The sequence below is a fragment of the Nicotiana sylvestris genome, chromosome 5, assembly GCF_000393655.2.
Source record: "Nicotiana sylvestris chromosome 5, ASM39365v2, whole genome shotgun sequence".
NCBI lineage: Eukaryota > Viridiplantae > Streptophyta > Magnoliopsida > Solanales > Solanaceae > Nicotiana > Nicotiana sylvestris.
Window position 1 is genome coordinate 21,862,327 of NC_091061.1, and position 72,089 is coordinate 21,934,415.

General features: G+C 37.7%; 3 protein-coding genes across 3 annotated transcripts; 1 reads left to right on the forward strand and 2 right to left on the reverse strand.

Moving 5' to 3' along the window:
* The first annotated feature begins 2,556 nt into the window (after window positions 1–2,556).
* Window positions 2,557–6,110, forward strand: LOC104226863 (uncharacterized). Its single transcript, XM_070147444.1, has 2 exons — window positions 2,557–3,245; window positions 5,166–6,110. The coding sequence occupies exons 1-2, from the start codon at window positions 2,664–2,666 to the stop codon at window positions 5,928–5,930; spliced, it is 1,347 nt and encodes a 448-aa protein (XP_070003545.1). The 5' UTR covers window positions 2,557–2,663; the 3' UTR covers window positions 5,931–6,110.
* A 13,854-nt stretch (window positions 6,111–19,964) lies between these two features.
* On the reverse strand, window positions 19,965–22,260 carry LOC104224835 (uncharacterized). Its single transcript, XM_009776543.2, has 2 exons — window positions 21,839–22,260; window positions 19,965–21,024 (listed from the first exon to the last, which is right to left on the reverse strand). The coding sequence occupies exon 2, from the start codon at window positions 20,945–20,947 to the stop codon at window positions 20,300–20,302; it is 648 nt and encodes a 215-aa protein (XP_009774845.1). The 5' UTR covers window positions 20,948–21,024; window positions 21,839–22,260; the 3' UTR covers window positions 19,965–20,299.
* A 7,711-nt stretch (window positions 22,261–29,971) lies between these two features.
* On the reverse strand, window positions 29,972–32,519 carry LOC104239726 (protein FAR1-RELATED SEQUENCE 5-like). The gene is made up of 5 exons (XM_009794443.2): window positions 32,483–32,519; window positions 32,106–32,310; window positions 31,406–31,956; window positions 30,620–31,230; window positions 29,972–30,415 (listed from the first exon to the last, which is right to left on the reverse strand). The coding sequence occupies exons 1-5, from the start codon at window positions 32,517–32,519 to the stop codon at window positions 29,972–29,974; spliced, it is 1,848 nt and encodes a 615-aa protein (XP_009792745.2).
* Between the last annotated feature and the right edge of the window lie 39,570 nt (window positions 32,520–72,089).

Here is a 72,089-nt window from a genome sequence, read left to right on the forward strand (position 1 = left end):
ATGAAATAGTAAGACACGACATTGCCACTAGCTATCTAAACAAAAACCCTATAAGACTAGTCTAACAATGGTACGAAGTAATGCAAGACTCAACTACCTCCTAACCTACAACCCTGATACTCGACCTCCACATCTTTCTATCAAGTGCCATGTCTTCTGACATCTGAAGCCTCACCATATCCTGCCTTATCACCTCTCCCCAATACTTTTTAGTCCACCCTCTACCTCTTCTCGTGCCCTTCACAACTAGCCGCTCACACCTCCTTACCGGAGCATCTGGGCTTCTCCTTTGTACATGCCCGAACCATCTGAGCCTCGCTTCCTGCATCTTGTCATCAATGGGAGCCACGCGCACCTTCTCCCGAATATCATCATTCCTAATCTTGTTCATCCTAGTGTGCCCGCACATCCACCTCAACATCCTTATTTCTGCTACTTTCATCTTTTGGATATGTGAGTTCTTAATAGGCCAACATTCAACCCCGTGCATCATGGCCGATCTAACTACCACTTTATAGAGCTTACCTTTGAGTATTAGTGGTACTCTCTTGTCACACAGGACTCCAGATGCTAACCTCCATTTCATCCATCCTACCCTAATACAGTGTGTGATATTCTCGTTGATCTCCCCTCCCCCCTGGATAACCGACCAAAGGTACTTGAAGTTGCCTCTACTTGGGATGACCTGTGAGTCAAGCCTCACATCCACGCCCACTTCCCCCGGCTCAGCAATGAACTTACACTCCAGGTATTCCATCTTCGTCCTGCTCGGCTTGAAACCCTTAGATTCAAGAGCCTGTCTCCAAACCACCAGCCTCTCGTTAACATCGGTACGCAACTCATCAATCAGAACTATGTCATCGGCGAATAGTATGCACCATGGCACCTCCCCTTGAATATGGTGTGTTAGCGCGTCCATCACTAGGGCAATAACTACTTTTAAGCCTGTTATTTAAAATATATCCACAATTACAATATATTAAAGATTGTCAATTCACCCAAATTGTAGAACTAAGTATCCTGAATTTTTAAGCTGTTAATTTGAAATTCAGGACTTAGTGTCCTAAATTTTTGAGCTGCTAATTTGAAATTGAGGACTAAGTGTCCTGAATTTTTGAATTGCAAATTTAAAATTTAAGATAAAAGATTCGAATTTATGGACACAATTTTCGAACTTTAGGAAACCATGTGATGTTTAAGCAAATTGAATAATCTTTAAATACATTGTAACTGTGTATATATTTGAAACACTATATTTAGTGGCTATGTGGTGTCATTTCCACACCAATCTTGAGGCCGTTACAGTTGGACCTTCACTACGGGTCCAGTATCCACCTTTTTTGTTTTTGTTTTAATTCATAAAATTGCACAAGGCGCCCTATTTGGTCGCTCCCATTTAATCTATACTCATTTTTTAAAAAGTTTTAATTTGTACCCACTTTTTAAATAACTTCATCTCCCTTTCTCCTCCTCCTTCTCCTCCTTCGTTTTCTTCTTCTTCTTCTTTCTTCTGCTTCTGTTGGTACTGCTATGAAACTTCAGTTCATGGGATGATTGCCATAAATATGTTTATTAGATTATTTAAAAACAAATTATAAATACTTATGTAAGTTAGTAGATAATAATTTGTGAATATTTCTACGTACGTAAGTTAGTAGACAATGATAATTCTGTTCTTTTCACGTTTATTGTTTCCAAAATTTATGATTTAGATACTGTTGGCAATCTGATTATTTATCTAGTGTGTTAGAAAGATTTTTCAAAAATTTCAGCTTATATAGTGCTGACGTTTTTACAAATGAACTAAATAACTTCAGCATCTTCTGCTGAAGTTTTTGAAAAAGCTTATCCAGGACAAAACTAATGAATCTAGGACAAAAAAACTTCAGCTTTTAGTGCTGAAGTTTTTACAAATGAACAAAATAACTTCAACATCTTCTGCTGAAGTTTTTGAAAAAGCTTATCCAGGACAAAAAAACTTCAGCTTTTAGTGCTAAAGTTTTTACAAATGAACTAAATAATTTCAGCATCTTCTGCTGAAATTTTTGAAAAAGCTTATCCAGGACAAAAAAACTTCAGTTTTTAGTGCTGAAGTTTTTACAAATGAACTAAATAACTTCAGCATCTTCTGCTGAAGTTTTTGAATCCATGGCAAAAAAATACAGCTTATTTAGTGCAATTACAAACAAAAACTTCAGTAAATAGAGAACAAAACTTCAGCTACTATGCTTAAGTTCAGTAATTACAAACAAAAATTTCAGCAAATAGAGAACAAAACTTCAACTACTATGCTTAAGTTCAACAATTACAAATAAAAAACTTCAGTACGCTTGGTTCAGCACACTTGCTACTTCAGGCCCGTCTACTAGAATACTGAAGTTTTGCGTGATTGTCTTTGCTACTTCAGCCCCTTATGCTGAAGTTACGTGAAAAAATGGGTACGCTTGTAATTTTTTTTGAAAAGCGGACACAAGTTAAAACGTGACCCAGAAAGCGGCTATAGATGCAAATGCCCCGTTTTAATTTCGACGAAGTCCAGTATCCAGTTTGTCGGCCCTTGATTTTCCCCGTGCTCACAATTTTGTAACATCACATCCTGAAGTTTTCCCTCCCGAGTCAGTGTGTGTCCCGACTTCATTTCCGTCACCTATCTGTTTGCGAAAATGCCCCAAAGAAACTTGAGAGACCAAGAAAACCCAACACCCACTCTGAGAAGATCTCCCCGGTTTACTGTTGCTGCTACTGAGATTTCTGATAACGAAGTCCACAAAAATCAGATTGAAGTCTCAAAAAGCTCACAAAAATCCAGTACTAGGCTGCGAAGGTCGCCAAGATTGAGCATTGTAAATCTGCAGAATAATGGTGCGGTAAATAGTATAGAGAGAAGGGTTACACGTAGTTCTACTCGGGACCCACCTGTCAGTGAAGTACTAGGCTATGCTTCCGCTGACAATTCAGTTGAGAAAAGAAAAGGTGATTTAAAGAATGGGCCAAAGATCCCTACACATGCTCAAGAGACTAGTAAAGAAAGTTTAGCTGGCCCATCATCTGAAGTTGCGGTTTGTGGAAAGGATGATAATGGCACGGTAAAGAAAGGCACGGGATTGAAGAGAATGAGAACTAACCAAGGAATGGAGGAGAGCAGTAGTGCTAATGGGTGGACCAACAAACAGGAGCTGGCATTGCAAAATGCTTATTTCGCGGCAAAGGCAACGCCTAACTTCTGGAAGAAAGTTGCTAAGATGGTAATTTGGCTGTGATTTTAAAATTAGCTTATGTTTCATTTTTTGCTTTCTATAATTCTATCTTCATGACAAACTACTTTAGCTGAGCATTGAGCATTTATATACTACTTGATGATTTTTAAGGAAAGTTGTCTCTAGGATTTATGGTTTTAAGTGTCAAAGGCCAGGTATAATCAAAGGTAGGATTCAGGTATGATACGAATTGCCTGCCTGGACGATTTCTGTGTCTTATATTCATACCTACCAAGTGATCTCAGTATATTGGATATGTTTGCACATCAACAGTTTCAATGTAATAAGAAAATGAATTTTGCAAGTATAGGAGCTGATAGGTTGGAGATGGTTTAGTCAATTTTAGTCTGAAATTGGGGCTCTCGGAATTAAGTTGATCTTTGTCCAGGAGAAATTAAGAATGTCAAAAAAGAGTTTCAGATAGTCTTTGGATGGTCTTAAGATGCACGACCGCCCAACCTGTAACCAATCTCAAAGGGTTACATTCACTGTTTCCTCCTTTTCTTTCAAGGGTTCCCTCTCCCTCCCTCCCCTCCTATTGGAAGCTAATGTGCCTGATAGCCTGTTTTCTGCAAAAATGTTGTTGTATAACTTTGGGCCTAGACAAGCGGATTGGCTCTTGAATTTTTACAAAAGTTAATTAGGAGATTTTATTTGTTTACAGAAGAGAAATAGTTGATGGGTAGAGACAATTTCATTTCATCTTTCCCATCAGTAAAAGTACCCGTAAGGAATATTATTCTTACGGGTACTGTAACATCAATGCGGTTGGAGCATCAACATTAGTTCCAGCATTAAGGGAGAAATAGTACAAATTGCATGGGAAGACTGATTAGTGGACTCATTTCATCTGGGGAAAGTGACTTTTAACAAGAACATTTGAAATCTGTGAGCAGCATGACTGTAATGGTGCTGACGAGTAGTACTTGATACTTCAGCCACCCAAGTATCATACTGGTATATCAATCGCTTGATGGTTGTACGAAGGCGTGTCCAAAATAAAAGTTAGGTAGCAAGTTGATAGAGCATAGAACCTTTACTGTAGGAAGAGGGTGAAAGGCTAGTTTCTTGTGAGGCTTGGTGATGCTTCCGAAGCCAGAGGTGATGAACTACAGTGAATGACATCAGGTGATGAAAAAATAAAAAACAGCACTATCTCATTCTATAAAGTAGGACTTTAGTTTGTCCAGCGTAGCACTTATAGGTTTATCCCGTCTTCTTTGACCTTTTTTGTCACTACTCCTGATCATGTCTCTTTTGAAATGAAGTAAAGGACAAAGTAAAGGCCACAGATGATGCTGTCGGACTTGAAGAAAGTTTGGCTGTTGCATTTCATCATTTGACGTAATATTGGGTTTTGGGACTATATCAGCAGATAAGTCAACAGTATTGGGTAGTCAGGTATTGTCTCGCTAGAGGGGTTTATCAGCTGTGACTGGAGGATGTAAACAGGTGCCAAAAGCTAAACTGTTGCTTCGTATTAATATTTTTCCCAAGATGAAACCTATATATGAATGACATGGTAGTGGATTAGCTAGAATTACTTATGTGTGGTATATTTGTTCTTAGATCGAAATATTTTTGCATACCTACAGCTCATTTGGACACAAGCTGCTAACCAACAAGCCTTGAGATCTGAGTAGTAACTTAGTATATACTTCTACTCCTCAGCTTCCAATTAGGATCGCGCTCCACCTAGAAATCCATGAATGTAGATTCTAGGTCCTTTGTTGACATCAATATGTTAGCATATGGTGCATGTAACCTGTGAATTTTTTGAACACTGCAATTCAAATATGAAAACCAAAGAAAGGTATGGTAGTTACCATTTCTGGCTCGTTTTAGTTTTCCTTGTAATTTTGTGCGACATAAATGGTCATTTCAGTAAACTTTGGACTTGCTTTGCAGGTGCCTGGAAAATCAGCAAAGGAATGTTTTGACAAGATACATTCGGATTTCATGACCCCACCTCAGCCTCAACCACGTTCAAGGGTTAAAAAGATGAACACATCATCACTTTCTCCTTGTGCAACTAAACTGCTCCTGTCCACGGGGAAAACCACCAAAAAGCTCAGATATAGCAAGCCGAAGAGCCATCTCTCACGGAAGAAAGTGAGACAACTACTGCAAAAGCAAAACGACGTAAATCGAGATAAGGAGGCAGACTTCTTCAATGTTCTTGAATCAACAGATCCAACTGCTAGGGCATTTTGCCAGAATAAAGAAATTTTCACCCCAGAGCGCAACGAAGAAGGTTTGCATTATCTTAGAAAGTGCCTGGAGAGATCCTCTTCGGCACATAAAAAGCACCTTTCCCGATTAAGTGGTTCATCAGTAGCAGCTCTTACCAGCCCACCAGTGCTAAAGCCAATTAAGAACAAGGTGCTACATGAGAGGTACATTGATCAGCTACATTGCAGGGAAGCAAAGAGAAAAGCAGCCACTTCAAGATCAGCAAAGGGTCGCCAAAATAAGAATGATCACAAGGATGAGAATATTGTCAGAAAAATGGATGTGATTAAAGTTGCAAAAAATGCTCTCATATCCAAAGCAAGAGATGCAATCGACCAGTTTCAGAATATACAGATACATGCTATGGACATCTTCAATGATGATGATGATGATGATCATGATGAGATTCATAATTCTGATGATGACGCCGAGGATGTCTGATGAAAGGTGGACTTTGACATTTCCACCCCATGATAGTATTCACATTTGTATTGTTAACTCGATTTTCAGTAAGCTAACCCGAACTGTATCACTTTGAGTTAGGATTCAGTCAGTCTCAGGAACATACGTTCTGTAATAAAGCTATTGTGTATATGTGAAGTTGAGTCTCTCTTCTTGAAATTCAGCAATTCTTTAGTAGAGGCATGTGTAGAGTATAATGTATTTCAAGTGATAAGCTACCTGATGAAGTAGAAATATGACATAAAATATAGTAAAATCTCTGATAGGAGACAGTTTGTTACTTCAGTAATAAAAACTAAATATTCTTATAGCTTAATGCTTAGTAGATTTAGAGCGTGTTAGGCCAAGCTGCTTATTTTGAGAAGCACTTTTGTCTCACACTTCATGTTAAAGATCCAATAATTCTAGCAAGACTGGAAAATTTTCTATCTTGTATTAATGCATACAGGCATATTTAAATTACTGCTCCAATTTACTAGCTTGCACCTATACTCTCTCCAAAACACCAGTTGAATTAGGAAAAATTGCACCAATGGAGCAATTCGTGACTTTGACAGATTCAGGCGCCTGCAAAATACAGGAATCTCTAATGTTTTCTTTTCCTGCTACGTAATGAATATAAAGTTGAGTAAGAACCCTATCGTTATTGCATAAATAATAAAGGCAAAATGGCCTCTAGCCACTTAAACTAGTACCTATTTGTCATCCCGGTATATGAACTTTTATTTTTTTCATTTGGACACCTCTACTTGATGAACTGAATACTAATAAACACATCCGACTTGTCCTTCACTCTGTGACATGACTGACACGTCATATACTAAGCCTTTTATTCTTTGACATGTGTAATATGTGGGTCCTACTTTAAAAAAAATTATTTTACCAAATTTTTTATTCTCCCCCTCTTTAAAAAAATAATTTTTTCTTCTTCTTCATAGTCAAAGCTCCTGTCGGTCCACCACCATTCCACCATATTCAATACTCAGCCATCAATAAAAAAAAATTCCATTCTCTTCATCTTAAAAATCATCCTCTCAAAAGACCTCCGAAATCAGTAAAATTAGTCATTGCCTCAACGAGTCACCATTAAAAGGTCAAAAAATTTTATTTACCGCGGACAATCCCTCAAACAAGAAAAAAATTAAAGATGATATTCATTTTAATTTTTTGCAGTGAAACTTTTAATGAAGAAAAATGGTGTCTGTTTTGATTCCCATGGGAGACTCATATTGCGGGTCCTAAGGGTAAGAGTTTGGGGCACATATGTTATTTCTGGTTGAATCTATGGACCCTGAAAGGTGAACACTGGAGGCTCAACATACGGCCATGGTATAGTTGGTTGTGTTGTGGGGCTGATTGCCGCTGCAGAGAACGTTACTGGCGGTGCCCTTGAATCCGGCGCCTGGGGGTGAACCACAGAAGGCATTCCGGGGCCATTAGACGGCATTAGGAGGTGCCTGCATGGGATGAGTGGGTTGGGCACAAGGATGTTGGTAATCCCAAGTGATATCGGGATCAACTCAGGGAACCCAAGGATTGCACTTGGAGATTCCCTACCATTAGACTAGGCGTCCCATATTTTCAACATGTGGAGACGCAACATTCTATTTTCTTCAGTAGCTGCTGATTCTGGTTGCAGAATAGCCGATGTCGGGCTATCCTCAGGACAGTTGATTGGTAGATTGCTTGTGGAGGTCATCTCTGCCTGTGGATCTTGTGAAGGATGGGAAGCCAGACTACCAACAAAACCAACCACCTGAACATAACCTAACTAATTTTCACACACAACAACCTTGTTAGTTTTGAGACATTTAACATATAGGAAATCGCATGTTGGGATGCAATGCACCTAACAATTAAACGCTTCTACCATGTGTTTGAACGGTTACGTGTTTCATCCCGGCCTTTAAATGTTCCTTTCCATTCTCTACCTCTCATTTCCATTTTTGTCTCCCTCTTTTTTTTTTCTTTTTTGAATTTTTCATATCTCGAATCCGATAGGGATTGTCTACGTATCATGATACCGCAAGAATCAGATCTCGCGTAGTTCGGAAAGATTGAGAATGGAGTAAATAAGCTAACTCTTCTTCTTCTTTATTTTACTTTTATAAAACTAAGACATATTTTTTTGAATTTCATTTTTCTTTTTTTTTTGGAATTTTTGAAGGAAAGACTTTAAAAGAAGAAAGAAAATATTTTTGGCTCTTTTTTTTATTATGATTTTTTTTTGAAATGTTTGAAAGAAAGACTTATAAAGAAGCAAGAAAAATATTTTTTGGGATTTTGATTTGTATTATTTTTCTTTTTCTTTTTCTTTTTGAATTTCTAGGAAAAAGATTTCTAAAGAACGGAAAAATATTTTTTTTTATTTTGATTGATTATTTTTGAATGAAAGACTTCTAAAAATTCTTTTTCTTTTGTTTTGAATTTTGGAAATTTCAAAAGTAAAAAGAAAATATTTTTATTGAATTTCCATTCGTTTTGTCCTTTTTTTTTAAGAAGAAAGAAAATATTTTTGGATTTTGAATGTTGCCTCTAAATTTTCAAAAGAGAGACTTTAAAGGAAGACTTCTAAAGAAAATATATATTTTTTTTTTTTGAATTTTTGTTTCTGATTTATTTTTTAATTTTTGGAAAAAACAATTCTGAATAAGGGAAAAACATTTTTTTTAAGCAAATAGACTACTAGGTTATTCACCTAGTAGTTCTTATATAGATAATAATTCCCAAATCAGGTCAAAGTTACACAATGTTCTATTGCTACCAAATACAATGTAGCAGTATCATGTAAATAGCAGCCAAAGCAAATCTAGTAATTTGAGCCATCCAATTGTTGCTGACGACGATGAATTTACACACCACTTGCAACCAGCTGTTGTAGCACCTCTCACCAGGCGCCATTTGTTGCAATCCAAGAGGAATAGCATGTATAATTCACAAGTTCTAAAGCAAATCAAATTGGACATATTAAATTTTTGGTCTGAAGAACTCCAAAAGTAGAATCTTCATTTTTGGTTTGATTGAATGTGTGAAGCTCAATGTCTAGCAGCAGCAATGAAGTTCTACAGCAGCAGCATCATAACCCAGTGGAGCATTAGAACATTTGCAATAATCCATTAATATCAGCTGTAGGAGCAGTAGTTGCTGCATAAGAGTAGCAGTAGATGTATTTGCAACAGTAGCAGCTGGATAACTTCATCAAAGGGCATCTGACCATTGAGCCTCCTTTGCATCTGATACAAAGCCAGCTATGTAGGACTCTCCGTTTCCCAGTATAAATGTAGCAGGTGGAATAGTCCCATGAAACTCTGTTGGCAATTAGAGCTCTGTAGTGATATCTTCCAATTTTGCGCACCTGTTGCATCCTGAGATATGCCTTGTTGAAGCATAGTTGTTGTAATTTCTCGAACCAAACCCAGAATGAGCATGGTAATGCTAATACCACTGGGTATTGAGTCGATAAGATTCCAACATTTACTACCTTCTTGATAACAGTAGCATTTGACATGTTTTGGGCAGCAACAGTTCTTGTAGAAGTAGCAGCACAATATGATTTATGTTTCTGAAGTCCAATTGTTGTGTTTCTTAGTGAAACTGGTACATTGATTTGATGTTGATCACTTAAGCATGAGGTTACAAGAAATCCTATTTTCCGATGTCTTAAAAATTCGAGCTTTTCTCTGTATCGTGCAAAATGTAACAAACAAGTTAGTAGTAGAGTTTCTTCCCCCAGCTTCCCGTGTGCTCTGGGACCTCTGAAGATGTGAAAGTTGTGGATGAAAGAGGACTTCTGTTGGGGCTGCATCTTCTTTGAATTATTTTTGTTGGTACAGTACAGAATGGCAAGAGGAATCATTTGTATGATGTATGAGAATTCAACCAGTTGAGCAGCAGCAGTAGAGAAGCATAAAAGAGTAATTGTCGAGCAGCATAACAAAGCCATGTTTGATACTCCATATTTGCAGCATCTTCTTTCACTAATGTGGTAATGCTGTGGGATTCGTGATCTCTTCTCTGAATCCAAGTAATCTTTGATAACCTTCATATGGAGCAGCATCATATTAGTTCCAATTGACAGCATGTCAAGTATTGGTTCCATCTGGACAGTGTGTGTCATAGTACATGTGCTCTGTTTCTTGCCAATCTAATCCTTAGATTTGGTAATTGACTCTGTCTTGATTGATTAGAGTTTTACCAGCACTAGGGAATTCATTGAATGATTCAAATTCAACAGGGCCTTCAGATTGGCAAGATAATCCGCAACTGCATTGCCTTCCCTGAATACGTGCTGAAATATCACATTGAATTGGTCTTTGATTTCCTTAATCCTCCTCAGCTCTTTGCAAATACTCCATTGTACTTCCCACTGTTCATCAATGGTCTTTTTCAAAATTAGTGAGTCAGTTTCAACAATGAGTGGATGCAATTGATTTCTGAAACAGTACGACAGGCCCTCAAGTACTGCCTTAGCCTCAGCTATCATGTTTGTTGCGATCCCTATCTGCTCAGCTTTTGCATAAACCACATCTCCCGCAGAATCCCTCAGACAAAAACCGTATGAGCTTGGTCCTGGATTTCCTCGAGATGCCCCATCGGTATTGCATTTAAACCATCTCACATGTGGAAGCTGCCACGTCACCCTTTTTGTAATAACTACATGTTTATAAGTTTCAAAAAACTTAATCTTGTCTGGCCAAAGAAGAGGGATATTTGACATCCAATTGTACCTAACTTTAGCAAGATAATACAGTGTGTTATTAACCTCATGCACCACTCTGTTAGTAGACGCATTTTTACCTCCGTGTTTTATTGAGTTCCTTCTTTTCCAAAGTTCCCAAGTGATAATTGCTGGTACAGCTTGGAAAAGTGGTTTTAGCTTTGGACAACAGTTAGCATTCCACCATGCTCTAGTCACTTGATTAAGCTAGGGGCGTGCATAAAATCTGAAAAATCGAATTCCGAATCGGGCCGAATTAATTTGGTATTTCGGTTTTGGTTTTTTTGGTATTTCGGCCTAATTCGATATTACATTTTCGGTATTTCGATATTTCGGTACGGTCTTCGGTATTGAACTTTCGATACTTCGGTATACCGAAATACCAAAATATTTTAAGTAAGTCTTCCACCACTTCCCAGTCCAATTTCCTATTTCGCCAGCCCAAATCCAACTTGTTACTTAGCCAGTAAGATTAATCCCAAGTCCAACCCAACTAAGGACCCTAGTTTCACCGTTTCAATCCATCAATGTAATCTTAATCTTTAGGCTTGACAATTATACAAAGAGCAGGAGGTAGGTGTGTACTGCGCCTACGTAATATGCAGCTAAACAAATGACTAGAGAGGTGTAAATTTTGAAATATTTTTATGTAGTCTTGTTAAAGAAAGAATTTTTCTTTAGAGTTGAAGCACTAACATTGAAAATGTGTACTATTAATTAATACATGATTAAATACTTATTTATGCAAGAATATATGTTATAAATACCAGATACATGCATATATGTTTTTCCAGTTTACTTTACTTCACCAAGTAAACCAAAAAGTATCCAACTTATCAAATTCAAGAAGCTTCTATGATGCTTCATTTCACCTGCGCACACCAAAATAGGGCTGATAAGCTTCTTCTGTGATGTCTCAATTGATTTAAAAGCAAGTTACTCATCATTTTCGTCTATTCTAGGAGAGTACCAGAAAAAAATGAAGAGCTTGGCTACGCTAGTCAACAAATCAAGATTTATAATCTCCATAGGAAAAAAGAGATTTTGAAGGGTAATACTTTTGTCCATATTGATTTTTGTTGAGGATTTGCCTGTTCTCTATGCCTCAAGATGTGCCATGCACTCCCAATTGTAAACTTACCTGTTGAAGTTGGCATCCACATAGGTGTGTCCCAGTAGTCATCTGTATTTTCAAAGTGTACCTCTTGTGTGATGTGGTCGGCTATATCTGCCGGGAATGTTTGATCTAGTAGATGATCATCCCAACCATTTTTTGTTCGTAAGTCTGACACTTCTTGTAATTCTTTATTGATGTCGAATTGTGGTGGCACTTGATGATATAGTGGTACAATTTTCGTGCCACATTTGTTGAACCTCTTTTTAATTGCCATAGTGTTTCATGCTCGACCTCATCTCTTGCTTGTAACATTTTCCTCCAAACATGTGATCCTTTCTGAAATTGCACCACAGTAGGAATTTCCTTCTTGCTATTCCACATGAAATTGGACCACAATGACTTCGATGTTCTGAATTTCACCACAGTTTTGCGAACGGTGATTTTGAAATATCAAATAGTGATCTGAACCCCAATCCTCCTTCTTCATTAGGGAGACGTACACAAGTTTAACTATTTTGACCAGTGCATGCTTTCGCCTTCCTCATTGGAGCTCCAAAAGAATCTTGCAAACATCTTGTGTAAGTATGTGATAACATTGTTAGGAGGATCCAAAACAGAAAGAATGTGAGTAGGTAAGCTTTGGAGCACACTAATTATAAGTGTTGCTTTACCTCCAAACGATAGCAGTTTCCCTTTGTAAGAGTGTAGTTTAGTTTTTACCTTTTTTATGAGATCATTGTAGTAATCCTTCCTTCTCCTTTTGTTTGACGTTTTTTTTTTTTGTGAATGAAAAGCTTCAGAAAAGAAGAAAAATATTTTTAAATTTTCTAAGGAAAGAATTCTAAGAAGGAATTAAGGAAAGGGAAAATATTTTTTCTTTTTGGATTTTTTGGAAAATTGAGGCCGGAACCGATGAGGTTTATCTACGTATCTCACGTCCGGTGAGAATCAGACCCGCATAGTTCGGCCAGTTTTGACGAAACAGAGGAAATATGACCTTTAAAAATATTGGCTTATTTTTTTTATTTTTTTTTTTTGCTACAGATGAAGATATGAAGATGTGAAGAACAACTTATGAAGATTTAAAGGATTGATGAACAGATAGACAATTCGAGGGTAATTCGAAATCAGAAAGTAAAAAAGTAAAAAAAGGAAACCGGAGCTTTTATAGGAAAGAAATAATGAATGTGTGACGTTTCGCATTCGGTACCTACCGAGGATGGTCAACCAGCGGCTGACACGTGTCCGAAGTCAGAGCAACGCGACTGATGGGACGTTTCGACTCGTCGACTTACTTATGACGTACGAAGGAAGGAATTGGGGTCAATTAGTCACTTCTGTCGTTCCTATAAGTCTACTCTCCGAGAAATGAGAGGATTATCTGTATACGGGTAAAATTGGGGATAAAGTTGCCCTCGGGTAAAGTTGAGGGCTCCCACAGAAATGGGGGGGGGGTGGGGGGGGGATGACACGTCAAGAATCGAGCTCAAGCAAAAACTTGAATCAAGGTTAAAAGGGAAGACGGTTAGAGAGGACAAACGAGGGGCCGAAAGATCCGCCATCAATCGGATATTACGGCGCGAATCTCGCGATATCAACTACGGATCATGTTTTACTAGAAAAAAAGGATTTTTACCTTATTTAGACTTGTACTAGGATTGAAACTCCTCTACTATATAAAGGGGAGAACCTTTTTATTTTTTAACCATTGTCGACACGCATATCAAAACAATATAGTTTACTTTTGTCGTTTGCAAATTGTTCAAAGTGTTCTTCAGTTATTATCTCATAGTTATTATCTCATTCAACTGAAACCGGGCTCCGTTCCGAGGGTTCAATTGGGACCGATTTTAATGTTCAAGTTAGACGCCAGGCGTAACTACTTCTTAGTGTTTGGTTTGATTGTTTTGCTTTCTTTTAATTCAATTATTTGTTATTCTTTGATTATTTCTGTTGAATTAAACCGCGTACAAATTTAATTGTTATTCATCCTAAGGTAACTAACTAACTATATATATATATATATATATATATATATATATATATATATATATTATATGTTAAATATTTTTGGCTTTGACTTCTTTTAGTGAAAATATTGGCTCTGGCACTACTTTGCCGTAACCGCACCTTATGTGAACTCTTTGAATTTTGATTACATAGAATTTCTTTTGACAGAAAAACAGTACAGCTTTGTAGTCTCTTTCTCTTCATTCACGTGCAGCAACGTGATTTTTGCAAAATGAGTACAAGAGGGAAAGAAATAAAACCAGAAATAAGTATTGTTTATTCGAGGTTTATTTTATTAACCTTCTGGTCCTTTCTCTTCTTGCTGTTTCTTGTTCCAAACTTCGGCCACCAACTGTCATAACTCCTGTTTTGACATTTCGTATACGAGAAGTTTCAAGGATAGAATATATGACTAAGATTTATGTCACACACAGATATTGATTTTTTTTTTTTTGGGACAAATGGCTACTATTCTTTAAATAACATTTGGTACATTTGGAAGAAAATTTTCATTTCGCCAACAAAATGTTCGAACTGCATATACTCTTTTCTTTTCAAACTTCAGCCAAATAATATCCAAACGCTTACTATGGTTATATAGAGCCACTGAGTCGAACCTCCATCCAACATTGTCGTCTTTATTTTCATGATAGCTGTTACGCAACGCCTTCCTGATATTCTTTGGAAGGGCAACGTAAGGCTAAGCAACCGATGTCAGTGCGGTTGCTGTCCGCCAATGAGGTCCTCGCCGCACGCTAGACTAGATTGTCAGTGCCGTGCGGGAAAACCAATGTCATGAGCAATTGCGGAAGCTGAGAGAGAATTGGGTTTTGAATGATGATGATGATTTTATTGATGAATGAAAATGCTGATTACAATAATGCGGTGTCGAGGGGGAGAGACACCAGAAAATGCTTGCTTGAAATGTTTGATTGTTTGGTCCCCCTTTATAATGCTTAAAAAAAATAAACCAACATTACATGACTAGTCCTAATAAAGCTGTAGAAGCACACTGAAATGAAAATGATGTAAACTAGCCTATGATTACAATGAAAAGGACTTAGATTATTACAAAGTAAAACTAAGTCCGATGGCAGCAACTTTGTCTTGCGGGTCAGGATCTGCGCGCGCGTTGCTGTGGGCGCGCGCGACACTTGATGTGCTGGCCTGAGGCTGGGCACTGGTGCTTGGCATCAGGGTCTGTGCACGAGGCGCTGCTGGAATGGGCCTGCAGCTGGGCGCTGGCGAGGCATCAGGATCTGCGCGCACGGCATTGTCAGGGCGCGCGGCGCTGTTGTCATTGGCCAGCCCTTGGGCGCTGGCGAGAGGCATCGGTAGGGCGACAGAGGCGCATGCGCGCTTGTCACTTGGCGCAGCCAAGACCACGGGGCCGACCATGGCGCTAGGCATTGCGAGGCTTGCTAGGCCGCCATGGGGCGCGGCCAAGGGGTCATGGGGCGTGTCTGGAAAGCAGCCCATGACATTCCCCCCACCTGAGTTGGCGCCGTCCTCGGAGCCTTATGATGATGATGATGATGATATTTCTGGTGGTTGTTGGATGGGAGGTCTGCGCCCCTCTGTTCTGTGAGCTTGATGTTGTGGCGACGCAATGATTTCATGCGGCTGACATGGAAGACTGGATGGATCTTCCACCAGGATGGAGTTTTTACCTGGTATGTGGACTTCCCAATGCGTTTTTCAATGGGCAGGGGCCCGATGTATTTTTGTTGCAGGCGAGGGTCATGGGTCCTTTCTGCAAACAAGTACCGCTTTGGGATGCATAGCATTACTTTGTCCCCTGGTTGATGTTGGGCAAAGCAAAGCTTTTGTTCGGTGAACCTTTTTGCCCACTCTTGGGCCTTGATGAGATAGCTCCGCACTATCCCCATGTTGCGCTCCCATTCGCTCGAGAATTTGGCAGCTCGAGAAGATTTCGGCATGGTTGAGGCATTCACCGTTTGCGGGAGAAGCGGTTGTTGTCCGGTAACAATTTCAAAAGGGCTTTTGTTTGTATGATGGCTCTTTTGAGAATTGAAACACAGTTGAGCAGCATCCAGGAGCTTCACCCAATGCTTCTGTGATCCGGTTGCAAAGTTCCGGAGATATTCCTCCAGCATGTCATTGAACCGGTCTGTCTGGCCATCCGATGGTGGATGGATGTCTGAGTTGTGACTCAATGTTGACCCAAAACACCTAAAGAGATGGGTCCAAAAGTTGCTAGTGAAGCGTGAGTCGCGCCTACTAACAATGTTTTTGGGCAGGCCCCAATGTTTGACAATGTGCGAGAAGAAGAGTCGAGCTGTATCTTCTGCTGAGATGTTTTGCGGGGCTGCTATGAAAGTTGCATAGTCTGAGAACTGATCTATGACAACCATGATGGATGCAAGATTGCCGACTTGGGGCAATCCCGTGATGAATCTGAGGGAAACACTTTCCCATGGTCTCTGAGGGACATGTAATGGCTGCGAGGGTCCCGGCTGTGATGAGTGATCCGACTTGTCCTTGTGGCATGGCTGACAAGTCTTCACACGATGATGAGCGTCACCAGTCTTTTGAGGCCGATGACATGATGACTGATTGTTGCTGCGAAGGGTAGCCTGAACCTGAGGTTCATGTCTGTTGACTACCTTCTCCAACTGCATGGCCGAGATGTTTTCAGCGGCCATCTTTATGGGAAAGCATGGTATGGTGCAGGGCTTGGCCCCGTTTTCTCCCATCATCAGGAGCATGTTGGCATATGGTACCGGTATGGTGTTGGTTTGCCTCATGAACTCCAAACCCACTATGATGTCGAAGTCATCTATGATTGCGATGCGCAGGTCGATGCTTCCTTTGTATGGGCCAAGTTTCACTGGGACATTTGTAGTTGTTCCACCCAATGTCTGAGGTGGTGAGTTGATAGCCTTGACGCGGCCTTTGCTCTTTTGTACAACAAGACCTAGGCGCTCTACTTGCGTTGATGACAAGTAGTTGTGGGTGGCACCCGTGTCTATCAAGGCGTGAAGGGGCTTGCCGTTCACTTTCAATTCGACGAACATTAGGGTCCTCGCTTGTTTAGGAGGTCTCTCGTCCATCTTTTCTTTCCCTTTCTTGGTGATCGGGACTGATGTTTTCTTAGGAGGACATGCACTGGTCCCCGCTAAGGCATGTGGGATAGAGCCAACAATTGCATTGAAGGCGCCTACCTGGTCGTCTTCGAATGTGTCTGATGCATTTGTCCCATCCTTGACAGTCTGATGAGCATTGACCTTGATGTTTGGGCATTCATTGTTCCAATGTGCCCCGCCGCAATGACGGCATTCTGAGGGAGGCTTTCTCCCCTGATTGTTGTTGATGGATGCAACACTGTTGCTGTTGGAGGGAGGAGTCTTAGTTTTGGATGCACTCCGATCTCCCCCACTTTTGCTTGGGCCACCATTGCTGGGATGGTGCCCGTTGAATCCCCCTCGGACAGACGGCTGGGGCCTGTCGTTCTGAGTTCCCAAATGATAATCGCCAAGGCATTCTGCAGCTTGAATGGCCTTGGGCAGGGTGTCTACCCGTTGTCGCTGTAGTTCCATACGGGCATGAGGTTTCAAACCTTCTATGAATGCGAAGAGTTTGTCTTTGTCCCCCATGTCGCGTATGTTTAGCATGAGTGCGGAGAATTCGCGCACGTACTCCCTCACTGATCTGGTGTGGCGGAGGTCCCGTAGCTTTCTCCTTGCATTGTATTCCACATTTTCGGGGAAGAACTGCAGGCGTATGGCTACCTTCAATTCATCCCATGTCTGGAGAGTATCTTCACCGGCCTTGATGGCTTCGTATTTGACCCGCCACCAAAGTTTGGCATCGCCCTGAAGATACATGGCAGCAGTCGCTACCTTTTTGGATTCCTCCAAATGGCCCACGGCATCGAAGTATTGTTCGATGTCGAAGATGAAGTTTTCCACTTCTTTAGCATCCCGGGATCCGTCGTATGGCTTTGGCTCCGGTATCTTAAGCTTTTGTGGAATGGGGGTGAGATTTGCTGCACCCCTGATGTGATGGTCGCCTTCTCGAAGTAGGCTCTGTAAGGCAGCATTGACAACGTTGAGCTTGTCAGTCAAGTCGTTTATGGTTTGCTGCATGGCAGTTAGTCTGTCTGCCTCATGTTGCTGATGGGCTAAATCGTCGGCACGCTCCTGTTGGAGGTCCTCAAATTTGCCATGAATATTGGCAGTTTCGATGGCTGCCGTTTGTCGGTCCTCGTCGGAGTCACGACTGATGTTTGCAATGTCATTTTCCGCCTGCCGTATTCGGCGGTCCAGGTCGTCCAACCTTTGCACCAGGTTGTTGTTTTGATCAGGCACCGTATCCACGATGGGTCGTAATCGATCAACCGTCTCTTCTAGGGATGCTAGACGCTCCCCATGATTCACCATGGTCAGAAATGGTGATGATGGCAAATGTGTTCCCTCGTCCGATGTCGAGCCTAGGCTCTGATACCAACTGTTACGCAACGCCTTCCTGATGTTCTTTGGAAGGGCAACGTAAGGCTAAGCAACCGATGTCAGTGCGGTTGTTGTCCGCCAATGAGGTCCTCGCCGCACGCTAGACTAGATTGTCAGTGCCGTGCGGGAAAACCAATGTCATGAGCAATTGCGGAAGCTGAGAGAGAATTGGGTTTTGAATGATGATGATGATTTTATTGATGAATGAAAATGCTGATTACAATGATGCGGTGTCGAGGGGGAGAGACACCAGAAAATGCTTGCTTGAAAATGTTTGATTGTTTGGTCCCCCTTAATAATGCTTAAAAAAAATAAACCAACATTACAAGACTAGTCCTAATAAAGCTGTAGAAGCACACTGAAATGAAAATGATGTAAACTAGCCTATGATTACAATGAAAAGGACTTAGATTATTACAAGGAAAAACTAAGTCCGATGGCAGCATCTTTGTCTTGCGGGTCTGCGCGCGCGTTGCTGTGGGCGCGCGCGACACTTGATGTGCTGGCCTGAGGCTGGGCACTGGTGCTTGGCATCAGGGTCTGTGCGCGAGGCGCTGCTGGAATGGGCCTGCAGCTGGGCGCTGGCGAGGCATCAGGATCTGCGCGCGCGGCATTGTCAGGGCGCGCGGCGCTGTTGTGAGGCATCGGTGGGGCGACAGAGGCGCATGCGCGCTTGTCACTTGGCGCAGCCAAGACCACGGGGCCGACCATGGCGTTAGGCATTGTGAGGCTTGCTAAGCCGCCATGGGGCGCGGCCAAGGGGTCATGGGGCGTGTCTGGAAAGCAGCCCATGACATTTTCATTTCGCCAACAAAATGTTCGAACTGCATATACTCTTTTCTTTTCAAACTTCAGCCAAATAATATCCAAACGCTTACTATGGTTATATAGAGCCACTGAGTCGAACCTCCATCCAACATTGTCGTCTTTATTTTCATGATAGCGCATGTCTGAATCTCTGTCTTGTCTATATGTCGAACTTTTAATATTAGACTAACTTAACGATGGTTGTGAAAAATCCTGTGTTGATCAAATTGGTAACCGATATTTGACTGAATGGCTATGTTGTGTACTCGCTGTACCATACCATAGCCCCAATTCCAACGTTAAATCGCAAAAATATGCAGACACCAGTATGAAGACGGACATAGCCAAATTAGTAAGATTGTTAAGGGTTCACCTTGGACTCTCTTTGAGGAATCTCCTCTTTGACATACATATGTTTTAGAAATTGTATAGTATAGTATAGAGATAAGTACGAGATTTAGAACCACTAATTTATCATAGAAGACAAAATATAGACATTGGAATGATACATATCACATTGAAGTAAAATGAACATAAAAAGCTCATATAGCTAACCCCAAATAGTTTGGCGAATGAAAACATACTCATAGTAGCTTATCTAGCAACGTCAGTTTTAGTCTTGAACTAAGCCCACTATTAATGTCACTTTGTGTCTTTTCATGAGATGAGGGTGTGTTTACATCAGCTATCCTCCTCATTTTGTGTACTAGGGTATAGTTAAGTTCCAGGAAATCATACCAACACAAAATGTACTTTACAAGAGTAACCATAAAGCTAATTAAAGCAAATCCCTAGCTAAGCATTCTGCATACAACATTCAGCATTTCTATTAATTAATCAAGGATTCTGCATAAGGAATAAAGTCAAGCTTAAGCTTTCTGCATAGAATATATCAAAACAAAAGAGAAAAGTTCACGCCTTTCGTGCATTAGATATCAATGAGCACTGTAACAACACATTTCCTTCCAAACCAGCCACCCATAAGAAAAGAATCATTAATCCCGTATTACAGCCAATTACAAGAGTAGACTACAACTAAGTCGCATTCCTTCTGCTAAGCATGTCAATCAAAAATGATGGACACAATTATTTGTGAGCTACAGCTGAGGGGTTTCAGGAAAGGAAAGAAAAGTAGACTACAAAAACGCAAAGCCTAATGAAGCATAATTTAGTTTTCAAATACTTTTGGATTAACTCAGTATCAAACCAAATGTCTTGTTCATTATCATTCCAGAACAACCTTTGCTCCAACAGCTTTCATCTTCTCAATGATTTGTTCTCCTTCTTCTTTCGACACCCCCTTCTTAAAAATAGCAGGAGTCTTTTCGACTAACTCCTTCGCTTCCTTGAGTCCCAACTCAGTACAACTGCGGACCTCTTTGATTATCTTTATCTTTTGAGCAGCATCAAATGATTCCAGTTTAAGTTCAAAAACAGTTTTCTCTGGTTTCTTTTCTTCCTTGGCTGCTTCCGGTCCCTTCATAGCTGCTGCTGCCAATCCAGCAGCTCCTGCCTTCATAACACCGACCATTGGTTGCTCAGTCATACCCAACCTCTTCATAATAATGGAAGACAGTTCTGCAACTTCAACCAATGTTAGTCCTGAAACTTCATCTACAAGCTTCCATACCCTCTCGGATGGAGGACTACGATGCTCAGTAGGATCAAAAGTTGCAGGATCATAATCAGCCGGAAGCTTTCTCTGGTCAATCTCTACTTCTTCCTTGTCTTCCTCCTCTTTCCTGGCAGGCTGAGAAAAGTGTCGAGTAAACACAGATGAGGTAATGAAACAGGAGTCAGCTACATTCGATCGAACCGATTGTCTCAAGAGTACACCAGGCAAACGATGCCTCAGACGTGAAATCAAACTCATTTCTCAATTCTGCTATACAGGGAACTGAACTAGAAAGCAACCATCTATCTGATTCCGAAGAAAGGTCAATCAATAGCCTGTGAAGACCAAAATGCAAAATTTAAAATCATATGCGAGTATATAACTATTCCACTTTCAGACCATATAGTGGTACTACTAAAGGATCAAAAAGAAAAAGTAACAAGTGCCACACTGTGAATGAGAAACAAGTTAGTAAGCGCATATATTATACACAGCTCAATACCTTATATAGACATTACGCTAAGAATGTAATTTCTTCTGAAAATCATGGCAGAAAGAGGCTTAACAAAATTATATTCTTTCAATTAACGATACCAGTGGCCTATTCCTGACGAATGAAACACAGCAGTAAACATTTTGGAACCCCATCCTTTTTATTTTGTCCTTGACACTTATGAATAACTTTGTAGATGCATCAAACCCATCACAATGACCAAATAGTAATACATACTTCACGTTCTAACTAAGCTACAGAAGCAATTACAACTTATGTCTTTCTATTTCCCTAACAGATTCTAAATTCACAAGGAGACAACTATCATTAACCATACAGCTCAAAACAAAACCCACTTGGAATTAGTTTAATCCTGTAAGTTCACCTTAAGCATGAATAACTGCTTTTAGGAAACGGGTTCTGACAACAAACCGTATCAATTTAATCAACCATTACTTAACAATTTTGTTTTTTTGCATTTAAATGAAACGTGTATTATTAATCAGACCTCAAGTTATTAATCAAAGGAAGGAGACTTAAGCAGATTTGGAAACTAAACAGACCAGATCTAAAAGATCAATCACACACTGAATATGAACAACTCGTGTTTTATTCCCAAGCTCGAAATGAAGGATAACAAATGAAAATTCACATACCTAATAGCAGAAAAACGAATGAACTCAACCAAATGAAGGTCGGAAGTTGTAGAATTGAAACTCAGCAACTTGAGGCAAACGAGTCCAGCAACAAACAACAGCTCTTCAATCCAACAGCTTCAAATTCCCTTTTTGATCATTTGTTTTGTTTCGTTTTGTTTATGGGAATTTTTTTTGTTCTTTTTCTTTTTCAAATCTGGAACTCGGATTTTTCTTTTCTTTTTTTTTTTGAATCCAGAACTCTTTTTAGCTTTGTTCCATGAGAGATTAGTGTGTGGGTGAAGTGAAGAGAACGAACAAAGGACGGAATGAGGAGGGAGAAAGCAGCGGCAGCTCGCTTAGAGAAAATGAGGTGTCAGTCTGTTTCTCTGGTGTGTGTGAAGAAAGAAGAAGGAGAGGGAGGGGGTGACGGCTAGGGTTTTTATATTTTGAGTGAGGGGAAAGCTGCTTACTAATAGGGCTGGCCCAAAATAGGGCGGATTTTGACAATTGGGCTGCCGAAAATGCTTGGCCCAAATAGCTGCCCTTCCCTTCTCTCTTCAACAAATAATCAAGTTTAAACCGTAGCCATTTTAACTCCATATTCCAAATTAAGCCTATTTTGCAAAATTAACCTACTTACTACTATTATTTTCTATCAATTAGCTAATTAATTATCTTACCAATGTAAACTAGTAAAATCATTAGTTTTATAACCAAAGCTAAAATGTAAAAATGACTATATATTTTTTGTGATTTTCGTTTGATAATCTATACTCTATATATTATATTAAAAGCACGAAAGCCCTCAGCAAAATATCGTTCGCTTTTTTTATCATTGTAAAGTAGAGTTCACATTAGACAAAATAGTCATTTGAATTGAAATCAACTAAAATTTTGGTTATTAAATGTTTTTTATTTGAGTTATTTAAGATATCCTAATATATTTAGAACTTTTGAAGTTTACTATAATTATAGAAGAATTAACCTACTAATTATACAACTTTGACTTTTTCTACACCTTTTTACCCCCAAAAGAATCGTATTTTAGACTATACAAATAGTTAGGAAATTTTATTCAATTTTAATTCCTACAAAATTGCGTAAGAAGGGAAATGTATCTGTTTTTGTTATGAAATTCTTTTCTTGAAATTGCTGAAGAGCCTTTGGAAACTTTCTCTTCCTTTCTGATAACCAAAAAATAGCAAAATAATATTTTATTGTTAATTTGATCCTTTGAAAAATGTTCATTAACCTTTTTTTGTTTTATGTCAAAGTATCAAAACATTTTTTACCGAAAACAAAATATATCCTAAACGTAAATAAAAAGTTATCTCTTCAAGAAAAGACGAAATTATCCTAAAAGTATTTTGTAATTTCTAATTTAAATAAAAAAGATATATACTGGGTGTAACTATAATAGGGATTTTTACCTATCTATACCATATATCAAAATTTATTACCCTCAATGTTTAATGTTTGTGTTTATTACATTTAAGCATACCAAATTATCATTTCTATACCATAATTCAAATTAGGGATATAATTAAGGGTTCATTTTTATTAGGCATAATTATAGGACTGTATCTTCACGTTATTTGGTTTACCCGCCCTTCTCTCCTCCCACCCCCCCACACCCCCCTTCAGTTCCCCACCCCCACGATTTACCTTCAGTTTTTCCTCCATTCTCGTACAATCTCTTCTCACCCACAATTACCATCACTTTCTTCTCCACTTAATTACCTTCAGTTGATAGTATCCCCCACGATTTGAATTCACTTCCATCTTTGTCTTCAACTCCTAAATCATGAAAAAAACCAACACTCCCCAAAACAAATCATCAAAAGCTATATTAGCTGATATTCCAACCTTTGATTTGGGTGTTTTAACACCAAAATCACCACCAAAAAACCCACAAACGACGCATGCAAGTGAACAAACTACTGGTATTTCATCTCCTAGACAAATTCGTGCGGAAATGAGAAGCAAGCATTTGCACGATGTTGATGTTGGTGGAGTTGATAAACTAGTCGACAATCAACTGAAACGCAAGGGGAAAGAGTTGAGTGTAGATGACGATTTTGTAGATGATTCTCCCAAAGTTCCATCTGTGAAAAAACACAAGGTCTCTCCTTCTTCATCAAAACCAAAGAAGAAGAAACCCTCAAAAAAAGTACCAAAATTGGTTAAGGAAAAAATTTCAATAAAGGTAAACACTATTTATGTTTCCTCACTGTTTTGTAGTTTGATTTTGGTTGTAAAAATCTGTTGTTCAAGTGTTAATTTAGTGTTCAAGTGTTTTTTGGCCAAATGTGGTATTGTCCTAATTTTGTAGATTATTTTTCATAATTTTGTAGGTTTAATGGAACTGTTATTATTAGACAGTGTATACTGTAGTTAGTTTGTAGTTGATTTGTAGTCTGATCGTTAAATTGTAGAGATGGTATTTTTCATTGCAACCTATATTGCTGCTACATTTAACTTCATTCTAAATACAATTTATCTACATGTTGTGAGTTACTTGAAGTAACTGTTACATTCTGTAGATAATGTTTACAAGTGCATTGTTCTTCTTTGATTGTTCAAGTGTATTTTGGTAAAATGTGGTGTTGTCCTAATTTTGTAGATTCTTTGTCTCAATTTTGTAGTCTAATTGGAACTGTGACTCTTAGACAGTGTATAAATGTAGTTAGTTTGTAGTTGATGTGTAGTCTGATGGTTAAATTGTAGATATGATATTTTTTATTGTAGCCTGTATAGCTCATATATTTAACTTCATTCTAACTACAGTTAATCTACATTTATGTGAGATACTTGAAGTAACTGTTTTGTAGATTCTTTGTCTCAATTTTGTAGTTTAATTGGAACTGTGACTCTTAGACAGTGTATAAATGTAGTTAGTTTGTAGTTGATGTGTAGTCTGATGGTTAAATTGTAGATATGTTATTTTTTATTGTAGCCTGTATAGCTCATATATTTAACTTCATTCTAACTACAGTTAATCTACATTTATGTGACATACTTGAAGTAACTGTTACATCCTGTAGATAATGTTTACACGTGCATTGTTCTTCTGTTATTGTTTTGTAGTTATAGGTGTGGGTAGGCTATTCTTCTTCTAGTTATATTTTGTATTTGTCATGTAGTTATATGTAGATTACTGTTTCCTTTTTATGCAAACTACTAATGTTCATTAATTTTATATTTTCTACAGAATGGACCTTACTTTGCACAACAAAATGTTGATTATGGTGTGCTTAGATTCCACAGTTTGTGTGATCCTAGCATACCTAGCCAGATACAAGCTTTACTCTCTCCGAATGCTTTAAGGGTTTTCAGAAAAACTTGTTTTGGTTACTTATTAGGTCTCCCCACAATCTGTATGCAAAACCAATCACTTCATCTTCTGATGAAGTATGAATTGACAAAGTCTACTGACTCATATTTTTCAGTACTATTTAAGGGTGAAAAATTGAATTTTTCCTTGAGAGAATTTGGGTTGATAACTGGTCTTAATTGTGTGAATAAGTTTTCAGACTATGGTTACACTTCCACCTATGTTAGCCCTTTAATGAATACATATTTTCCGAACAAAGAAAGGGTTGAGAAATGGCATTTGAAAAAAGTAGTGACTAATAAAGCATGGGCAAACGATGTGGATGCGGTGAAGTTGTGCATTCTTTATATGTTGGAATTTTTTGTTTGTCCTTCTGATAAAGACCATGTGACTTTCATAGACAAGTTTATGTTCTTTCTAATAGAGTCTGGTAATTTTGAGTCATACCCATGGGGTATCAAATCCTTCAAGCAGGTTATTGAATCTGTCCGACATCGTCTTAATCCCCATGTACATTCTTATCTGATACGGGGATGCTCATTAGCCTTGCAAGTGTGGCTATATGAGTGTTGCTCGTCCGTCAGCACCGAGCTTGCTACGAGATGTTCTGAATCTATACCTCGCATTTTAAGATGGTCAGCTACAAAGGGGCAGATTTGGTTAACTGCAATTGAAGAGAAGATGATCAAGCCTGAGTGGATCAAGGTATTTTTTTCCACTTTTGTATGATGCTACAATTACATTCATAATAACTACATTGAATCTACATTTTTTTTGTCACTTGAATTAACTGTTATTTTCATCATTCAGTTCACAAACATGATTGAATCTGGAGAAGAGCTTGGAGTGCTTAATCTGCCAGACAAGATTCAATATGAAGATGAACATGGTGCTCAACCATCACATGTTCCAACTGCTGCTTCTCCATCATTTGAACCCAAATATACAGATTGTCAAGAGGACATTGAATCTGTCAGTAGCAAGCTCATGAAGTTGGAAAAGGGGATTGTGCAGGTATTATGAATAACTACAATATATTGACATAATTTGCTACATTTTGACTTCATTACATAACAATTATAGTATGTTATACATTGTAGTTAATTTGTGGTATAAATCTATAACAATTATAGTTTGTTGAATTGTAGTGTAACTGTAGCAGTTAGAATAAGATTACCAACTAATTATATATTTAATTTTTAGGTTGATGTAAAGTTAGATGCCTATAGGAAGGATGTTTTTGAGGAACTCTCAAGCCTTCGAGAGTTCATAGATCAATCTTTGAAGGGTGTTATGAATGTGATAAACAAGAGGTTTGATTTGGACGAGTCAAAGGTAAGAATTTACATATAATTTTGTACTAAGACTAATTAAGACATATGAATAAAGTAGTCTCAAATATTCCCCAAAATTGTAGTTTGCTCGTAGTTCAACAAAAAATAATTACCAACATCAAGGAGATAACAACCAGCAATTCCAGTTCAATGCTGGTGATCAACTGCATGGAAGCACAAGCAATACAGGTATCTACAAAATTCCTGCATACATATCTACAAATTTCAAGACAACATTATTAAATTATACTAATCATTTTTTTACTATGTGTTGCAGCTACAATTTCTCCAGAACATTTTCAACCACATGTTGACTTATATCCTGACTTCCAAGAAGCAGCTGAGGCATATAAAGCAGGTACAGAACCATTCCTTCATTACAATAAGGTTTTTATGCAAAATTTTAATAATTTACACCTTAACTACATATTCCTACATATATCTACAATTCTCATTCCCAATTATTCATTCAAGCTGATGTTTTACCAGAACATCTACAAGGAAATATTGAGGAAGAACCAGTAATTGATGAAGTGGCTGAGCCACAACAAGCAGGTAATATATTCTCTATATTCTCTATAGCTCCATAATACTATTCATATCTACATAGATCTACACTTATCTACAGAAGGTGAAGTTCCACAGTCGCCAATTCACGGTGTGACTGTGACTGAAGTTGTTCCTGAAGACATTGATAAAAAAGTTGTTCCTGAAGGCATTGAAAACAAAGGTTTGACATTGGATGACTTTGAGCTGCCAGAAAACTTATCACAGTTGGTCATGTATGGCGAGCCCATACGAGATGAATCAACCCCTGTTCATCCCGGTAGAACAAGGCAACCGGGAAAACATGCACGATCACCTTTCACATCTTTGTATAGTTCTGGAGGCAGCACATCTGTTGGACCTAAATTTTTTTACCTCAAGCACCCCTTCACAAGTGTCATAGGTGAAAATGTAGATCCTGAATTGACAGAAAGGTTCACCAACTGGTTATACATTCGTAGTGATAAAGTATCTAGGAGGTATGAATGCTTCATTTTACACTGTCTGTTCACCATTTTTATACTTTAAAATTGTAATTCATTTTGTAAATTTTTTGTATTTGATCATCTTTTTTTTGTTATTACAGGAGGAAATATTACTTTTCCAAGAAGGATAACCAAATCAAGCCTTGGTTGGATTTTGGTTGTGAAAAGATTGATAAGAAGGACTGGTTTTATGACCTTGCTCACCCCGGACAAGTCATCAATAACACAGTAAGTATAAAGAACATAATCATTCACAATATCTGTTTTGTCTTCAGCTGTGTAGTGTAATTGTAGTTTATTTTTCAGCTATGATGTGTAATTGTAGTAATATTGTAGACAACATATATATGTTACTATATTTATGTCTCAGCTGTGAAATTTTGCTTTTTATGGACCTTATGTATCATATGTGATGATGATTGTATGTACAAACTGGAATTTTGGTACTTTTGACTGACTTGGAATCTCTGTGTACCACAACTGTAGTTACCTTGTAGTAATATTGTAGAGCTTGTGATTGTGCCTATTAATATTAACTGTAGGTTGAACTTGCTGATTATTGGGAGCTTAAGTTAGGTGGTATGTTTCATTTGTTCCTCTGTATAGTGAATAAATGTAGACAGTGCATAAATATAGTTAATGTGTAGTTGTTTTGTAGTCTGATGGGTCAATTGTACATATAGTACTTGTTCACTATGGTTCATACAAACTACAATTAAATTACATTTTGTGAGGAACTTGGACTAACTGTTATATTTCTGTAGTTATAGTGTAGCTAATTTGCAGCAATCTGTTAGAGTTTTTAATAAATTCAAATTGTAGTTAATCTGTAGCTGTCTTGTAGACAAGTGTGGTTACACCGTACCTTATTGTATATGTTTATTCTATTTTGGCAGCACATTGATGTTATTATGTATTATCTGCGAAAAAGAGGCAAATATGGCCCCAACAATAATACTAGGTTCACAACCACGGATTGCTTGTTCAAGACAAAGATTGAAAGAATCTATGACAAGTTCATAAGTTCTCCACCGGAACAAAGGTATTCGGTTGTTAAACCCGAGGATGATGTTGGAGAATATATTCTTGGGTACAGAATTCTTGCTAATGTTGCCTGGGATCTTGTTGACTATGTGCTCATGCCTGTGAACCTTGTAGAGAACTTCCATTGGTTGTTGCTAGTTTTTGACATAAAGGACAGACAACTTTATGTTTATGATTCCATGGTGAGAGCAAACCGTCATAAAACAGTAGAGACATTGGTTGACAAGTTTTCAATCATTATCCCTCTGTATTTGTCATGCACTGGTTTCTATGGTAAACGTAAAGACATTAACTTCAAGAGCACAAAGGCATACATCGAAAAACTAGTTACGGACCCTCTCGACATACAATGGATGGTTGCTGAGATTCCACAACAAAAGGAAGGCTCAGTGTAAAAAAATAATCTCCCTTTCTATATGCTTAATTTTTTATTTTAATCATTTGTTATATAATGAAAAATTCTCATCTTATGCAGCGATTGTGGTGTATTTGTGGCTGCATTTGCGGAGTATGTTAGCCTTGGAGATTTGGCAATCCCAAAGGAAGATCTTTCTGATATTGACCAACACCGTAGACGCTATGGAGCTCTACTGTGGGACTATGCAACAAAGAAGCAAGAAGATGGGTCAATCAGTGAGAGTGAGGTTACTGGCAGGCTAGCAAGGAGGAAGGGTGCTCCGGCAAAAAACGAGAGGACTAGAGTGCAACGAAAGAAGAAATAGACTATTGTGTTCCTAGTTTGGTCTGTGAAATTTGGTAGTTGAATTGGAAAACAATGTAGGAAATATGTCGTTTTGGTTTTCTACAACACTTTTTGTTGATTACATTATACTCGAGTACTCTGATTACATTTTTACAGCAACAGCTTTGTCTTACAATTTGACTTTAATCTTCAAGTTATTTTTATAAATACCTTCAAGTGCCAAGTAATATCTGTATATAACTGTCATTTGTTACACAGCAGAAAGATAAAATAAATACAGGAATCATATAAATAATTTAGCCATTTTTTATCAACAAGGTTTATCAAAAAAATTCAATTTATCTACATTTAAACTACGTCAAACTACATTTTAACTACAACTCCTCTACATATGAATAACAGGACTACAGTTCTAACACAGTTAAACTACATATTCACTACAATCTGGATACAATTTACGTTGAATGCATTCTTTATTAATATCAGTTTTTTTGTATACAGTAAATATTAAAGTTTAACTATTCTATAAAAAAAAGACAACTTTAGATGCTTGACAGAATACATAAAAACATAAATAGTGCAGATACACAAATTGATGTTTATACTTCTTATTCATCTTCAAAAACTTAAACAATTAGACAAGAAAATCCGATAATTTGAGCTCACTAACATTTATTTTGAATAACTATTCTAACTACATGATATTCATTTCTTTTTCGGCGCATTCTTGCAAGTTCTTTTGTTATGCCCTTCACCTCCACAATTACCACATGACACCTTGTATTTCTTTGACTTTATTTCATCAAATGTTTTATATCTTTCCTTGTGAGGTCTCCCTGGCTGCCTTTTATCTCCCGCCGGTGGCTTTACTACCTCATCCAAAATATGTTGTGGCACTTCCCATTTGCCTTCATCAGGAAGAGGATTTACTGGCATTTCATAGGTAAGCAGAAGGCTCTTCCTTGTGTAATACGGAGAGCAATAGTTTTCGTATGTTTCATTCCTATGCCTTAATGCTGCCAAAGCATGCGCACATGGAAGTTCATCAAGTTGGAATTGTCCACAGCTACATTTCTTGTTTTCTAGACACACAATGTACCGCTTCACACCATCTAACACAGTATGTATATGATCTGTTGAAGCCCTCACCTACAATTGAAGACCAAACAGAAATAATAATACATCAATCATTAAAATGGATTATCAACAATTTACCTACAAATCAGCAACAAATATATTACAGCTCATCTACAAACTATTATTACCGACAATTTGACTACAGTTTAACTACAATCTGGAAAAACTGCAGCTAGTACTTTTTTGATTCTACTGCACCAAAAAAAAATATCTTACCCTTAGTTTCTGAGATAATGTACTGTTGTCTTCCAATTCTTTGTTGTATTTGTGACCAAGGTATGTGAAAGTACCCTTTGCCTTCGATAACTTTTCTTTTGTCCAACGTTCAAGAAGAGTCCTCATATACTCAAATAGATCAAATATTGGAAGCTCTCTTGCATCTTTTGTTACAGCATTCAACGACTCGGCAATGTTTGACGTCATAGTAAAAGTTCTATTCACCGTTGCATGTACTCTTGACCATCTATGATAGCCAATATCATATAGGTAAGACTTTACACGCAGGTCTACCTCTTCAATCTTCAACATCCTTTCATTAAATTCATCCATAGTGTATGACCGTGCTGTAGCAAAGTACAATTCATGTAATTGTAGATGTCCCTTCTTGAATTTTGACCTTATATTTGTCCATATATGCCACATGCAAGAGTAGTGTGCCAATCCCGGATAGACAACTGATGTTGCCTTCAGTATACTCTCATGCCTATCTGAAACAACACACATTGAAGGTCTTTCACCATATGCCTCCTTGAATTGCTCAAAGAACCACTTCCAAGACGCGTCGTTTTCAGAATCAACCACAGCATATGCCAAGGGAAAAATAGTACCTACATTTTTAAGACATAAAATATGATTAAATAACAACTACAATATATATTGAGAAATATAGACATGTTAACTACATTCTTTTATATAACTACAAAATAACTACAACATAACTACAATTTAACTGCATTTTAAAGACTGTCTACAAAATAAGTACAAAATTATTCCATTATTTACCTGCTGCATCCATGGTGCTTGCTGTCAGCATAATCCCCCTGTAGGCTGACTTTAAGAATGTCCCATCAACCACTACTACCGGCCTACAATGTTGCCAACCATTTATTGATGTACAAAGAGCAACAAATGCGTATAAGAAGCAATCATCTGCTGCCTTCTTCAATTTAACAACAGAACCAGGATAATTCTTCTCAAGAATATAAAAATATTTGGGTAATTTGTTGTAGGAGTCACACGGATTCCCTCTCAAAAACTGTAAAGCTTTTTCCTTTGCTCTCCATGCTTGCATGTAGCTTAGGTTCAGTCCATGTTCGGATAACATGTCAGTTTGTATGTCCTTTGGTGTGTAAACAGTCTTAGGATCACAATACTTTGGAACGACCATGCTACCAAGTACTGCTGCAGTACGTTTGCGCTGTATGAATGTTTCGTCCATTAGGCAGCATGTGTGTTGACGGCTGAAACTTCTTATCTTTAACATTGCCGAATCATTAATTGACGTTGCCTTGAAATGCCATTTACAACTTTCAGCAACACATATAAGCCAGTAGCTATAAAAGAAATACAATATTTACACAAATTTATGAAAAAACTACAATTAACTACAAATTGACTACAATTTAACTAAAATTTATAAAACCCACCTATCTTCAATCATACACTGATTTTGCTGATATATTATCCACAAATAACTACATACCTTCTATGACTAGATCTTTTTACTCTGAACTGGAACTTGTGCATCACTGAATAATTCTTCATTGCAGCAGCTACTGTTTGCTTGTCCTGATAAACTTGTCCTTCTTCAATATATGTTTGCGTAGATTCAGTTATTATTTCACTTTGATATTCCTCTATAGCTGGTGAGGATGGAAATTCAAGTAAGTTTAGGGATCCAGACGAACCTGCAAACAATAAATTCATAAATGTAGTTTCTATGTAGATAATTTTGAAAGCAACATTGCTTTATCCTTTTCAGTACTATGTGAGCTTTGTAGTTTAATTGTAGGTAATTGTAGTAATATTGTAGATAACATAGTAACACCATAACTCTCTGCAATGTCGAATCAAACATACCTGCACTGGTGCTTTCATTGTTGATTGCCAATTCCATATTGAAATCTCTTACGCTTATACATAAAGGATACGAACCTAAGTTTTTATTCTCCTTTTTGGTTTCCATGTAAGCACGAACCCCCATATCATTCCTAATCTCCATTGGAGGACAATTCTCGTTCACAATGTATTTGATTTCTATAATTTTATCCGATGTATCAATCGATAATTGTTCTGCAATTGTAGAACTGAGAATTCCGTAGTTTGCATTATCATCTACCACAATGGCATCAACTTCAAAATCTCTAAATCTGCCATAGTTATCCCAATTACCATTCGATTTCAGCATTATTGAGATTTTTGACATGATTTCGTGTAGTTGATAGGAAAAAAGACGAAGAAGAGATATAGTTTCTACAATTTGAATACTGATATCGACGGAGAGCAATTTTGTACAATTTTGTACAAGGAAAAATAAAATATTCCTAAATTTCTCACATAAATAAAAGAAAAGTGAAAAAATGCATTCCTAAAATTCATACATAAATAATGACTCTTTTTTACTTATGTCTTGAATTTTAGAGATGTTATGTTCTTACTTTGAATACAATCTAATTTCTTAGAAAGTGTCAAAATCGTTTTAATTTGATGTAAGAAACAAGCCATCCTTACTTTTTTTATTATATATAAAATTTTATAGAAAGTGTATCTGCATAAACGGTAATGGACATTTATACTATATTAAAAGACGAGGACCCTCAGCAAAATATTATTCGTCTTTTTTACCCTTTAAAAATAGATTTCATATTAGACAAAATCGTAATTTAGTTATTTTTCTAATATTTAGTACTTTAAAATTATTAAATTTTTTCTTATTTAAATTATGTAAGAAGTCATAATATTTAGAACTTTAACATAAATATATCTGGGAGAAATAAGAGTCATAATATTTTGGACGTTTTCTTTTCCTTATATTTGCTTACGCCATTTTCATATGAAATATGTTTGAACTCATAGATCTAAGGGTAACATTCTATATACATTTTGACACTATTAAAAGAGAGACGTATACTTAATTAAATTTAAAATTAAATATAATTTTTAGATATTATACAAAAAAATCGATAAAGAGAAAAACTGTTATTCGAGTAAGAAAATATTTATGTTTTATATTATTATAAAGGCATAAAAGCATGAAGCCTAACACAAAAAAAAAATTATTGTTTTTACTTTTAGTTCAAGAACTCAATTATATTATTTAATAATAATTACGTAATTATTAAAAATTATATATTTATTGATATAGGGTACACACGCAAAGCGTGTACCATAAGACTAGTGCAATTAATTAACAACTTAATACAAATAAAAACTTAAAATGCAATGCATGAAATTTTTTGACATTTTGTGGTATTTTCTTGTAATTTTAAAATATTAAACATGCAACTAAATGCAAACAACAATTAGCAAGAAATTCCTAAAAATTCTATAAAAATTAAAATAATTAGAAAATTCTTATTTTGTGAATTATGTAGGAATATTTAGTCATGCAAAATTTATGTGCTCACAGCTGCCCTCTTTGCTCGAGAACATGAAGAGTTTTCGGGTAAAGACAAAGTGAGCAATTACGAGCGATTTTTGCCCGTTTGGATACTTCATGAGAAGCATTTTGAAAAGATTTGACCGAACCTTGTTTCGAAGGTTGCCTACATATCCTTGGCTATAAAGGAATAAGGTTAGTATAGTTCTGGAAATTTTGGTAGCTGGGACTGCCGGAAAACTGTGATTCCACTGTTGTCGCTGTTGTTTACTGCTTGATGAGCTCCTTATTACACCAAAGTCAAAATAAATGAAAAGACTAACTAAGTTTATCTGCTATGAGTTACAAGATTTCTATCTATGAGTCTTTTGAAGCTTGATCTTGAGTTTTGGCTGATTTTTCACGCAAACTTTGATTTGAATCTTGATGCTTGCTAGTTGCAGGTGCTAGTGCGATCTTATTTAGCTTTTCGAATCAAGACGGTACATGCAGAGCTTGTGGATTCAGTCATGTCTTGAGTAGTCCACATCTTTTCTCCACCTCTGCACTTTGGATTCACTTCTTCCTTTTATTTTATTTTCTATGGATCGAGACGTCTTCTTTTTATCATCTCGACCTTGTGCCTCGAGGTATAACCTGCTCAGGCACCAAAACAAACGAACAAAATTTTTCTGCCCTAGTTTTTACTAGGAAAATTTCGTGAGTTATTTGTAACAAAACTCTATACTACTTCATTATTGAAAGCAATAAAAAGGGCGGGAACAGTGTACTCGGAGAAAATAGAGACTAGGGAGTGGAAACCCTATGTCTAAAATAAAATCAACTAGGGAGTAGAGACCCTACGTCTAAAATAAAATTAACTAGGGAGTGGAGACCCTATGTTGGAAAACCAACTAGGGAGTGGAAATCCTATGTCTAAAATAAAATCTACTAGGGAGTGGAGAACCTATGTCTGAAATAAAATCATCAACTAGTGAGTGGAGACCCTATGCTGGAAAAGCAGACCAGGGAGTGAAGACCCTATGTCTAAAATAACGTTAACTAGGGAGTGGAGACCCTATATTGGAAAAGCAACTAGGGAGCAAAGACCATATGTCTAAAACAAAATCAACTAGAGAGTGGAGACCCTATGTTGGAAAAGCAACTAGGGAGTGGAGACCCTATGTTGGAAAATCATAATTCTTTATTGTTTCATTTCCTTGTCATTTTCATCCTATCTTTATATCTCTGTTTTGCTTCTTATTATCTCTGGTAGGTCCATGATCTGATCGTCACTACTCTATCGAGGTTAGGCTTGGCACTTACTGGGTATCGTTTTGGTATACTCATACAATGCTTCTGCACATGTTTTGTGCAGATCCAGGTACATCTTATCAGTCCCCGTATTAGCGCGCCCAACTTGCTTTGGAGACTTTATGATACACCTTCCCGCGTCTGCAGGCCTCGGAGTCCCCTTCTATTTTGTTCTCTCTTATTTCTTTATATTTTTATAGACAGTAATGTATATGAGTGTTTAGTACTGTATCTAGAACTTGTGAATTATATCTCACCAGGTTTTGGGGAGTTGTATGTATTGGGTTTATAGTTTCTATTTATGATATTTTGGAGTTTTGAAATTCTAAGTTTTATTTGAATGTTTCCGCATATTGTTAGATTTACATAGTCTTAGAGACTAGGTACCGTCATGACATCCTACAGAGGAAATCTGGGATCGTGACAGATACAGACTGTGCACGCAATGCGAGGAAGGCTAAATAGAGCTAATCGAGGTTTCGAAACGCAGAATTAGAGTTAAAACTATAAATGACCTATCACATCATCACAACCAGTACTCTGCATTGGCTTCTTTTTACTTTTGAAATTAGGTGGATACCCCACAATTTTGTAGTAGTTCTCCTTTTGATGTCCCCTATACCCACAATGTTCATGCATCACACCAGGTTTCTTTCCTTTCATCATTTGTCCTTTTCCATCTAACATGGTTAATGGTTCCTTGTTTAAATCCATTACACCAAGAGCTCGTTGACTCTCTTCCTGTATTACTAAGGCATATCTTTGGTTTACTGTTACTACATGAGTTTTCAACAAAATCTGACTACGAACATGAGCATAGGTCTCGTTTAATCTAACTAGAAATTGCACTAGGCGTTGTTGATAGAATATTTTAAAGAATGGTTCTGGTTCTTTTCAGTTACACCCATGACCTGATATCAAGGTGTCATGTTCATCCCAAAGGTCCTTCATTCTAGTGAAATATGTAGTAACTGAATTCGTACCTTGAGTTAGGGTTCCAATTTGAGTCCAAAGATGACAGAATCTGGTCAAATTTGATTTGCCAAACTTCCCTTGAACTTAGCCCACACGTTTGAAGCATCTGATTCATAGAGTATGCTTGACAGTAATTCCTGTGAGACACTCCTACCAATCCATAAAAGTATCACATCATTACATTGCTCCCATAAATCTGCTAATTCGCCTTTGTACAAGCTCTTTACACACGTTCAATTCTTTCTATGAAACCTAACTTGTTCTTCCCCAATAAAGCCAAACGCATCGATCTATTCCACAATCCGTAATTCTCTATAAATTTGAGCTTGATATCTATCAAAATTGCTCCAGATGTATCAGACGGCTGAAGGTAGAGAGGATGACGATAGTCAATTTGAGGTGTCGAGGTATCTCCCATTGCGGATTGTTCTAGAATTTATAACTGTGAATCAACTGAGTGTAGAAGAAGCAGTATCAATTCCCTAATCGTTGCTCTGACACCATGTTAGAACAATAAACTTCCATTGGAGATCATTGCACATTCTAGAAAATAGTAGAGAAGAGAGAAAAGAGAAGAAAGAAGAGATGATGTGAAATGAAATTCTGATTGTATTCATTCAGTGATAAAATAGTATATATATACTCATCCACTCAACTCACACATGCACGTAACTAATTAACCAACTAGACACGTCACTCCTAATACATTATATTCTAAGGCTATCAAGAACAACGTCCAAACAAATGAAGCATTGATGAGCATTCTTGATATCATTTGGGAAAGAATTTCTGTAATTGGTCTAGAAGCTAGCTATAGCTATAAAATTAACAATACACATCACTTAAAGATTAATGTAAAGAAGAAAAGTGAAGACGAAATCGAGGAAATAGTGATCACGGTATATATATTGGAAATATAAACACGGATTATTAAAAATAATTGACCTTCTAGGTTTGTAATTGTGTTAGATTCTTTTATTATGAGTACTTGATGTTCTTGTAACTTGGTGACTAATAAAAGATTAGTTACCCAAAAAAATATTTGATGTTTAAACGGTAAGATAAACATTAATGAAAATATGATTTGTATTATTTTATGATTAATGTTTTATCAATGAGTAAAAATTTGAATTTGTGAAATTATATATGGTGGTCCGGCATGTAGCCTTTTTTGTCATGCATGTAATTAAGAAGGTAAAGACATGTTTACATTGATAATAAATTATATATCTGCCTTATAAAGATATAAGATCCGTGCACAAAATCTGCACTATTACTGCATAAAACATACACTAACAATGCACAAAACATACACTGGCCGTGCATTCAACTTATACTAATTGAAAAATACAAGTAATTTGAAAACAGCCAGCGTAAAAGCAATTTTCAAAATGCAACTAACTATACCAAGCATAATAACTAAAAACTTAATCCCGCCACCAAAGGATGTGGTGCAGTGGATGAGAATACTCTCCCCTTAACCAGTGGTCTCGAGTTCAAGCCCTGGGTATGGAAAAATCCTTGGTAGGGAGCGCTTCCCCCGAATGGGGCCCTACGCGATGCGAATCCGTAGTTGGGCTCCAATGCAGGTACCGGACACCGGGTGGGAAACCAAAAAAAAAATTAATCCCAAAACATAGTTCGCATAATTATTAATACAATGTTTAGATAGCAATGAAGACATTAAAAGTCCACAAGAAACTTTGGCTGCATGGCCATGTAAACGTACTTATTTAAGCTTCAAAAAATTAAGTTCAAGATAAATGGCTTTTCTTACAATCAATTTCTCTTGAAGCCATAATGGTAGTGATAAGCCGGCAGCTGGTGTTCCTCATCAGTTGACGTACCACTACCACCGGCTAGGGAGATATCCTGCACCGCAGGCAATGGATTCTGAGCCTGCTCGGAGACGGTGGTGGTCCATAGTTGACCGGAATTGGGTCCACTGGGACGGAGGAAGTTGCAGCAGCCTGTCTCCGACGAGCCATCATGGAAGCTATAGCTGGATGAGGAGAACCGGGCAATTGAAATTGGTGCTGAAAGTAGGGTATCCTACCATTTCTCCAATTACAATACTCAAATTAACATGTGGCTTATGAATTAATTAAACTGCAAATTAAATGAGTTATGCATTCTAACCCGATATATATATATATATATTAAGAAGAACGATGGTAAGTAGTGTTACCTCATATTAGTAGCTACAGATTGGTTATACAAGTAAAGGCGTGCTCGAAGTTGCATTAATAACTCTTGAGACGATAATTGTGGCTAATGAAAAATTCAATTTGGAAATTGTTTTAGATAATTGTGTTGAAACAAGTGTATACATAAATGCAAATAGAACAAGTAAAAGGGAACTGAGAGAGTATTAATTACCTCGTTTACATGTTCTTCGTCATCACTGATCACTTCGATGACATTGTTTTGTTGTTCATTAAAATCTTCATTTTGAGGACCTGCGAACCACCTCCAATTCCCAGCTTCTTCAATCTTCCTGCAATTGGGACACTGCATTCTTCCTCTGTTATTAAACTCGGACCCTATGCAGTCTGCATAGCAAAAAAATAAAATAAAATAAAATAAATGGAAGGGCATTTAATTTAGATCAGAAGTTCCAAACCAACTTCATTTATCTTTTGAAAAAAGAGTTAGAGATGCATGTTATATAAGGGAAAAAAAGGTTCTATGTTTATTGATGGATAAATACCTTTACACTTCTATGATTTTCAGCTTTTCATATATGGACTTGTATGTAATTTATATACATCGATAGTGTAAAAAATAATAATTATACCATCAGGTCATCCATAAAATAATTGTAGGTAATTCTTCATTAAAAATGAGATTCATAATTAAGAAATAATAAACAGATGTCGTATATATATATTCTTCTTTATTGTTTCTAGCTACTGATGGCCTCTTTCTTTTTCTTTTTAAAAACCCTTTTAACCTATATACCCTATCACCTTTATAATTTTCTTTAGTATATCTTCTTTTACAAGAGATCATTAGTTTTTACATAAGAGATCTGAAAATAATACATAAAAAACTTTCCAGGATCATTTTCTTCTATTCAAAATATAAGTAAGTACAACAGACCAATTCCTTTTTTTAAGCCGAGTCAAATTGTCAAGTGATGGGAAAAAGTGTTTGTCCTATATCTCGGAAAGTTTAATTTTACTTACAAAATATCAAGAAAAAAGAACCTAGCTACTATGATTTTATGAGGATCTAAATAGTTTTCGATTAGTCAAAAAGAAAATCAATTTAATAAAGATATCAAAAATAAAAATTCAAGAAAAGGAAAAAGGTTAAATCATATGAAGTAGACAAACATTTTTAATGTGCAGTAAAACAGAATCAGATCGCTTTAGTTTAACTTCACCACAATACATATAACACCTGAATGATGAATTAAATAAAGTTTTAAAATTATTTTTAAAAAAATTCTGTATGTATATGTGTGTGTATATATGTATGTATATATGTATCTATGTATGCATAACACCTGAATGAATTAAATAAAGTTTTTTAATTATTTTTTAGAGATCTACATAAATTTCAGATATATGTTACATACCCGTATGAAAAAAATGGCCACAATGAAGCTTGGTGATGGACCTTCCAACATTGTCGAGAACAACTTCCAAGAAAATGGTACACTCAGGAGCATTCATCATATCATTTGGGAAAGAACTAACCATACTAAATTAATAAAACAAATGGAAGCCTTAGAGAAATAAAATATAAATTGTTTAACCAAAAATCGGAGTCTTTGGTCAAAGCTAAAAAGAAATTCGGGTTACTAATAATCAGGAGACAAAAATAAACTACTTTTGAGAACGATGGTAAAAAAGCAAATAGATGTGTATTTCAATAAATTCTCAATAGTATTCCGTGTCCTTACAAATGATGATACTTCTTCCTTTTATAGATAATTCTAGGTAAAGGAATGAAGTCTCAGCTTTAATGATATAATCATGAGTAATAAATGAACATTAAATAAGCCGTTATACAATCATTCCTATTAAATACCAATTTTGTAACGTATCAAGTATTTAATAATGAATTTGGACTCCTTTCTGTCATCAGATCTTTGCCTTCAATGCCTTCTAATCCGTTGGCTGTAAATAATTTAAATTGGTACGAGACTCGTATCTATACGTCGTCTCGTGCCTATTTAAATTCTTCTTCCCGTGGCTGTCTCCATCCGTGCCTCTTAGTCAATTGCTGCGCTTTGACCATTTAACTAATCCACGTGTCATGCCACATCATCTTTAATATAAACTCAGTTTTTTCCCAATACAGATAGTCCCCCCACTTTCCATTTTTTTTATCAATTAAATAATTGGGAAGTGGATCTTCATGTAAAAGGAATTTTTGCCACAATTAATGCTCATGACAGTATTAACGCCTCAACAGTCTTTTCCATTTAATGTTCTGCCCATGTGTCATTTTCTAATTGATTTCGCTATTCATACCCTTTTTCGAGACTTCTTCATTCTCACTATTTACGAAGTGATAGCTGCCTTTATTATAGGCTTTTCATCATTACACTTCTAAAGTTGACGGTTCCCATTTTACACATAACTTTTTCTTCCTTTGTCTTCTTCACAAATCTTCAGCACATACTTCTTTCTTAACAATGTCTTCTTCAAACCTTAACCGTAAAAAAGTTCCAATTCTAGATCAATTCCCCAACGGCCCTGTTAGACACAGAAGAGGCGGAGGAGGCAGGCTTCGAACAGGGTTAGAATCTACGCGAGGCGGCTCCTCTGGTTCTTCTTCAAGGAGTTCTATCCCAAAAGCCCCTTCTTCTAAAAGTAGGGAAATTCTTGATTCTTCTCAAGAACCCTCAGTTGATGATATAGTTCCCAGCGATTTGTCTTTTGAAAGTGACAAAACGTCTCTTCAAAAACAAATTAAAAATTTAGAAAAAGCCGATACTTACCCAACAATAGTAACCGAGCTTACAATCCCCACCATAAGAAGAGATTGTAACTAGAAGGATAGTCTCCGAATGTCAATTCCTTCCCCAAATCAAAGAATTTCCTCTTTTAGAAGTGGGTATTCTTCTGTTTATACTTACCCCTTCACTTTAGGTTTTAATCCTCCGATTGACCCAGTTATTCTCGATTTTTGTCGTTTCTTTACAATTTGTTTGGCCCAAATCGGTCCATTAGTGTGGAGAACAGTGGCTTGTTTGAGATATTTATCCTCTAAGGCCAATGTCAATTTCACATTTTCTCACCTCATTCATCTATACCATCCTAACTTAATATGCCATATGGTTTTTACCTTAACTGCAAGGAGCAAAAAAGTTTTGGTAAATCCTGAGGATGACAAAGATCGTGGATGGTATATCCGTTACGTTGTTGTTCGTACGGTGGACTTGATTGGCGAAACAAATATTCCCTTCCCTGAGAAGTGGAATTTTGAACGTAGGTTTCCTTTTATTTACCGTACCTACTTTTGAGAATTTCAAAAGAAAGTTTGTTTTTAACCTCGTCCCTTCTTGGTTTTTTGTAGCAACCATGGGAGATGTGGAACCTATTCCCAACTTCCGTGGTTGGGTAGACTCACTTTTGAAGATTGCTTCTAGGGAGCAGAGAACTTGGAAATCAATTTCTTCCTTACATGGCTGGAAGGTCAAAACACATGGTATCCCCCTTTTTATATGAATTTGTTTTACATGTTAAGCACTTTTTCCTCAACTTTAATCATGTATATCCATCCTTTAATCAGGATTTGGCATTAGAGGAATGACGGCTGAAGTAGCTATGGCCATTCGTATGTCTGTGAATGCCGCTCTTGATTTGGATAAGGCTCGAGCCTTGCTGCCTAAAAGGAAAGCTACAAAGGAAAGTTCTGAAGAAGAAGAGGAGGGTACCTCCCTAATTACCAGGCCAAGGGTCAGGAGACGAATAATCATTGATGATGAAATTGAAAACACTCCTGCTCGAACCTCCACCACCGAGCCTGTTTTGATTCATTCTGACGAGGACGCCGAACCAAGAGATAATAATGAGTCAATTCAGCATCTTTTTGACAGTGGTTTCGGGAGTGGCGAGCTCGGCCCTGTTTTTGATGAAGCTCCTCTTTCCTTATTTGTTCCTATTTCCTCCATTCCTCTGCCAACCGTAAGTATTTCTTTACCAGTTTTGACGACTTCCGTTCTTTTGCCAGTTTCTACCGCTCCTATATCCGTTCCCTTGGCTGTTACTACCGCACCTGCTTCCGCTCCTACGTTGGTTTCTACATCTTTTCCTTCCATTCCTTCCATTGCTCCTCTTCCCTCTGTTCATCATACAGAGACAGGTTCTAGTAGTGGAAGTATGACTATGAGAAATGTTACTTTGGAGGTTCCTGCCAATCATAGCCTCTTGAGGAAGACCGGTAGAGCCGATGTTTGGCTCGAACCTCTAATTGGAGATATCGAGAAGAAGAAGATGGAGAGCCATAGCTGCTTAACTCTGATGAATGACGTAGTTCATTCTACTTTGAAGGTATTTTACCAACAAGTTTTTTTTTAATTATCTTCAATCTCTCATTTCTATGAGTTATCTCTGTAGGCTAACCTTATTGGCACGGAATTAATGGGAAGAATTTCCCTACTGGAAAGAAAAGCCCGTGAGTCTGAAAAGACTGTCCACGAGGCCGAAGAAATAGCTAGGGGAGCCCAGCTTGAAGCAACCAATTGGAAGGAGCAGTTCGAGAATGCTCAAGGGACCATAGAGGAGTTGCAAGAAGATAAAAATCTCCTGGAGCAGCAAAACTGTGGTTTAACTTCTGAACTGGCAACTGTCAAAGCCTCTTCAAGCCAATTGAAAAGAGACAAAGAGCTTTTGGAATGCTCTTTGTCAGAACAATTATCCAGGGCTAGTGAAGAAGTTAGGGAGCTGAAGGCACTTTTGGCTAGGAAGGAAGAATATGCAGGAGAGTTAGTGCAAAGCTTGACTCAAGCTCAGGCTGACTTACAGACTTCTTCTGACGAGATTCATGCCTTGAAGAGTTCTCATGCTTCTCTTGAAGCTTCCCTTGATTCCCATTTAGCTGAATATCAAATCTTAAAAAACGATCTTGCTATGTGGGAAAAGGAATATGGACTTCTAGAGGAAAATTTTAACATAGAGGTGAGTTGGGCTTTCCTGAAATCTCGTCGTGATGCTTTGACGGAAGCTGCTCAAGAAGGTTTTGACTTGCAGTCTGAACTGGCCAAAGTCGTAGATACCATCGAGAAAAGCCAACAGTCTACTGATACTCCTTCTCCTGCACTTGAAGTTCCTGGAACAGAAGAACTTTTAAATGAAGAAGTGAATACTGCAGCAATTGGGATTACAATTCCTGCTTCAGCTGAAAATGTTGCAATTCCAGCTTCAGAGAAGTTGCCACCGTGCTTGTGGCTGAAAGTGAAATTAATATTGCAACTTCGGATGTGCTAACCCCTTCAATTGGATGATGGTTTTATCCCTTAGTTTTTAAGGGATTTTTTGGTGAAAGTCCCCAGTTATCATAATGGGGCACTTGTATAAACCTTTATTGACTAAGTTTCTACTTAGTCTTTTTAATTATATTAAGAAGTTTCGTTAGTACTTCAATGTGTTCTATTCTTGCCTTTTCCTTACTTATTTAGGACTTATAGAGTAGTTTAGCATTTTTATCCTTTGAAAATGCTTTATGATTCTTCTCATGACTTATTAACATGAGGCTTATAAAAGAGGGCCCTTTTATTTTATCGACACTTAATGAAGAAGACGTCTCAACTTCATAATGGTGTTATAATACGATGAAAGAAATAGGAATACACACGTTTTGTATGAAACAACTTTGGCAAGTTTTTATTCATAAACTTTAACAAGTGTTTGACTATTACATGTATTACAATACATCTACAACTTTCTTGTAACTGTTTTTCTTGTAACAGATTTGTGAATAACATAAAATAAACAAGGTTTTTCTTCATAACCTATTTCAGTACATAGTCATGACCCTATCTTTACATATTAAGAAGGGTTTGAGAGGTGACTTTGTTTATGAGTTTAAGAGATGACTCTGTTGTTCTCATGAATGCTGAAGTTTTCTCAACACTTGACTTCTATCGTTCGATATTCGTATCTGCATTTCTACACGTATCTGTGTACAATATTGTAGTCCCCCAAGTGTTTGAGCAGTGAAGTATGAAGCCTCGAACACTTGTTTATTTCTTTTACTTTAGCCCTTTTTCCTGAAATAGAAAGATATGCGGGACCCGAAGGTGCGATTATAGATGAAGACCGTCTAACTCGTGTGTATTTCCATCAGATTAATTGTAACCCTGGGCTAGGAATTTAAGAATACTCCATTTTGCCTTGCAGGTTGTGACTCATCATTTGGCACGAGTTAGGATATTTTACCTAGCATCTAAAATCGTTAGTAAAATATTAATAAACCAAGAGAGAAATTTTAACACGATGATATCTGACCGTAGGTACTTTCTCAAAAGTAGTATCTTTTTAAGTGGACAACATTCCAATGTGAGGGTAAAACTTTACCATCCATTGTTTCCAACTGGTATGCTCCTTTTTCCGCAATGCTACGGACTTTGTATGGTCCTTCCCATGTTGGACTTAGCTTTCCTGAGTTAGCAACTTTTGCAGATTGGAACACCTTTTTAAGTACAAAGTCCCCAATTTTGAAAAATCTGAGGCGTGTTTTCCTATTGTAATATCGTTCTATTACTTGCTTTTGTGCTGCCATCCTTATCAAAGCAGTTTCTCTTCTTCCTTCAAGTAAATCTAGGCTAACCCGCATCTCTTCATTATTAGATTCCTCCATTGCCTGATCGTATCGTGTGCTTGGCTCACCTATTTCAACTGGAATTAAGGCTTCCGTACCATAAACCATTGAAAATGGTGTTTCTCCAGTGCCTGTTTTGGTCGTTGTACGATAAGCCCATAATACTCCAGGTAACACCTCAGGCCAATTACCTTTTGAATCTTGTAACCTCTTTTTCAAGTTATTGATAATAACTTTGTTAGTTGATTCTGCTTGTCCATTCCCCACTGGATGATATGGCGTAGACGTTATTCTTTTGATCTGCCAACTTCGAAGAAATTCTGTAACTTGAGCTCCAATGAATTGTGGTCCATTGTCACACACGATCTCCTTTGGTACTCCAAAGCGGCATATTATATTTCGCCATATGAAGTCTTTAACTTCTTTTTCTCGTACCTGTTTAAATGCCCCTACTTCTACCCATTTAGTGAAATAATCTGTAAGTACAAGTAGAAATTTTACCTGACCTTTTGCTTGTGGAAGTGGATCTACGATATCCATTCCCCATTTCATAAAGGGCCATGGGGCTAAAACAGGATGTAGTAACTCAGCTGGTCTGTGCATATTATTGTCGTACCTTTGACATTTATCACATTTGGACACGAAACTGGTTGCCTCTTCTTCCATCTTAGGCCAATAATATCCTGTGCAAATTAACGTTCTTACCAGTGACCGTCCTCCTGCGTGATTCCCACAATGTCCTTCATGTACTTCTCTCATGACATATTCGGTTTGAGAGGGTCCGAGACACCTTGCTAGTGGTCCGCCGAACATCTTTCGATAAAGATTTCCTTGATATAAACAATATCGTGCAGCTTTTTTGCGAAGCGCATAAGCCTTTCCTTTGTCATTAGGCACGGTTCCGTGCTGTAAAAAGGCAACACTTTCATTTCTCCAATCCCATGTTAGATGATTAAAATTTACCTCGTTTTTATCAGATTCAAGAACGGAATGAAATAGATGTATGACTGAAGCATCTGTATTGTTTGCCACGTCTGTTGCGGATGCAAGGTTTGCTAAAGCATCTGCCTCTACATTCTCATCTCTTGGGATCTGCACTACTTTCCAAGTTTGGAATTGCTTTATTAACTCTCGTACCTTTGCGAGGTATTCTTGCATTCGTGATTCTCTGGCTGTATAAGTCCCCAGCATCTGATTAACCACGAGTTGAGAATCACTCTTGATTATAATCTGTGTTATGCCGAGTTCTCGTGCCAATTCTAAACCTGCAATTACAACCTCATACTCTGCTTCATTGTTAGTTATAGAATGACATTTTATAGCCTGTCTAATGGTCTCACCCGCAGGTGGTACGAGGACTATTCCTAAGCCTGCCCCTTTTACATTAGATGAACCGTCAGTGTATAAAACCCAAGTCCCCGGGTTCGCACCATTAAAAACTAATAATTCTTTTTCTGCTTCTAAATGCATCCCCTGGCTAAAATCAGCCACGAAATCAGCTAGTACTTGAGACTTTATAGCGGTCCTGGGTTGATAAATAACTTCATACTCACTTAGTTCTATAGCCCATTTTGCTAATCTTCCTGAAAGTTCGTGTTTATGCAAAATATTTCGAAGCGGAAAAGCAGTAACTACAACAATGGGATGACATTGAAAATAAGGTCTTAACTTTCTAGATGCCATGATCAAAGCTAATGCTAATTTTTCTAGTTGTGGGTATCGTGTCTCAGCTTCCAATAAGGACTTACTTACATAATAAATAGGAGATTATTTACCTTGATCCTCGCAGACTAAAACAACACTTACTGTGACTTCAGATACGGCCAGATAAATGAGAAGTTTTTCCCCCACCTTCGGTTTTGCCAACAACGGTGGTTTTGACAAATAAGCTTTCAAATTTCTAAGGGCTCGTTGACAATCTTCATTCCATTCAAAATGATCTTGCTTTTTAAGTGCAGAGAAAAACTTAAAACACCTTTCTGATGATTTGGAAATAAATCTCCCCAAAGCTGCAATTCTTCCCGTTAATCTTTGTACTTCCTTTTTATTAGTAAGGATATCCGAGATTTCTTCTATTGCTTTGATCTGAGAAGGATTCACTTCAATACCACGATTAGAAACAAGAAAATCCAAAAACTTACCTGATGCAACTCCAAATGCACATTTTTCTGGGTTGAGTTTCATATTAAATTTTCGCAAAATTTCAAAAGTAACAGATAGATGAGAAATATGATCATGAGATTGCTGGGTTTTGACGAGCATATCGTCTATATATACCTCCATTGTTTTCCCTAAATGTTCTTGGAACATTTTGGTGACCAACCTTTGATAGGTTGCCCCAGCATTTTTGAGGCCAAAGGGCATTACTTTATAACAGTAAGTCCCCCTGTCTGTGATGAAAGAAGTTTTTTCTTCATCACCAGGATCCATTTTAATTTGATTATATCCCGAGTATGCATCTAAAAAACTTAAAAGTTCATGACCTGCGGTTGCATCAATTAGTTGGTCTATATGCGGTAAGGGAAAGGAATCTTTTGGACAGGCTTTATTTAAATCGGTATAATCTACACAAACACGCCACTTACCATTTTTCTTGGGTACAACCACCGTGTTAGCTAACCAAGTAGGATATTTTACCTCACGGATTGATCCGATTTTTAATAATTTTTGGACTTCATCCTGAATCACCTGGTTCTTGAAAGCACCTTGTTTCCGTTTCTTTTGCTTTATTGGTGTGAAAGAAGGGTCCTCATTGAGTTTGTGAGTCATCACATTTGGTGGTATCCCTGTCATATCAGCGTGGGACCAAGCAAAGCAGTCTAAGTTAGCTTTTAAAAATTCGATTATCATACCTCGCATGTTCGTGCTTAAATTGGCCCCGACATAAACCTTCCGTTCAGGCCATTGATCAAATAACATCACTGCCTCAAGCTCTTCAATTGTCGTTTTGATGCTTTCATTTTCTTCAGGTTCTTGAATTGTGTCAGGTCTTGAGTCCAAATCCGTCTTTTCCTGTTCAGTTGAAGTTTGATCTTTTTTACCTTCAACTGTTTCCTGTAATTGCTACTTTTCTTTATTTTCGGCGCTAGTACTTGTTACAGCGTTGACACTTTTAGCCATCTGCTGATCCCCACGAATTTGGCAAATTCCCCATGGTGATGGGAATTTAATAACCTGATGTAGAGTTGATGGGACAACGTCCATATCGTGTATCCATGGTCTCCCCATGATCATATTGTAGGCCATTTCCATATCAACTACCTGAAATTTAGTTTCCTTCACAACACCCATAGCAAAAGTTGTTAGAAATACCTCACCTTTTGTTACTACACTTGAATTGTCGAAGCCTGACAAGGTGTGCGCCTTGGGTATCATTTTGTCTTCAGCTTGCATTTCTCGTAGTACCCTTAGTAATATAATATTTACAGAACTCCCTGGATCAATCAAAACTCGTTTTACATTAGTATCATGTACAAGTAAAGATATTACCAGTGCGTCATTATGTGGAGTTGTCACTCCTTCGGTATCTGCGTCATCGAACGAAATACTTTCATTTTCAAGGACCTGCCGCACCCGTTTCCCGTGTGTAATCGTCACCTTAGGAACCTTGTTGGAGGCTGTGTAGGTTATGCCGTAAATATCTTCTCCCCCGCTTATGACATTCACTGTCCTCTTGGGTGAAGGAGGTTGTGGTGGCTCTTGTCTGTTTTTCATATAAGCTTGTTTTCCTTTCTCACTAAATAACTCAGTGAGGTACCCTTGCTTCAATAAATGATCCACTTCACTCTGCAGGAATCTACATTCTGAAGTTTTGTGCCCGTGATCGTTGTGAAATTCGCACCAATGATCCGGATTGCGTCTACTTGGATTTGACCGCATCTCTTTTGGCCATCGTACCTTATCTACCATGCTTCTTAAAACAGCTACGAGCTCAGAGGTAGAGATATTAAAATTATATCCACCGAATCGTGTCTTTAAACTTCTGTCATCATCTCGTGATTCTTGTCTGTTCCGATCATTCCTGAACTTTAAAGAAGAGCCAGAATCCCGGTTCCTCAATTTTTAATCATATTGCTGGCTATCTTGTTTCGACCGTGGGTCCTTTCCTGCGGGTCCCATATATGGATCGTACCTGGTTTTACCTGATCTTTTTTCGGTTTCTAACCTTCGGGTACCGCCCCTTTCTTCATGATGAAGCTTAGGTACGGTATCTTCTTCGATTCGCAACTTCGTGCTATACCTGTTGTAAACATCATTCCATGTGGTTGCAGGAAATTCTCGAAGACTTTCTTTGAGTCGTCTCGTGGCTTCAAAACTTTTGTCATTTAAATTACTTGCAAAAGCTATAGCAACCCAATTGTCAGGCACACGAGGTAGAGTCATTCTTTCACGCTGGAATCTATCAATGAAGTTTCTAAGCAACTCCGAATCTCCTTGTTTGATTTTGAAAATATCTTCCATTCTTTTCTCAACCTTTTGTGCTCCCGAATGTGCTTTAATAAAAGAATCTGCAAGCTCAGCAAAAGAATTAATAGAATTTTTAGATAAAAGAGAATACCAGGTTAATGCACCCTTGGTGAGTGTTTCTCCAAATTTCTTGACCAATACTGATTCAATTTCTTGTTTGGTCAAGTCGTTGCCTTTTACGCCGGTTGTAAATGCAGTCACGTGGTCACGTGGGTCTGTAGTACCATCATATTTCGGGATGTCAGGCATTTTGAACTTTTTCGGAATTGGAAGGGGAGCAGCACTAGGCTTCCATGGTTGTTGTGAGTATTTGTCCATGTCTACTCCTTTTATTACAGGTGGAACTCCAGGGATTTGTTCAATACGCTCATTTTGTTCCTTAAGCTGTTTCTGCAAGGTTAGTACTAAATTTTGCAAATACGAATTATTTAAATTACCTGGTCCCCCTTCTTGTGGTTCACTGGGGGTTGCTCCGTTTCCAGAATTATCAAGACCAGAACGGGGGTTCTCCAATGTATTATTATTAGGAGTTGGTGTAGGTGGCGCAGCAGGCAATCGACTAACAAGTGCCTGAAGAGCTTTGCCGACCTGTGCATCAATTAGCTTTTGCAAAGCTTCAGTTGTAACTCCTTCAAAATGTTCAGATTGCTCTTGTTGATCAGCACGGGATTCAGTAACAGGAGTGCCTTCACGAGATTGACGTGGTGAATTTAGAGGAGAGGGAACCACGTCATCTTGATTTTGATGTATTTGATTCTCATGGTTTCCCAATGTGTTATTACTATTGTTGTCGGCGTTGTTGTTTGACATGGTGACGACAATAGATAAGATATAGCTTAAAAGGAAAGATTATCAGATTCCCGGTAACGGAACCAATTTGTTTAACCAAAAATCTGAGTCTTTGGTCAAAGCTAAAAAGAAATTCGGGTTACTGATAATCAGGAGACAAAAATAAAATACTTTTGAGAACGATGGTAAAAAAGCAAATAGATGTGTATTTCAATAAATTCTCAATAGTATTTCGTATCCTTACAAATGATGATACTTCTTTCTTTTATAGATAATTCTAGGTAAAGGAATGAAGCATCAGCTTTAATGATATAATCATGAGTAATAAATGACATTAAATAAGTCGTTATACAATCATTCCTATTAAATACCAATTTTGTAACGTATCAAGTATTTATTAATGAATTTGGACTCCTTTCTGTCATCAGATCTTTGCCTTCAATGTCTTCTAATCCGTTGGCTGTAAATAATTTAAATTGGTACGAGACTCGTATCTATACGTCGTCCCGTACCTATTTAAATTCTTCTTCCTGTGGTTGTCTCCATCCGTGCCTCTTAGTCAATTGCTGCGCTTTGACCATTTAAATAATCCACGTGTCATGCCACATCATCTTTAATATAAACTCAGTTTTTTCCCAATACATAAATCAAAAGAGAAGTGAAGACTAAGGTGAGGCAATAAATAATAAACTTTCAGGATAATGATCAAATTTGAATAGACAGATATGAAAAACAAGATACGTTGTAAATTAGAAATGCATATAGTACTAAGGACAGGGGGAAAATATATTGATCTAGATTATGGTAATATGTTTATTTATTACAGATCGGTTGTCTTGACCAAGGTTCATAACTGATAATATCCAAGAAAGAAGATAATTTTATTGACCTACCAAGATTGTAATCTTGTGTTAGATTCTCATATATATTTTGATGAAGTGAGGATATGATCTGTGTTAATTGTGACTAAATTTTGTGTATCAACGACTAAAAATTTTGAAGTTTGTAATGATAATTTGTGGTGGCCCCATCGCTAAAAAAGGTAAAAATTGACCTGTTCCCATTGGTTATTCTTATGCTGGTAAACTCATGAAACTGTGCAAACTGCATGTGTGTTTGTGTCAAGGGCGTTTGTTATCTTATTTGAACAATCTGTAGCCATATAGGATGTATTTACTGGATTAGTATTAATATCTTTTACTAATACATACGTAGTAACGATGGAAAGATCATCATTGACGCTAATGACATGGTCGAAACGAACCATGCTAGTGCTAAAATCGATCACAAGAAGGGATCACAAGACTCCAAGGTTCTCTAACAAGCAAGGAGAGATCCACGAGATGTTCTTCCTCAAGATCAATCTGAAGTGCTGATGGAAGTTCATTGAAGATTCAACACATCACAAGGAACTCGTTTCGTTCGAGAAATACACTACATTGTTCTTCGAATTGAAGAAAACAAGAAGGAGTGATCAAGAGAAGTTGTCCCTCGTGATCAATCTGAAGCGCTACTAACTCTTCTTGACGATCAAGTAAATCACAAGGAGGTCCACATCATCCTGTGCTTGAAAAATACGCTGCTTCAGCCCTCGAATCAAGGAAAACAAATTAAAGAAAAATCAGGGGATACACAGAGTTGTACTCACAAGTTTTATTAAAAAAAGAATTTTTCTTTACATTTGTTTCGTAACTCCCTCTGACTTCGAACTGTCAAAGGCCGATCATGATCAATAAACATAAATACATGTTAGCTACTACAATACGCATCTGGAGTCACAACTCACGAGATTCTAGAATTTACTACAAATAGAGTCCGAAAGAAATACAACTGTTTTTAAAGAAAATAAACAGTGAAATAAGTAAAATAGAAGGGGACTTCAAGGTATGCGGATGCTAGCAGATCTATCTCGAGTCTCCAAAGCTAGTCCAAACTGCTCTCACGACAGCTAGGGCCGGTACCAAAATCTCCACATGAAGTACAGAGTAAAGTATGAGTACAACCGACCCATGTACTCGTAAGTGTCAAGCCTAACCTCAATGAAGTAGTGATGAGGCTATGACAAGACACCTACTATGATAAACATGTACAGATAACAATACATGTACAAGATAACAACAGATAAAAGCTAAACAGGTAATATAGGGAGGGGGACATGCTAAGGGGGATAGATGATACGAGCGATACAACGGAAATGATAACCAGAACAGTCAATATGCCTTTAACCAATAAGAACAATTAAGCACAATAAAGAAAATTGCACGGCATCACCCTTCGTGCTTTTACTCTCAGCCTCACAATTAAACAATGATAATGCACGACATCACCCTTCGTGCTTTTACTCTCACTCACAGTATAAATCAATAGAAATGGCACGACATCACCCTTCTTGCATTAACTCTCATAACATGGAACGACATTACCCGTCATGCATTAACACTCACAACATGGCACGACATCACCCTTCGTGCATTAACACTCGCATATGGCACGACATCACCCTCCGTGCATTAACACTCATAATATGGCACGACATCACCCTTCGTGCATTAACAATCACATATGACACGGCATCATCCTTTGTGCATTAACACTCTCCCTTACCAAATAACAATGAAGAAGTAATAATAGAGAGATAGGATCAACAAGTACAAGCCTTACTTCAACAACGGTTCCACAATACCAATCTCAACTTGAAATCAATACTCAATTATCACAAAGCCCATAAACACTATAAGAACGATCAATTTAACAAATAACTACTCTAAGCATGGATAACATGATCAAAGGAAGCAAAAATTGCAAGAAACAAGTTCCACCCGTATGATTTAACCCGACAACAACGCATAAGTACCCGTTACCTCACATATACGTTGTACCCAACATCTAAACATGTAACAAATAGATAAATAAGTCGTAATCCCTCAAGTCAAGGTTAACCACATCACTTACCTCGCTCCAAAGACTAAACTCAAAGCTCAACCACAACATTGTCTTTCAAACAAGCCTTCGAACCAATAGAATCTAGCAAATTACCAACAAACGATTCAAATTAAGCTTTAGCAACTACCCACGATTGCAAAGAATTCAATTTAAGTCATTATTGAAAAAGTCAACAAAAGTCAACACCCGAGCCCGCCTGGTCCCAACCCAAAATTCGAATGAAACTCCAATTACCCATTCACCCCTGAGCCCGGTTATGTAATTTATTTTGGAATCTGACCTCAATTTGAGGTCTAAATCTCTGTTTTACAAAAATTCGTATTTCTACCCAAACTCCCAATTTTCACCATGAAAACACAAGATTTTAGGTTGAAATCTTAGGAAAAGTAGTGAAAGATTGAAAGAAACTAGTTTAGAATCACTTTCCAATGATTTGGGGAAGAAAAGTTCTTTGAAAAATCGCCTCTAGGGTTTTTATGTTTGGAAATCTGAAGAATGAACCAAAAATCTCGTCTAACTCCCATTTTAATCAGTTGTAGATATCGCATTTGCGACCTGTGCGAACCCCGCAAATGCGAAGAATAAATCGCAAATGCAGATATCATCACATCTCTACTTTCATCACAAATGCGATGAATTATTCGCAAATGCGAGCTGGACTGATCGTAAATGCGACCCCTTGATCGCAAATGCAACGAATCTCCCCATGTCCCCATTGCAAATGCAAAGCCCTGGTCGCAATTGCGCAATTAGGTCTCTTCGCAAATGCAAAGAACATGATCGCAAATGCAAAACTGATAGGTTTTCTTCCATATCGCAAATGCAAGGCCAGACCTCGCAGGAACAAGATAAGTGGAGGCTAATCTTTTAATAAGATTTTACTAACTACTCCAATATATTACGGTTGTTAATTAGTTACATTTTTCAAAGTGTATAAGTCGTGTGCACTAACAATATGAGTATTGTGCACGAACTTTGTAAGTTTTTGTGCACTAATAGTGCTGGTTTTATGCGCGATCTTAAATCTCTTCGAGCTAAGTATATGATTTATAACCAACGTATGAAGAAGTTTTTACCTTATTCTAATTAGTTACAGAGGAACATCACATATATTTTCACACAATTCAAATTTTTAGTTGATAAAAAATTAGTCATAATAAAAGAATTGGACACAAGATTAAAATCCTAGAAGGTCAATTAATGTTAATAATCACTTAGGTTTTGTTGACGAATTAGTGTATAATCAGCAGCGTAATGTTAAGAGACATAAGGAGAAGAACTGTGCATGACTATTTTGATGATGATTTTGATCCTGATGAGATTTTCAGGTCATGTTTTGGTGAAAAAGACGTGTTATATTTACAGGACAAGAACTGTTGATGCTCAGCTGAGAGTGGAGTTAACTCATGTTGTGCGTAAATTAGTTCTTCTCCTTCAATTGTTATTGTTTTTGCTTATTATTCTACTTGCATATCGTCCTTTTTCGGAGGCCGGGAATTCTTTGTAAGATGATCATAGATAAACATGGAATAGAATTTTTTATAAATCACCTGAATTTTGATCAGAAGTGTCCTTTTGATAGCCCTACTCGATATAACACGGCTACAGACTTTGATTAATATGGGATTGAGACTACAACTGGAATAGAATTGTTTTGTTGATAGATCCAAACTCACATCCTCCCATCTAAGAGATTTCTTCGTCCCAAAAATTGTCCAACTCATCCTAAGCCGATACACGTAACCCACCTGAAATAAGGTAAAAGCCTTCTTTTCACCTCTTTGTACGAGACCCTTTCTCCGTACAAATGCTCATTGGCGAAAGAGATATTACTTTGATCTTGTCCAGGGGAGGCCCGACCAATTTCGTGGCCTAAAGTCAAACTGTATGAGGGGCTTATTTTTCTAACTTTTTTTTAGATACAAAGTTATTATTAAATTTTTATAATCAATTTCTCTTAATAAATCTTTCTCAATTGACAATATAGCTAATTCATTTAATATCTTTGAGACAATTTTGATCTTAGGTAAGGTTTTATTAATTTTAATTTTGAAACACTTTTTTCCGCTAAAGCAACGGTAATAGAAGTTATTAACATTATTCTATAAGTAATATAGACATTTGGAAAATAATCAAATCTTTTTATTTTATTGAGTATATCAATTAAATTGTTATCTTCTAATTGTACTATTTTTAAAATATTTTTAATTCAAAAAATAAGTCTAAACTATCAATATCGGGTTGATTATTATGATTTAAGGAGCATTCAAGATGAAGCAATCTTTTTTCAACGTGATCTCAGTTTTTACCGCTAAATAGAAAATCAAAAATATTTTCTATTTCAAATTGTTCAAATCTATTTTAAAGTGAAAAAATAACCTTGTCTACTACTCTCTCCGGTCCATAATAAATGACATTTTTGGCTTTTATTTTGTTCCAAAATAAGTGTCCTTTTATATAATCGAGAAGGAATTAACTTTATTTTTTTTAAATTTTCCCTTATTTACATATCTCAATATGTCAAGTTAACAACATATAAATTTTAATTAAGGATAATTTAGTCAAAATACATTTTTGTTCTAGGAGTCAGTATTTTCTTAAGGGGCACAACAAAGATTAAAAAGTCATTTATTATGGACCAGAGGGAGTATGTATAAAAAGTAATGAACTATAAAGAACTCTTCCAGAGATTTTGAGATTTCACTATTAATATTCTTCTCAAATTGTTTCTTCCTATATATTACACGTTTCTTATGAAATTCGGGTTCGATATTAATTTCAAATGCAATTTTCTTAGCAGAAATCAAAGCAGTTGCAAATCTTTCATCTCTTTATTTCTTAAATAAAGAAATTAAAAAAAATTCATTTCACATAAAAAAATCTTAAAAATTTATATATAGCCTATTAGATGTAAAAAAAAAATGGGACCTCCACAAAAGTGGGGCCTAAAGCAGTTGTTTTACTTGCTTTATGGATGGGCCGCCCCTGATTTTCTAGTTCAAATCATGTCAAGTATTTCAAACAAAATCTGCTCTCCACTATTCAAAGATAAACTTTTATTCAAACACTGTCCAAAGGTCTACATTTTCTTACCAAACAATTTGACTTTTGAGTGTTGTACTCAAAGAGTCTTGAAGCAGTAAATAAACAACCAAACAAGTATCATATACTCTTAAGTATTTTTCACTACCTCACTTTTATCAACACAAAATTATTTTACTACTTCAACAAGAGCAAAAACAGAAAATTTAACATTTCAAACTTCAAAAACTAATGCTAAAATAATTAATAATAGACAAAAATAAAATCTGAAAAAAAAAATTAGCCATGAAAAAGAATAGGATTTTTACAATTCAAGTGGCCGAAAGAATGGTGATATACCAAAAGAGGGTGTTCGGGGAGGTTGCCGGAATATGGCCGGATTTTGGTCGCCGGATTTTTGGGGTAGAAATTGGCATCAATAGGTAGGTCTTGAGGAGTTCTATCCATTGATGTAGGTATTGTGGGATGGTAGTGGCTGGAGCTTCAAGAATTTGAGGCAAAAAAGTGGCGGTTAAAATTTCCTAGATCTAAGATTCAAGGAGTTTGAGGAGGTTTTGAAGGATTTGGTTTGGAGATATGGAAAGAGGAGGTGTTGGAGATTACATGGTGAAATTTTAGGGCAGATTGGAGGTCGGCCGCCGCCGGTGGGGGATTTCTGGTGGCGGCGATGGGGCGGCGGCTTGGGGGGAGAGAGAAGAGAGAGTGATGAGAGGGAAAGAAGAGAGAGGAAATAAGGGGAAATGTGGCAAATTTGTGGGGATTTTAGGCTTTATATACCTAGGATGAAGATCAAATTAGGACCGTTGGATTAAATCAAGATGGGTGGATGAGATTGAATCTTGTCACTTAACCAAAACGACGTAGTTTCAAGACAAAACTACGTCGTTTTAAGCTCTTCTTGGCAACCCCCTTTTGGACCGGATTTGGGCTTTTTGGGCTCAAAATTTGGGCCAATTTTGGCGCAATTTTAATTAAATTACACTAGTCCAATCCCTATCATTTATCCAACCATTACTCAACTCTTAAAACTTATACATACACAAATAAGAACAAACACACACACACACACACACACACACACACACACACACACATATATATATATATATATATATATATATATATATATATATATATATATATATATATATATATATATATATATATATATATATATTGAACCAGAAAGTCTGGCCTTTTGAATTTAAGAGCAGATTTTGTAGAAAAATCTGTCAGAAAGATTGATTTTTAATCTTGAAATAGCTGGTTGTTTCTGAGGAAAAGAAAAAGAAGGAGGACACTCCATCTTACTGAGAGAACTCTACACACAAAAAAGAGAAAAAAATCAGTAACTATAATATCCCTTAGCAGCTTTTGTGAGTTGATTCTTAAGCGAAAAACTTGTTTAAGGAAAATAGAGTAGTCTTGAAAGATTTTTCTGGAGTTACATAATTGTACTGTTTTGCTGGGGTATTTTTAGTTTATTTTCTTGGGTTTGAATCTGCCGGTTGTCGTTGTCTTTTGCTATTGTTGTTGCCCGTTTAATTATTTTGCTGTTGATTTTGGAAAGAGCTAACTTTGTTGTATTTGTTATTCTTTCTGCTGTCCAGGTAATTTTCGGACCATGTAAACTCACAAAATCGAGTTGGAATAAAAGATAATGACGCTGGGAAATATTAGTAGCTTCATCCTTCTATTGTAATTCATTTTTATATGCTCTTGAATGTTTGATAATGTTATAACGATATGTTAGTTAATTAAATTTTGTTAAGCATCTTTAATTATTTTTATTTTTGCAAAGCACTAGATATAATTCCTCTGGGCATTTGGTTGTCTGAAAGGAGCATATATATTAAAATTTAAACCCTTGTAGCTATGTTTGTCCCTTTGTTGTCACCAAGCTAAGTTTTTATTATTATTATTATTATTATTATTATTATTATTATTATTATTATTATTATTATTATATTTTAGAGTCCCAATAATCTTTTTTTTATCTCTTAAAAAATACTTATTTAGTAAGGTAGTTGAGTTGTAGATTAGAAAGACAATATGTAAACTTATTTTTGTAAATAGTTGGCTACGGATTGCAAATAGCAAGATAGGCCAAATCTGTAACATAGCTTTAAAAGGCCATATCTGCAGATTTAAAGTCCAAAAGCATATGAGCTTTTGGATTTTGTCTTGGACATGAGCACATTTAACTCCATCAACCCAATAGTGGGCTGTCTCATTCAATGTCAAGACAAGCTCACATCTTACTAGTTTTAAGCAATGTCAATTAATAATTTCCTCTCATTAGTCTCATCTTTTAAATTAGTACTCATAACATTAATTTTCTCTCATTAGTTAAGTTGTAGATTATTATTCAAATCTTTTCTTTAATTTTTTTTAAAAATAAATAAAAACGGACATAAGAAAAACATAAAAATCAAATAAATCACAATTTATCCAAGTTTAATTCAAGCCAAATATAGTCAATAAAGCGACCGTGCTAGAACCACGGGACTCAGGGAATGCCTTACACCTTCTCCCCGGTCAACAGAATTCCTTACCCGGATTTTGTTTTCGCAGACCAATAATAATAGAGTCAAACCTTCCTTTGAATAGGGATTCAAATAAAAGGTGACTTGGAACACCGGCAAAAATCAATTTCAACTGACGACTCTGTAAATAAAATAATCCATATTTCAAATTTGTCACTTTAATTGGAAAAGCTCTTTAACCCACAATCCATAACATTTTACACTTATCTCTTGGAGGGATAAAAAGGGGTGTGACAGCTCTGGCGACTCTGCTGGGGACTTTTTCAAGAATTTGAGCTTGTACCTTAACTTTATTTGGATTTATTAATTTTTGTATATATTGTGATTTATTTGGGCCTAATGTGCTACTTGTCTGCTTTTTACTGCTTTGATATTGTATTAACTGTATATATATAAATTGTCTTATCGCGCAGCCCATTTGAGTCTTCTGATAAGTAATAGTGTTGTGTGTGCTGACCAGCTCCACAAAATTTTATGTCTGAGATAAAGCCAGTGTGCAGACCTGCTCCTGGTGAAAGATTTAGTCACACATGTTTAGGCGGGGAGAACCGCCAGTAAAGTCGAAACCGTTCTACGGCTGGCACACTGATGCTCCTCGGCTCGAGTTGTCCGCTCGAGTAAGCCAGTCTAGATACTTTCTCTTGTAGGATTTAAAAAACCTAGAAGAACAAGCCACATACCTGATTATCCTTAGTAGGATCGTTTTTGTTTTGCATCATTCGACTTAGTAAAGCTCGGCACAGGTGTCGCGTCCGAATAAGACAGGTATCCTCTTTGAGATCATTATGTTCACTTTTGTGCTACTTGCTACCTCATTTGGAAGGCTTACTTGCATTGTTGATCGGCTTTAGAAAATTATTTGAGTGGAATGATCTCCTAGTTTGGTACAAATAACCCCTTTTTACTGAAATCTTGCAGTGGTCTGGCGTAAAGATTAATTTTTTTAAAAAAAATCAAAAAGAATAAAATAGTTAGTTAACCGAACTACGCGGGTCTGATTCTCACCGGATGTGAGATACGTAGGCAAACCTCATCGGTTCCGGCCCCCAATTTTCAAAACAAAAAAAAAATCCAAAAATATTTTCCTTTACTTCCTTCCTTTAGAAAAGAATTTCTTAGAGACCCCAATTTTTTAAATAATAAAATTCAAAAAAAAAATTCCTTTCAAAAAAAATATCTTCTTTCTTTTGAAATTTACAAAAAAATGAAAAATCCAAAAAATGATTCTTTCAAAAATTCCAAAAAAGGGTTGATTTCCAAAATACTTTTTTCTGCTTCAGAAGTTTTTCTTTCGAAAATTGAAAGGAAAAATTTCAAAATCCAAAAATATTTTATTTCTTCTTTAGAAGTTCTTTTTTTTTCAAAAATTCCAAAAAACAAAACCAAAATTCGTAAAAAAAATTAAAATCAAAATAAAATCTTTTTTAGAAGTCTTTCTTTTAACAATTCCAAAAACAAAATGAAAAAAAAATCGAATTTTCTTTTGCTCTTCTTTAGAAGACCTTTCCACAATTCAATAAAAAAAAATTGAAATCCAATTTTTTTTGAAGTCTTTCTTTCTACAAAAAAAAAAGTCCAAAAATATTTTCCTTGTTAGGAGCTTTCATGGAGTTATTTTATATATGAGTAAAAAAAGAACGAGAGTTAGTTTGTGTACTTTATTCCTGATTTTTTCCTGAACTACGTAATGATCTGATTCATGCGGCGTCATGATATGTAGGCAATCCATATCGGATACGATCACATCCATAAACACATTGAGTGAAAAAATAAACAAAAAGAAGAAGAAAAGAAGAAAAATATTGGAAAAAAAAAGAAAAAAAAAGATTGAAAAAAAAAGTGAGAGAAAAAGGAGAGAAGAGGGAGTCATGATAGCTTGTAGCTCGAGGGGGTGCCACAGGTCATTCAACCAATCATACATGCTTCCTAAGGTCCCACAACACCAGTATCCCCATCAAGATGTTGCTTATGTCGTGGCACTACCTCCCTATGCGGTGATGAACGCGCAACCTTGTACTCAACCATAATATTATCGAGCTCCACCTCCCAGAAATGCCCATCCTTACCAAGCTCCATATAATCCTCAACCAAATGATCCCCAACACAATCCTCGCCCAAAGAGAGCCTTTCAGAAAGAATCAGTTCACCCCTATTGGTGAACCGTATTCAAGCTTGTTCCAAAAACTAATCAGGCTAGATCTATTGTAGTCAGTGGCCCCGAACAGGCCGAACCCCAAGTCCCCCTCGCACCGAGCTGATGTTAGATGTGAATACCACTCTGGAGCAGTGGGACACAGTACAGAGGACTGTTGGATCCTCAAAAGGGCAGTTGAAGATTTGATTGAAGTTGAAAGAATTGTTTTTCAGAATGAAGAAGCTCTTGATGTGATGAACAATCTGTCGCCTGCACACAACAGCGGGCCAATAGCCGAAATGATTTGTGAATATGAGGAATTTGACCCGGCACTGAAGACCGTTGCAGCCATTGCCGAGACAGAAGAAAAGCCAAAAAATGGTCACCAAGCCTGAAAGTTCCCCATCAGACGGGAGTCTCGGTAGCCAGTCTTGCTATCCTTTCTGCTTTCGGATTATTTCAGGGTGTAATCCGGATGTTTTACTTTATTGTCTTACTTTCTGACGTAAACCCTTTTATCTTTAAAAAAATCAAATGAAATTAATATTTCATTGTCTAGGAATGTCTCTTTTCTTAATCTTGTCACTTTTCTTATTCTCTTTTGAGTTCTCTTAATGCAGATTTTAATGACATGACATGCTTGCAGACTTCATGCCCAGATCCTAAAATACTGTCAGGCCTCGAAATAATGAATCACGAAGCAGAATGTATTGAAGATAAGGCTTGTAATGAAATATACAGAGAATTAGAATATTAAGCCTAAACAAAGTCCAAATGAAACCGCCCTTATGTGATTGGTTTATGGCATTGAAGCCATGATACTAGCAGGAGTTGAAATTTCCTCTTCAGATCTTTGTTGAAACCGAGATCAAGGATCAAGATTGTGTCAAAATCCAATTAAAGTGGTTGATTTGAATGGCTGAAAAATGGTTAGTTGCGATCTGCCACAAGCAGTTGTACCAACAAAGAATGGCTCATGCCTATAACAAGAAAGTGGGTTTTAGAAAATTTAAAGTAGGGCAACTCATGCTGAGATGTATCCCCCCGCATCATGAAGAAGCTGAATAAATGTTTGCTCTAAAATTGGAAAAGGTCCATTTATTATAACAAGAGTCTTGACAAAATGAGCGTTGTATTTAGGATACATCGAAGAAAATGTCCTCGATACAACTGTCAATGTGAGCATGTGATTTTTGTTTTACGCGACAATCACTCCAAAAGAAACAAAATAATAGCAATTGGTCTTGTTGTATATTTTTGGATTTTTACGGGGCATTTTTTTGCTAGTTATTTGTGATCTTGCCCGTGGTTATTTTATTCAAACAAAAATAAAAAATATATATATGTCGTGTGAACCGTAATCCGTTTATTAAAAGAAAAATAAAATGTGTGCATCTTTCATTGTATTTTTTCATTAAGTGTTTAGTATAATTAAATGTTAATTGTGTGATAATTGTTGTTCAATGTTTTATATAGTATTATTTGGCAAATTAATTTAAGAAATTAAAAAAAAAAGGAGAAGGATTTTCGGACCAGGCCAGTCCAAGTTAAAACTAAACAGGCCCAAGACTGAACCAAATCAAAGCCCAAAACCTGTGCTTGCCCCGGTCCAGACCAGCTTACTTCAAGAGCTTCCAAACGACACCGTTTGATCTGGTCTGATCTGGGCCGTTGATCTCAGAATGATCAATGGTCAAGATCGCATCCCCCATACCCACGAACAAACCCGACCCGTTCAACCCCCAAACCAACCCAAACCCGGGCATTTGAAACGACACCGTTTCCCCATCAGTTGAAAGATCCTGGCCTTTCATCTCGCCTCATCCAACGACTGAGATCAGTCCACCCATTCCATATATAAACCTTTCCTACCATACCCTGCCCCCTATCCAAGACCCCCGCCTTCGTCCTCATCCCTTTCCCCACGAAACCCTAGCCGCCCCCTTTCCCTTCACCATTAATCCCGGCGGCCTGAACGCCGGTGGCCCTCACCTTAACACCATAGGTCCACCTTGACACCCTGAACATGAATCCACCAACCGTTTAGCTCGAATCTCATCCCACCTTCTCGAATCTTCATTTGAAGATTCGAGTCAAAACTCGATCTACACCGATCTGCCCTAGATTCATACCAGACAGTCCCCGGACCTCCCTCGGGACCAAACCATGCTTGGTTTGGTCCGAATCTAACCGTGGAGACTCAAAACCCAAATCTGTCATCTAGGAACCATAGAAAACCCCAGGGCCTGGTCTGTGTCCGTTTGAGCCAAGTGATTAGGGTCTAATGGACCTTAATCGAAGTGTTCTCAGTTGAGAACACTTCGATTAAAGTCCGTTCAACCCCAAGAAGGTTTTCGTCAAATACGAGTTTTGGTTTTCTGATTTTTCCAAGGATTTTAAGGTAAGTCTGTTTCTATTTTCTTTATTCAATTCATGTATTTGTTAAAGGCCTGTTTGTATGGTCAAACGTCTTGTTTTAATTTGTGTTTTGAATTCTACCAACTGTTTCTTCCCACCTTGCCCGGACCTCTGTATTGGTCAAATCTTTCCTCTATTCACTGATAGTGTGTATGTGTGTATGTGCTGTGCGATCAATTGAACTTTAAATTTGACTGATTAATCGATTCCCTAGTACAATTGTTTGTTTAGTCAGTACAATTCGAATCATATGTTTAATACTGTTAAATGCTCTGATCATGGCTTTCGATTGTACATTTTATGATTAGTATAGTCGAGTCGACATATGTCGTCAATTAATTTCAGTTGTTCAAATGGTAACAATTGGATCTGTTGCCTGCTGGAACTTTGTTTGAATCAAAGTAAGAATCAAGTATGGCTACTTATAGTTGCTGTATTTGAATCTGAAAATGAAAAGATTGGATTGTTAGCTGCAAAATTGGAGGGCATGTGCATTGGTGCACAACATGTGCATTAAGGCCCTTTTTAAAGTTTAAAATAGTTTGACAGCATATGCTGTTAGGTTATATTCCTGCTGCCCATGAATACTTTTAGTTTAATAAGAGGATAAGGAGGACTGTCAGGGAATATGATGGGGGGTTCTTAATTTTAAATGTTTGGGTGGAAAAACAGCTGAAAAGAATAGATTCTGAGTTGTTTAAACAGGCTATGAAGAGCCTGATGTTAGGCTATAAGAGGAAGAAGAACTTCCATTAGTTAGGGGGGAATTTTTGAAAAGAGGAGGGGATTTTTGAGAAAACATAGACACAAACATACACACACAGACACAGATACACACACACATACAAAAGAGAAGCTGAAACCAGACAGAAACAGCTTCTGAGTTAGAAGGAGAGTTCTTCAGAAATCAGGAAGGGAGACTAGAAAAGAAATTCTTGTTCGTCTGGAACCAAAAACACTACCTTTCCTTATCCTTTCGTGTCTGAAATCCAGCACCCAGTTTGTTTTTGCTTCTATCAGGTTTTAGGATTTTCCCTTTGAGTATTTGAAAAGATCGACATTGAGTACTGTACCATTGGTTTACTGCTTTGGTCTGTTTGTCTGGGATTGTCATTGCTGCTGTGTCGCTTTGTTGTTACTGCCATTCTTGTTGTTGCTGCTGCTGACTCTTCTGCTTCCACTTCTTCTTTGCATTTCAGTATCCAGGTACACATTTCGAGTCCCATATTGGTGTAACTGTAACAGTTTGAAAGCATGAAATGAAAGAAGTTGAAGAAGTTTAAATATTTGTTGTAATACTCATGGTATATTGATTTCGTTTTGTATAATTGATTAGTTTGTAATTCAATAGCAGGAAAAGATTAGTTAATTGATACTTAACTGAGTTTTAGTCTCTTGCGTCTTAGTTTATAGTTGTTTGTTGGTATGAGGTATGTAATTGTACAGTACACAAAATGTACGGATAATTGACATAGTGACTGACCAGATTCCTGTTTAGCTATAATGATATGCATAGGATAGAATACTTCCACTTTACACAATGTTGTTCTGTTTTATTTTAGTTCTTTTATCGGGTCCCGTTAGGCAGTATATAGGATCACGGTCGATTTATTAATAAGTAATGGATTGCATATGTATAACTTCTTCATCTAATAATGTTAGTTGAATTAATCTGTTTTTGATATTATTGTGTATCTATCTCATGCTCTAGTATTAGTAAATAATAGAATGTAGAATTAAAGCAGTTTTTCCTTGTACAAACGCGATCGCAATTTTCCGTTCACATTAGTCGTAACTTAATAAATAAGTTACGTTTTTCAGCATGTAAATAATTAAGAAATTTTCTTTTATTTTAGAGATGAACTTAATAGAAAATATAGTCACTGTAGGTTTATCCTTTTAAATAAAAATGAGACGAGCCTCGACAAACAAAAATGCACAAGCTGCGGGGCCCTCTAAATGTATATATTAAAATACTTAGAATTCGGGACAGGCCGTTTAGCGAATTTTACGGCCTTCCCAAAATAACAATACGCTAGTTGCTTTAGGCGCACCTTTAATAATTTAACCTTCTTAAACACGGGTGCACATTGATGTGACCCAAATCCAAATCTCAACGGAGTCAAAATGTGTCGACGACCACGGGTGCATTGATTGTGACGTGGTTCGAGATGCATTTTCACGACGTTGCAATTCTATAAAAATAAATGATAATAATAAAAGCGGTTTAAACTTAATAAAAGCACATAAGTCACAACATGTATTTAAATCAGATATTTAGCCATTATAACAATTTAAGCGACCGTGCTAGAACCACGGGATTCGAGGGTGCCTAACACCTTCCCTCGGGTCAACAGAATTCCTTACTTAGAATTTCTGGTTCGCAGACTTCATTTGGAAAAGTCGAAAATTTCCTCGATTTGGGATTCAAGATAAACCGGTGACTTGGGACACCAAAAACCAAACCTTTCCCAAGTGGCGACTCTGAATTAAATAAATAATCCCATTTCGAATATTGTCACTTAAATTGGAAAAACTCCTCTCGCGCATTTAACCCTTCGGGGCGGGTGCAAAAAGGAGGTGTGAGAGCTCTGGCGACTCTGCTGGGGATATAAACCCAGAACCTCCGGTTCAGGGTTAAAGAATTCGAGCTTAGAATAATTGTTATATTTGGCTTTATTATCTGATCTTTATTACATGTTTTGCATAACGTGCTAAATGTTGTCTTTTACCGCTTTGATATTATCTGAACTGTATATAAACTGTGCCGAAACCCTTCTCTTCTTACCTCCGGGGAGAAGCTCGCTGGTCGAGACTCCCTATTCTGTTAGTGTCGATACCTGAAATAAGAAAGAGGTCGGACAAGTTACAAAGCCGGACGATCTCGCGGGTCCCCGGTACGTAGCCCCCTCCTCGACTCGAGTTGTCCGCTCGGGTACACAGTCTAGAACAAATACCCAGGTTATAAACCTAGTATAACGAAACTTCATGCCGGATCCCTAGTAGGAACGCTTATTTGCATCATGTTGCATTTGACTTAGGGGACTCAACACAGGGGTTGGGTCTGTCTAGGACAGGCAACCTGAAATGAAAAGACAATCCTGCTGCATCCTATTTGTTTTGCGCATTTATTTGTTTCAGTTCCACATGCTAACCGGTTTCTAAAAAAGGGAAAAAATAGCAGCGTAGGGAGATAATTACTTATTTTGGAAAAATAAAACCAATGTCCAAGTAGTGTCAAAACCTCGCCGGAATTTTTCTAAAAAAAAAGAATAAAAACAAAATTTGTCTTCTAGTTTGATTTATTAAAAAAAACATATAAATTTTTTTTCTTTTTTATCACTTTCAAAATCAATCGGAAAATTCATAATTCAAAAAAAAAACTGTGTCTTTCGTAGTACCTCCTTTATAAATTCAGACTAATAGTCCAAATATTTCCTTAAAAAATAAATATTTTCTTTAGTCTTTATCTCTTTTCTAAAGAAAATAATAAAAAAAAAATTCTTGCTTTCTGGGTTTAATTGATTTTCTCTATTCACGATGTTACCGAACTACGCCGGTTTGATTCTCACCGGATGTGAGATACGTAGGCAACCCCCATCGGGTTCAACCCCACCTTTTACTAAAAAAAACGAACAAATAGTAATAATAATAAAAAAAAAAAAATGTGTCAAAATTTTAATTCTGTCACGAATAAATCAGGTGATGTTGCTTTGTCATAAATAGCCGAATGTTCCCGAAAGGGACGCCGAAAGGCTGATTTTGCATAAATAACCACCTTCGGGTCATTTTTTAGGATTTTCATCCAATTGACCCACACAGCCTCAAAATCTTCATCCCCGAAGTGCTGAAAGGCCGTGTTCGAAAACTTGATCCTCCTTGTAAAATATTTTGAGTCAAGTTATTTTTGTTAAGAACACCTTAATAAATGTGCAGGATGAGCACAATGCAAAATGAACATTTTTCAATAATGACCAAAATCCCTGTCAAGTTACGGCTATGGTGGAATGATCTAGGTGCTGAAGGACAAGATGAGGTCAAGAAATATCTGAAAGGTCTCGTGGGTTTGTTGGAAATCCAGCCTCGGGGAGATATCATAAGAGCTTTGGTTACCTACTGGGACCCGGCGCACAATGTTTTCCATTTCTCTGATTTTGAACTCACCCCGACTTTGGAAGAAATGGCTGGGTACATCGGAAATGCTGAACTTCCGTTAAGGCAAAAATACTTGGTCGCCCCAAGAGCTGTCACGGTACATCGGTTCCTGGATTCACTGAAGATACCCAGAACGGTCCACAACCCGGATCTGGCTGCCGGTTTTTGCACTCCATGCTTCATATATGATAGGTACGGTCATGAAGAGGGATTCAATAATCCAATCAACAAACTGTGCAGCAAAGGTATTCGTCAGAAGTGGGACAAACACAGACGGGTAGCCTTCATGATGATGTTCCTGGGCCTTCTGGTATTTCCAAGGAAAGACGGAAACATTGATTTGAAGATATCCGGGGTCGTCAGCACCTTACTCACGCAAAGTGACAGTACTATCGCGCCTATGGTGGTATCTGACATTTTTCGAGCTCTCACAGCTTGTAAAGCTGGGGGAAATTTCTTCGAAGGTTGTAACTTGCTCCTACAAATGTGGATGACCGAGCACCTCTGCCATCGTTCCGAGATTTTGAGCCATGGTTCCCCGGAAAAGACTTGCATAGAAGAATTTTACACGAGAACCAAAGAGATCAGTTTGCCCAAAGGAGTCCTGGCATGGACCTCGTTCTTTCAAGCTCTTACTGCCAGCCAAATACAGTGGACACTAGGATGGTTGCCTGTTGATGAGGTCATATATATTCCAGCAGCTAGAACTCATTTCTTACTGATGGGGCTTAAGAGCATTCAACCTTACGCGCCCTGCCGAGTTTTGAGACAGCTCGGAAGATGCCAGACAGTACCGCATGAGGAAGATCTTAGCGCTCAAACAATTGAGATAAGTCCTGACGGACAGTTTCCAGAAGCGAAAATTCACCAAATCTGGAGTGAGTGTCAATATTTGAAATCAGATACTTGCGTGCGGGATCGAGCCAAAGGTGAGACGGCGCCAGGTTACCTTGCATGGTATAGAAGGGAACTTGAGCATGAAAGGCCGGCTAAGAGACCCCACATCCTGAATTTCGCCGAATCGTCGCAAAGACAGTGGGATTGGTTAACAAAAGAAAGAGTCTATTGCGCCGAAATCAGCAGGTTAAAGCAACAAGTGGAAAGCTTGAAATATGAACACAACGTGCAAGTTGCTACCGATCTGGGAGAGCGGAACAGGTTAATTTAGGAAAACGAAATGCTCAGAGTCCAGATCAAACAGATAAGGATGGATGCGGATAAATAGCCGAGGCGTCGATCAGACGAGCAGTTGATAAAAAGGCTAAAAAGTGAAGTCAGGGAATGGCAAGAGGGTTTAGAGAAATCTAAAAACGTCATAGCAGAGCTCAGGGCACAGTGGGATACAAGAGCAGATAAGCATCGCCAATACTTGAATCAATTGAAAGGCGACCACGAGAAAACTGTTGCTAAAATGAAGAGAGAGATGGCTACACTTGAGATCAAAGCAGCTAATCAGGCCAAGGATTTCCAAATTGAAAGCAGATACTGGTACGACTTGTTGGCCTAGATGAAGTTAGAAGTACGGCAACTGAAGCATCAGCATATACAGGATGCTCAGGTATTCAAGATGTGTAGCGATCAGATAAAACGCCTACTCATAGAGAAGAAGCAAACCAGAGATAGGATCAAGGCCATTGCCCATGCCATCACCAGACGATGTCTACGATGTGAGAACATGACCAGCGTTACCGTCCTCTCGGCAGTGATGAGTTATGTCAAGCAGACCATGCATGAGCTGGAGCAACTTGAGAGGGATCTCACACCTAGTACTGCGGCGAGGCCGAACGATTCCACGCGGGCACCAATTTTCAAAACCATAATGTACTCATAAGTCAAGTCTGTATCTTAGCATCTTCTGCCTGTTTTTCCCATCAGGGTGATTTTTAGTCTATTTTTGAGTCTAGGTTTATTTTCAAAGTTTGCTCTTTCTTTTGCAAAATGTAGTTTGTAATAGACCGTTTCAACAATAAAAAGGTTGCTTCTTTTACGCTCATTTGTGTTTTTGAACTACATAATGATCTGATTCACATGGCATCGTGATACGTAGGCAATCCTCATCGGATCCGGTCGCGGTTTAACCAAAGAGAAAAATTGAAAAAGGGGGGAAAATAATAAAAAGCCTAAAAAGAATACCGTAATGACGCATGCTTTCATCGCAAACATGTAGAAATCCATTTAACTGTATAGGTGCATCATGCCCCAACGTGAGATTGCCTATATATTATTTGATTCGAATTAACCGTTCGTTTGTCATTGAGTTCCTTCCAGGTTTTGGAAAAGGCGGTGGGTTTGGTGAAAGTCTGGCCTCGCACTCATACTTCACGAGGTCGAAAGGGAGTGTTCAATTACCTATTGTTAAGACAGGAGGCAGTGCTCACACTTACTTCACAAGGTCAAAAGGAAGTGTAGAAATGTCTTCAGAGATTCCGTTGCCAACAATCCCTATTTCCGAGGAAAGTTCGATCTCGGCTGTCCTCACACCCGAGTCCGCAACTGCGGAGGAAAATAAAATCCTACGGCTCCGAATGTTGGAAATGCTGGACGACTGGAATAATGGGAAAGAGCCGCCAAGTGTCGTCCCCGGATTCCCTGAGTTATTCTCCAGGTCAAGCGGGACTTTTAATGTCCCCATAAATTATCCTGCTACCCCATTCGGGTACCCAGCCACTTCAGCCTTCTCTGCTGGATCGCCTTCTGAGCCTCATCCCCAAATGTCAGCCACCTATGCAAGCACAAACATCTTTACTGCACTGCCCTGCCCGATTACAGCACAACCTGCTACGTACAAGCCAAGATTTGACTCATCCTCCTTTACATTCCAAGCACCCTCCTTCTCAATGGAACCAACTAGGTTCGCTACCAGCACTAATCCTCCACCGCCTCAGTGCGAGCTTGCACCCGGGCAAGATCAAAACCCCAGAATTGCTGAACAAAATGAGATGGCCAAAAGAATGAGAAGCCTTGAACAGAGTTTGAAGAATATGCAAGGTTTGAGCGGACAGAAAAGCGTCTCTTACGCCAACCTATGCATGTCCCTCACGTACACCTACCAGTGGGTTTCAAGACCCCAAAGTTTGAGAAGTACGACGGGCACGGTGACCCCATTGCTCACCTAAAGAAATATTGCAACCAATTAAGGGGAGCCGGCGGAAAAGAGGAATTGCTAATGGCATATTTCGGGGAAAGTCTGGTAGGAATAGCCTCGGAATGGTACATGGACCAGGACATGTCCCGATGGCATGTCTGGGATGATCTCGCTAGAGATTTTGTGAGACAATTCCAGTATAACATCGACATCGCACCAGACCGAAATTCTCTGTCGAACTTGAAAAAGAAACCTTCAGAAAGCTTCAGAGAGTATGCTATTAAATGGCGCGAGCAGGCGTCGAGGGTGAAGCCTCCCATGGATGAAGTAGAAATGGTCACTACCTTTCTCCAGGCTCAAGAGTCTGATTATTTCCAAAACATGATGTCAGCCATGGGAAAGCCATTCGCGGAAGCGATTAAGATTGGAGAGATGGTGGAGAATGGTCTGAAAACAGGTAGGATTCTGAGTCAAGCAGCTATAAGGGCGACCTCCCAAGCCATCCAAAGCGGGTCCGGAGGAATGGCAAGAGGGAAGAAAAAGGAAGAAATGGCCATGACAGCCTCAGAAGCAAGGGAATATCATAATCCCAGGCCCCGTTTTCCAGAAAGAACCCCACAACACTACTATCCCCACTCAAATCTGGCATATGCTCATCAACCCTATATGGTCATGAATGCCCAACCTTATGTCCATCCGCCGCAACAAGCCAACCGAGGCCAAGCTCCACCTCCCAGAAATCAGCCTTCTTACCGCAACCACTATAACCCACAACCTTCGTAGAATAACTTCCGCCCTCAGGAGCCACCTAGAAGGCGGACTTTCACGCCCATCGGTGAACCATACTCTACTTTGTTCCCGAAGCTAGTCCAGTTGGGCTTCCTGCAACTAGTCCCTCAAATAAGGCAAAACCCGACGTCGCCTTCTTACAAAGCTGGGGTCAGATGCGCCTATCATTCAGGAGCTGAGGGGCACGATACAAATGACTGCTGGTCGTTGAAAAGAGTGGTCGAGAATTTGATAGAGCAAGGGAAAATAGTGCTAAGGGACGAGGAGGTCCCAAATGTGACTAACAATCCATTACCTGCTCACAATAACGGGCCGCTGATCGGGATGATTTGCGAAGACAAAGAATTTGACCCTACTTTGAAAGCTATAATCGCCATTGTCGACGCAGGGAAAAAGCCTGAAACAGCCCAGAAACCAGAAAAAAAGGGAAAAGGCCAATACTGCAAAGTGCGAGCCCACAAAGAAAGTGGAGAAGAAAGCGGTACCGGTAAAGGATGGGGTTCTTTACATACCACGAGGTCGAGCAGAGAAGCCGCGGAGCTTCGGGGTCAAAAAGGCAAAACCTATGTACGTGCCAAAAGGGGCCTATGTGGTCCGGGGGACGATTCAATCACCTTGGCTGAATGAGCCAGTGGTTATCGGACGCGTGCCACAAAAGCCGATGACCAACCCGT

Bases quoted from the DNA above. Each gene is read 5' to 3' on its own strand.
- LOC104239726 (XM_009794443.2), bottom strand. From the start codon at position 32,519: ATGGAATTGGCAATCAACAATGAAAGCACCAGTGCAG. The intron at 32,311-32,482 runs GTATGTTTGATT...TATTGTTTGCAG, and splicing joins CAATGAAAGCACCAGTGCAG to GTTCGTCTGGATCCCTAAAC. The intron at 31,957-32,105 runs GTATGTAGTTAT...TTTCTTTTATAG, and splicing joins AAAAGATCTAGTCATAGAAG to CTACTGGCTTATATGTGTTG.
- LOC104226863 (XM_070147444.1), top strand. From the start codon at position 2,664: ATGCCCCAAAGAAACTTGAGAGACCAAGAAAACCCAACACCCACTCTG. The intron at 3,246-5,165 runs GTAATTTGGCTG...CTTGCTTTGCAG, and splicing joins GGAAGAAAGTTGCTAAGATG to GTGCCTGGAAAATCAGCAAA.
- LOC104224835 (XM_009776543.2), bottom strand. From the start codon at position 20,947: ATGAGTTTGATTTCACGTCTGAGGCATCGTTTGCCTGGTGTACTCTTG.